At 34.5% G+C, this 72,089-nt stretch overlaps 3 protein-coding genes and 3 long non-coding RNA genes across 7 annotated transcripts; 2 read left to right on the top strand and 4 right to left on the bottom strand.

The window, feature by feature from the left end:
• Positions 1–7,156: 7,156 nt before the first annotated feature.
• LOC115990890 (fatty acyl-CoA reductase 2-like) lies at positions 7,157–20,398 on the bottom strand. The gene is made up of 9 exons (XM_031114657.1): positions 20,101–20,398; positions 12,498–12,601; positions 11,319–11,518; positions 11,078–11,178; positions 10,780–10,990; positions 9,251–9,412; positions 8,969–9,050; positions 8,461–8,858; positions 7,157–7,319 (listed from the first exon to the last, which is right to left on the bottom strand). The coding sequence occupies exons 1-9, from the start codon at positions 20,396–20,398 to the stop codon at positions 7,157–7,159; spliced, it is 1,719 nt and encodes a 572-aa protein (XP_030970517.1).
• A 12,216-nt stretch (positions 20,399–32,614) lies between these two features.
• On the bottom strand, positions 32,615–35,521 carry LOC115992718. Of its 2 annotated transcripts, none has more exons than XR_004092631.1 (3): positions 34,614–35,521; positions 33,147–33,208; positions 32,615–32,846 (listed from the first exon to the last, which is right to left on the bottom strand). It is a non-coding gene; the product is annotated as an uncharacterized LOC115992718 (long non-coding RNA). The 2 variants fall into 2 exon arrangements; XR_004092632.1 differs by having other exon boundaries at positions 35,381–35,521.
• A 6,140-nt stretch (positions 35,522–41,661) lies between these two features.
• On the bottom strand, positions 41,662–51,379 carry LOC115992717 (N-acetyl-D-glucosamine kinase). The gene is made up of 7 exons (XM_031116940.1): positions 50,940–51,379; positions 50,707–50,854; positions 48,618–48,809; positions 45,328–45,456; positions 43,857–44,026; positions 43,236–43,366; positions 41,662–41,917 (listed from the first exon to the last, which is right to left on the bottom strand). Exons 1-7 carry the CDS (start codon positions 51,148–51,150, stop codon positions 41,840–41,842), a joined length of 1,059 nt encoding a protein of 352 aa, XP_030972800.1. The 5' UTR covers positions 51,151–51,379; the 3' UTR covers positions 41,662–41,839.
• Positions 51,380–54,112: 2,733 nt separating this feature from the next.
• On the bottom strand, positions 54,113–54,607 carry LOC115990889. Its single transcript, XM_031114656.1, has one exon. It carries the CDS (start codon positions 54,605–54,607, stop codon positions 54,113–54,115), a length of 495 nt encoding a protein of 164 aa, XP_030970516.1.
• A 6,364-nt stretch (positions 54,608–60,971) lies between these two features.
• LOC115992992 lies at positions 60,972–62,188 on the top strand. The gene is made up of 3 exons (XR_004092743.1): positions 60,972–61,492; positions 61,920–62,007; positions 62,149–62,188. It is a non-coding gene; the product is annotated as an uncharacterized LOC115992992 (long non-coding RNA).
• An 817-nt stretch (positions 62,189–63,005) lies between these two features.
• On the top strand, positions 63,006–64,405 carry LOC115989232. The gene is made up of 3 exons (XR_004091846.1): positions 63,006–63,302; positions 63,981–64,070; positions 64,231–64,405. It is a non-coding gene; the product is annotated as an uncharacterized LOC115989232 (long non-coding RNA).
• The last annotated feature ends 7,684 nt before the right edge of the window (positions 64,406–72,089 follow it).

Genomic DNA, 72,089 nt, shown 5'->3' with positions numbered 1-72,089 from the left:
TTAGGTGCATTAATTTGATTGATATTATTCCATTTTTTTTGTGATAAAAGATAGAAATACTATTCTTTTTTCAAGTGATCTATATTATTCAAACTTTTGTATAGTTTGTTATGGTTTTTTTTTTTTTTTCTTCTACAACTAAAATTTTTAAGTTCCAAAATTAATTATTTGAATTTCTCATTCTCTTAAGAAAATTATCATGATAACCAAAACTCACCACAAATTTACAATTGATATTATTCAAATAATTTATAGATACATTCAAATACATAATTATGTAGATTGTATTTTGATATAAACTCAAATTCTCACTTCTAAAATATCTAAAAATTAATTCAAATTAAAACTATAAGAGGGATAGAGAGTACATGTGATAAATTAATAACTCAAAAAACATACCACTAAAGTGTATCAATCCAAAAGTAGAGGCACAAAAAAAAGTAAGAAAAAATCATCAATCTAAAGTAGAGTTGCAAGAAAGAATTAATAAGAGAGAGAGAGAGAGAGAGAGAGAGAGAAAATAATCACATTTTTTTTGGAAGAGAATGTGAGACAAATAACAAAATTATATAAAAGAAGATGAGTAGAAGAATATTCAAAAGAAAATGTATAGTTGTAAATACCAAATTATCCAAATCATGATATATATTAGAATAACATTGAATCATTCTATAATTTCATAGGATAACATGTAACAAAAAAAAAAAAAAAAAAGATAAAAAAAAAAAATTAAAATATCACCAAATCATATCAACTTAAAGTAGAGTTAAGTATAAAAATTCATCAATCTAAATTAGAGGTGTAATAAAGAATTAAAAATCCATCAAGAGAAAGAAGAGTCAAATTTTTGTGTGAGAGAGAGAGAGTATTCACCTTTTTGTGTGAGAAAAATATGGATTGAATAGAAGAGAAAAAAAAAATTTTATAGTAAAAAAATGGGGAGAAGAAGAGTCAAAATAAAAGGAAGATAAAGGGATGAAGAAATTGTACGGTTAAAGTATAGAGTAACGGGGAGATAAAAAGGTAAAAGTAAGTAAATGTTAGAGAATATGTAATTGTAAAGTGGGAAACTAATAAGGAGAAAAATAATTTAAAAGGAGAAAGAAAATGTTGAAAATAGGTTGATAATGTAACACTAATGTGGCTCAACAAGAGTACAACAACATTAAATGCTACGTTTCAATTTTTAGATATATATAAACTAGTAAATTGTTCGTGCGATGCACAGATAATTTTATGATATTTTATGTAAGATAGTTTTGGATAATGCTATATATATATATATATATTATAAAGAAAATGTAAACTAAATTAGATCAAAGAAACATATACATTTTGGCATATTAAAAATTAGTAGTTTCACTGCACATTTGTAGCCTTCTCAAGGTAAGATTAATTTTTTTAAGAAAATCATGAAACCAAAATTAAATGCTAAAGAGTAATAGGACCATAAAAATCAACTAATTTGTGTTGTGTTCATAGATTGTATACCATGAAATGAAAGTATACCCAACTCTCTCACCATCTTTCACTCATCAATAATGAAATATTAAGACATGGAGTGGGCAAGTGTGTATGCAGTGTCTTATAAATGATTTAAAACCATAGTAGAATATGATTTTATATTGCGCACTAAAGATTCTCTCCACTTTTATACCCCCCCCCCCAAAAAAAAAAAAAAAAAAAAAAACCTGTTCAACCAAATTACCCAAGCCTAAATCATATTTAAGCCCATAATTTAAAAAGAAAAAAAAATTACTTATAGGGGGTTTCAATGGCTTGGTAGTGGTAGAGGCCCCACAGATTCTTCTTTCACTCTCTTACAAATGCTTTGTCAATCTCAGGTCTTTTATTTTGGTAATACTGAAATATTTCATTTCATTTAATAATCCACAACATTTTCGTGTCCCTCTATCTCTTCCTAGAACCTTATTTGGTTAGTTATTACTATTAGTCTTTAATTATCATTATTTTTGCTTTTTTTTTTTAATACTTAAAATATTAAATGCAAAATTACATGGCAGGATCTCATGCACTCTTGTATGAGGTTTCTATTTTTATATATGCTAGTCACAAACTCATGCGATGAACGAGAATAGCTATTAAATGAGTTTCTGGGAAGAAAAATCCATTATTTTTTAGTTGAAGTGGTAAAAAGAAATGCATGAAATTATATATATATATATATATATATATTGAAAGAAAAGTACAAAGTTTTATTAATTAGATATTATTTTATTTATTAGTTTTTTGTGGGAAGGAAAAGAGACAAAATGTTGTGTCTCTAGAATAATTTGTGTTGTATATAAAGGTACATATAAGATGGGTTGTAATATATGTTATTTTATTTAATATATGTAACATCCCGTCAGTTTAAAAAAAAAAAAAATGTAAGTCAGCATTTTTGTGGACCACGTGTGCCCCCCACCTAACCCCACTACCCATCATTCTCATCCACTCATTTTCACTCACCTCTCTTCTCTCTTTTGGCCAGCTCTCTCTTTTCTTTCTTTCATTTTCTCTCTTTTCATTTTACTGAAACACACACACACACACACACTCACCCGCCGGCCTCCACTCCAAACCACACCATCTCACCATCATTTTTTCCGACAAGATCACCAGAAAAATACTCAGGAACTCTAAAGCATCTTCATCATTTTATTTGAGGTAAAGTTCAAATCTTTTTTTATGGGTATTATGTTCTTATTTGAGGTTATTTTACCCAATCTTTAATAATGTTATTCACATGATTTAAGAGCTTTGGAAATGATATTCTTGTGTTTATATGTATGGGTTTTGGTCTTGCTGGATGTATTTGATGAGTGAGTTCATGATTTTTACAATGATGGCTATCTAAGGCTTGTTATGGTGAAAATTTAGAGGTTTTGAGTTATAACATGTGATAGATGATGAATATAATTTTTTATTGATTATTTGGAGCTAGTTAAAGATTTAAATTGTTGTCTTGGAGAAAATTATGATTTTGGTGTCATGGGTCACTTGATGATGTTATAAAAATCTTGTGGGAAGCACTTGTAAAGTGTGGAGGTTTTGATGTTAGATATGACACCTTGAAAGATTTATGAGTATAAATGGGAGTCTATGCCTTGCAAATTAAAGTGTTTTGAGAAATTTTGGAAGTAGAATACATTACATGTGAGGTTGAATACTAGGCTTGCCTAATTAAGTTCTTACTTGGCAATTCCTAATTTGTAGTTAGATACAATTTCAAGCTTTGTGCTCATTGTGATAGATTTGCTTGACATTGTTTAGGTTCTAGCTAATCTCCCCTTGGAGCTTGGAGAATTAGGATTTTGCGGTTGCAAGGTAAGTAGCTTTTTAATGGGTATTTTTGGAAAATAACCATGTCTTATAAATGCTGTTTTTGAGTCAAACACATTTTGGAAAATGATATATATGGATATATGCTTTTTTAAAAGTATTGTGTTGTGACCCTTACTATATATAAAAAATGCATCATATTTGGTATTGCATTTGGGGAAATGCATGAATTGTTGATATGGAAAAATGAGCATCTTTTATTTAATCTTTGATAAGAAAATCATTGATTTTATGGTGTATTGAAAAATTTAAAGATGCTTATTTTTTCTTGTATTATTTGAGAAATTGTTAGAAAATATTTTGACAAGAATGAAGTTTGAAAACCTTACAAACTTTGTAGAAGTTAGATTATTTAAGGTTTTCTGAAACTACCTGGATGTGAACTATGTGTTTCAAAGTAATGTAACATGTGAGCTTATGTGGTTTTAATACCATGCCATGTGTGATTTTCTAGTGATCACCCGATTTGGTTTCCGTAGTCTTTGTAACAATGGAATCAAATTTAGGTCAGTATCCTTTCACTTTGGATGACGCGTTCTTCCCTGCTGTCCATGGGGGGAAGAGGTTCCTTGATTGTGTATGGGTGAGGTTGCTATCCATGGGGCCAAGAGACCACATGCAAGAGAGGTCCTATTTGACGCGTTCTCTCTGCTGCTCATGGGGGGAGAGAAAAACCTTGAGGGTATGGGTGAGGCTACTGTCCATGGGACCAAGAGTCTACATACCAGAGAGGATAATATCATGCCAATTGTGAATAGGTGGATCCTCTGACCAGTTTATGTGGTAGTATGGTATATTTATGATAAATTACCGTATGTTAGATTTTATGACTTTGGAAATTATATTGTTAGTACTCACAGATTATAATATATAGTTTCAAGGTATTTACTTTGAGAAACTTTGTATTTCATTATTTAATCATTCTTATCATATTATTATTATTGAAGATGAAACTTGCATTTCCCCCACCCCCATTAATGTGCTACTTACTGGGCTCTGTCTCGTTCCATTATTTTTTATAAACTTTTCAAAGTAGGCAACAATCTTTTGAGACAGCTTTTTGGTGGCTAATAGTAGTTAGACTAACTACTGATGGGGGCTGAATTTTTGTAATGGATATATTAGATGGTGTACATCTTAGACTAGGCTTGACTCATTTTTTTGTATGTTATAGTGGTTATAACTGTATTTCCACTGATGAGACAAGTTGTTGTTATGTAATTGTTTTATTCAGACCTCTATTCTTTTGTGGCCAATGGTCCTTGTAATTAATGCTTAGAGCTCTGACTTACTCTGAGAGTATATTCTATGAGATTATCATGATAATTCTTGATGTTGGCACTTGATAGGATTTATGTGGATTGAATTGTCAAAAAGGAAAAAAAAAAAAAAAATTACAGGTACTTGAGACGTCTTTCTCATGCTTTGGACCTTTTGGTGTTTGGGGCGTGATAATATATGTAAGAAATGTCATAACCTTTCAAATTTGATATACTAAAAGGTGTCTATTAAAATGTCATAATCCTTAATATTGGATATACCAAAATGTGTCTATTGACCGAAAATGTGCATATCGAATGAAAAAGTGTTTATTGACCAAAAATATGTTTATTGAAAAATGAAAAGACACAACAGTTCTGTTTATTTAAATGTATATGTGGCATTAATTTATGTAGCCAGGTGATGCAATAGGTATTGGTCAACAAAAAGTCAAACGTTTCGTTTATTTATATAAATATATATATATATATATATGTTGATTTGATCTATGTTTGTCTACAAGGTTGTTAAAATTGGTATCCAATTATGTAAATATTATAGGATCTTTAGATCGTTGGATCAAATTGTGAATCATAAAATTTTACTTTTGTTGAATAAAAAAAACATATTGATAATGACTTTATATATTGGATCATCTTTAAAATTCATGGTTTAAAAAGATGATTTCGTAATTAATTAAAACATAAATAATATATTAAATTTCTAAAAAATTAATAAAGTTGACTAAACAAAAAATATAGAGACATATACACAATTTTTGAAATGTAATTTTACAATTATTATACATCAAATAACAAATAAACCTAGGCAAACAAAGAGACATTCTTATAATTTTTGATAACTTCTATATTTGGCAAACCATTTTAGAAAGGACTTTGACTTGTTTTTACTAAACTACTATATTATTATTAGAGTCACAATTTTTACATAGTTTATTATATTTTGGCAAAGAAGATGTGGATAATGAAAATAAAGATTATTTGTAATATAAGTATGTATATTATATGTCTTGTCACTTTTTTGGTGAGATGCATCCCAATATGAAGTATAAATTATGCAAATCTTTGTTCTTTATTTCAGCTTTTGAAATCTCAATGGTAAAGAAAAGAAAAACCCACAACTGCTAGAACATTTGAATTCTTTATCAAATATTGGTTCCTTGCTTTCTTTTCATTGAAGCTGATCGACGAAGAATTTCGGCTCTAGTTTTGGAGATAGTGTAAATTTTTCAGGGACCCAGATGCTTAGGACGTCACTGGTTGCAAAAGTGAGGTACTAACATATGTTAATGGAGAAGAGGACGATGAATCAAAATTATTGTTGCCTAATATTCTTTTTATTACCTTCATTGTTACAATAAATCCAATGAAACACAACTTAGGGATTTTTCTTAGAGTTGAAAACCCATTTATGAATGAAGTTTATTAACATAACAGTAGTCTTCAACATTTGTTCTTCCTATTTGTTCTTCTCCATGAACATGACCACCTTTTTTTTTAATCCTTCTTATGATCATTTTATCAAACACTTCTTATGATCATTTTATCAAACACGCAAAAACATAGAACTACAAATATTAGGATTACCTTCAACTTACATGAGAAGTTGAAAATAATGTAGATAGGAAGTCAGGGATGTTATGGAAGCTGAGGTGAAAAGTGAAAACTATGGAATAATTAAAAGACTAATATAAAAAGAGTGAAAATAAAATAATTTTGTTTATTAATGGAAAGAAAGTAATAATATGGTCACTGATATGACTCAACAGAAATAACAATACAAATACTAGGTTTCAACTTTTAGATATACATAAATATAGATATAGATTTAGGTAAGTTAATGTTTATGATTTTTTTTTTTTTTTTTTTTTTTTTTGAAGTGAGTCAATGTTTATGATTAATAAAAGAGTTTCTTAATAGCTCAAGAGATTCACCGACAATAATAATATTCTTTGATGTTTATGATTAATAGAAGAGTTTCTCAGTATCTCAAGAGATTCACTGACAATAATAATATTAATTCTTTGAAGTTTGAATATATCTTCTAATATTTTGAAATGCAAAGTAGAACACTGGTAGGAGATCCCTCGTCACAGACCATCTTCAACCACCACACAGAAACAGATTCGACTGCATGCCAGTGACCTCGGTTGACTCACTCAAGACCGTTTACACGCTAGCTAACCTACCGTCCTTGTTCGAGTGTGTCACTTGCAACAAATGAAACCTCCATGCGACTAGAGACCCATTCTGCTATATTAGGTTTCGGGTGTATGTGTTTGTTTCTTAAAAAAAAATTGTAGTACTCTTCCATCCAAGACATGACACATCACACAAGATTAATCATCCCAATGTTACTTTATTATTATTATTTGTAAAGGAATCCCAATATTAATTTGAGAATGATAATGCACGTATCACAGACTAAATAGTCTTCTCTGGACAATATTCAAGTGGTACAATAAACGCAAATGCAAGAATCCCCAACACCCTATCAAGGTACGGGGATCCTGGTAACAAAAGAATAAATATTAGAATGCAAGTCTTCCTTTCAATACATGCCTTCTAAAACCTGGAATATGAACATTCAATATGTAATCCTCCCAGTTTATGCTGCCTACGTTGAATCCAAAGTCCCTCATCTCTCCCAGTGACATGCCTTCCATCAATTTCTGGGTATTTTGATTGTCAAACCTGGTAGCAAATCATTTGTAACCGTAGCTCAACAAATCATTCGTAAGTAATAACTAGAGGAAAGCAACAATGTTATGGGCTTAATTATAACATTAGTGAAATAAGCAGAAAGAATTTTGAGCAAACACACAAAGTGATGTATGGATTGCAATCACCTTGGACTTTCTAAAGACTAGTTATGTCTATAATTAGTTTTATTCTGATTTAAGATCAATAACAATCAATTGTGCCTTTGATTTGGATGGTGGTTTTAGAGTACAGTTTATAGAAACCTATTGTTTTTGTTAAGTCACGCCCATGATAGGTGAAGTTTAGAAAATTACTTACTGATTTTGAAATTTCACATTGATTATAAGAATATTAAAGATGTGCACTAATTTGATCAAAGATGGTAATCCCATTATTGAAAAGGAAAAGCAAGGAGGTGTGCCAATCCCGATAAATGAGGCGGTGGTGTAGCTAAATTTTGTGTGTGAGGCTTAGGAGCAAAGTTTTGCCTTGTGCCAATCTCATATTGCAAAGTTTTGTCTTGTAAAGACTAAGCTTTGTCTGGACTCTACTGTTTTAATGTGAACATATATATCAATATCTTTGGGTGCTTAATTAGGGTAGTTTATGTTTGAGATTTCTTTTGTGAGAGTTTATTTATAGTTGTAATACCTATTATTGATAATCAATTTTGGTTGGTATTGTCCGTAGATGTAAGCTTGGAGAGGAGGTTATTACTACTTCTGTAGATAATGAATAGTATTTTAATGTAATGTACGTGGACAAATGCTCTATATAGTATGCAATTGAGAAATAAATTGGAGACATACAAGCCAAGTTTCAAAAGAAGCTTTATACTATTTACCCTGGTTAATTCATTCATTTGTGAAAATTTACTACTAATAATGTGTCAATTCTTGTGACGATTTAAAAATTTTGAAAAGTCCTAAGCACTTATATGATTCTTGCTTAGGTGACTTGAGGAATTTATTTGTGGTTGGCCTTGAAACATCCCATTATTCACTTATTTATTGTTATGTTTTTTTTTTAGTCCTAGTTCTCAACATCTTATTGTCAAATGCTGAAATGAATGAATTAGAGTCACAATAATACGTGTGCGTGTGAGCATATATTCCAAAATTAAAGATATTACCTTCCCCTATCGACCATATATGGCTCATAAATTTTAGCCAAGTGAACAACATGCTCCACTATCTTCTTGCGTTTTATTTCCAGCTTGCCTCGCAACTTAGAGTCTGTAATGGTTGTATCCATTAGTCCACTTCTTTGAGCTATTTCATCCGAAATGTAAGAGGCGAAATTGTCCATTGAATTGAAAAACTTCATTTCATTGATGCGTATGTTTGTCCTTTCCGAGTTCATTAATGGAGAACAAGTGAAGTGATTGCAAGAAAACTTGAATAAATCATGAACCAAAAGCGGGTTTACAGCAGATGACCCAACGTGGTAGACATTTAATTCAGGTTTCGCAGCTATCCCATGCTTTGCTATGGCTGCTATGGACGCGTTGACAACCATGTCCAAAGGAACCTAAAGCATTCATGATTCAATTCTTAGTGAAAACTGAAAAAGAAAAAGAATTGTATGGTATATCAAACCAATTAATAATGCGAAAAAAAAAAAGAAGGGTAGCAAATTACCACGTCTATAACTGCTTTTGGGTCTCCAAGAAATCCTGGGAGCCAGCCTTTACCATAGGATAAGATCAATGGATCCAACATTCTGATTTGTTTATGTATATATAATTAAGAAAACAAGAAAGGTATAGTTAATTATATATGATATTGAAGGAATTTTATTAAATTACTAGTTATCCTAAAAATTATAATTGTTAAGAAATGGTGAATTTAACATATGTAAAGCGTTATTCTAGCAAGCTTCAAAGAGAATATATTTTTGTGAAGGTTAAAATATTAAAGTACCTGCTTCCCTGTATCCATCCTGGGAAAGGCTCTTTGATGGAGCTCTCAATTATACTTGGGCGGATGATGACTAGTGGAATATCTCCTCTCATGCTATTTAATAGCATCTCTCCCATGGCCTTGGTGAACAAATAAGTGTTTTGCCATCCAAAGATTTTTGCTCTATTATAGTGACAAAGAGTATATTGATTAGGTGAGCATGAGCACTGACAAACTTGCAATTAAGCTTATGGATGTTAAAACTAATAGAAATCTACCGGCTTAGCAATGGAATTATATGACCTGGACGAAATTGTCATGACTCATGAAGATTGAAACTCATTGCTTTTTATCATGACCTACTTTGCTTTTTGGGCAAATTCCGTTCATTTAAACATTCGATTATTAGATGAACTTTTTATTTATGGTAATTTTTCATATTGTAATTAGTTTTTAAAAAAGTAAAAATAAGGCATTGGAACATTTTCCATGGTCAATAGTATCTTATTATGTGATTTTCACAACTTTACCATTCTTAGAAAGATTTTCATATTTTTTAAGCTTAATTTCATGCTTAACATGAACTAAGGTTTTCTAGGGTTTAATGGGTCTCCTAACCAAGGGAGTTAATCCTATATCGAAAGCTATACTGGTTTAACCAATGGAACAATAAATTTTGGTACTTGTTAATATCGGTGTACCGTTTCGGGTTTACTACTATTTTTTATATTTACAAATATACTTATATATATATATATATATATATATATATATATTATAATAAAAATAAAAGTTTACCATAAAACATTACCTCAATTCAGAACAAATTATTCATGGTTTTAGACTTTAGACTTTAGCATACTAAGAAAACAAATAATTCTAATAAGTTAATGCAAATAAGTTACCATTCTATTCTTACAAAAATTCAAAAATTACAAAATTGAAAAAAAAAAAAAAAAAAAAAAAAAAAAAAAAAGAAAAAAAAAAAGAGAAGCAAGCTTATTACTGTACCAACCGAAACACCCAAAATCGGTCGGTATGACTAGTATTTAAATTAGTACGAAACATTGACGTTTCAATACCAGTGCATGTACTGGTGTAGTACATACCGGTGATATCAGCCGGTATGGTATGGTATCGACCACCTTACTCCTAACCGTTATGTAACTTCTTTTTTAATAAATTAGTGATCATAACCCACTAGGCATTTAGTCTTTTATTAACATGTTCTAAAATATTTTTCCCCCTCTTTTTTTTTTTTTTTGGGTGTGGATTCCAGAGTTCTCATAGATTTAAGTAAATTCCTGTGGATTTAATGCTTATTTGTTGAAATAGACGTGCACGTTTTGCAAATTGTAGCTTTTTGCCTGCATTAGGTAGGAAAATTTTTTTTTCTATCCAAAAAAAAAAAAAATGTAGAATTTTTTTTTTCCTTATATATAATTTCCGCCTCGAAAAAGTATGGAACCTTAAAGGATGATTTTCTTGGATCTTGGTTTTGACTGATTAATGTTGCATTTCTAATTGAACATTAAAGCATAGTTCGTTACCTTTGCAAACCCAATTCTATCATCTTTTGAGCAACAATATTTTCATGCACAAATAATTTCAAATCTGAAGCCATTTCTATTTCAGCAATGATATCCAACACTGGGATAGATTTTGGAAGGGTTTCTGACTTGGCACTTTCCTCTGCTATTGTCTGTCCTATGTGGAAAGGTTTCTCCATAATTAATCCTTGTCTCTCCCCATTGACATATGCTGTGTAACAAAGCAACACTAAAAAATCATTGCTATGATATTAATGTATATATTTATCTTTAGAGCAGCTTATGCTTAGTTGCATACCAGTTGATACATGCAAGAAAAGGCTAAGTTTTTTGCACTTCTTTGCAAAACCTAGGAGTCGGGAAGGTCCTTTTGTGTTGGTGTTGAGAGCAACATCATACCTATATATATATATATATATATATATATATATAACAACAATTTAAGATTCAATTTTATGAGAACACCAAGAAAACAAAAAAAAATATGTTAAAACAACCTTTTAAAAAGAAATGCACATTCAAGCTAGATGGAGTGAAACCTTTCGTCTAAAGTTGTATTGGCGGCTGAATTTATGATCACATCAACTTCCTTTGCGATTTCATTAGTTGTATAGGGATCCATCCCCAGATTGGATTCACAAACATTCCCAGCTACTGGAACCAGCTTCCTCATCATGAAAGCCTTAAAGGATTTCCCATGCATTTGTTCCAAGCACTTGAAAAGTTCCGAATCTAAAATCTAATCACCATAATTAAATCTCTGAGATCATCAACAAAGATTTAGAAGTTCTTTTATTTTATAGAAAAATATACTCAAACACATAGTTATTATATAAACCTCGACTGGACACTAACTCAGTTTAAGAGCCAAGTCATTAGGTCACTTGTTCAATTATTGGGTTATTTTGTCACTGATTCAACTAGTGGGCTACCAGTTGATCCATATGACTAAATAAAAAATTAAATAATTTAAATAAGTTTGCAAAATCATAAAACAAATATGTAAAATTAAAATAAATTTACGATAGGCATGCCTAAATTTTTAATCAAAATTAGGTGTAAATAAGTAGCCACTAAATAATCCAAACTCAAGGTTTCAAAAGTAAATTCCGAAAAATATTGAAATTAAAAAAAAATGTCATAGAATTTTAGTCAAGTCTTTGCTGAATAAAATTTTATTACACCATGTCTTAAAATTATAGTAATAACAACATATCTTAAACTCAAAAGTCATATTCTATGCTTATATCATATCTCACTAATTGCTCATCCTATGAATTGCGATCTAAGCTAAAATTTGAAACACTATCTTTATTGAAAAGTCCAACATTATCTTCACTTTAAAATCTTTCATTTTCGCCACACTCTAAACTTGGAAACAATATTGTAATGAACTTATTAAGGTAAATTTGTTTAAAATTACAAAATCAGCTAGTTGAAAACAAGTTGTTTGAGTTGCCCGGGTAACTAAAAATTGTTGGATTTTATTAGATTGTACTAGTTAAACAACTGTACCAAATTAGATACAAGTTCACTGAATTATTGATCCAACAGACCAGATTGAATAGGGTTTAATTAACTATGCTCAAACACCAAAAAAACAAAAACAAAAACAAAAACGTAACAAGCATCTTTACACAGCATACTTCATTTTTCAGTCTGTCCACTATGAACACACACATAAAGAAACAAAAAGTAAATCATTATATGTATCATACTTCAGTTTCAAGTCTGTGCATAGCAGCTTCTTTATTCTTTGCCTTGATCAAGAGAAAGATTTTCCCCACATCAGGTACTGTACGTAAAATCTTCTCAATAAAAGCTGCACAACTGAATATGTTAGATAAACTAACAAGGGGAAATTCTTAAGTAGTTTCGGAGTACTGTTCTGGGCTCTCACAAAAAGGTGAGCCCCATGGGTCCCATCATGGGGCCCACACCCTTTGTGAGAATTCAGAGTGACTACCTAAGTTTTTTCCACTAACAAGATGTTGTATCATATGATATTTAGAATAATCTAGATATGTAGTAGAGTAAAACAAACGTGGGCACAATAAGTTCAACAATCTAGGTATCCTAACTTATTGCAGGAGCCAATCAATAAATCTCCTTCAGGAGCTTAAGAATAAAATTATTGTAGCACAAATATCATTATTAAATCAAAGCCTTAAGTTATTAGAAAAATTGATAGTTAATTGTGGGGCCCAGCAATTCGTGGACCAGGCCCATTTGCCCTTAGAAAGTCCGAGGGCCCAATCCGAGGAGAACTGTGGCCCCAGCTCCATGACGCCGAGTACGGACCAATTTTTGGGAGGCAGCCGAGGACAGTCTAGTCCTCGGCAGGCCCATAATCCGCCCAGAATAAAGGGATAAATTCGTAAGGAAATCCAAAATACCTTGGGGCGATTACCCTAAATACCCTTCTGGATAAGGCCCAATGCCTGGCAGAACCGTACTCTACAGCTTTATCAAGTCATCCCCAACAATTCCGGGATTAGACTGATGGGACCAATGTCAGTATTTGTAAAGACTGACCCTACACGTGGACGAAGGACATCGAACGCACACTAATATAAAAGGAGAAGTAAGTGAATCTACCGGGGGGAGGCAAAAAGGGAGACTTCATGAGGAAGATCGCCGGAACGATCTATGCACAGAACAGAGAAAGTCCTCCGTTGGACAGCCGGAAAGGACCACAAGGGCCCTCGGATCAAGTCCGAGGATCCCATTCTCAGAGGTGGCAGTATGGCGGGGCTTTAAACGTTTAGGCCCAGTCCATTTTCCACAGGGATCTTTCTGAAATCCAGACCGGACCATCCCCCCGTGACCAAGCCCAAGCTTTTCAAGCCCACTCTCTACAAATCGTATTGTGAGGGATCTCTCCCGCGTGAACCCGAAAATGTCACTGGGCCGCGCAGGAATCGTGTCCTTACAATTGGCGCCGTCTGTGGGAAGCATGCGCGCTTGGCGCAGGTGGCGGTGGAGTCAACTCTCTACTAAGCAAAAATCCACGGAGCTTCCTCCGTCTCCTTTGACGTGCAGCTGTTGTTCCGACATAAACTTCTGCTAGGGGCTACTCCTTGCAGCGCCCATGGCGTGGGCAGCCCTAGGGGCTCTTGGCCTCAAGCCGGCTCTCCCCGCCCTGATCTAGGGGCTTACATCCGAAAAACAAATCAAAAGTTTTGGACAGAACCAAGGCCTTGCATGGTCCACGGACTCAAGCCTGTGGGGAAACCAAACACAAAAAAAATAAATCTCGTAAGTTTTGGACAGAACCAAGGTCTTGCATGGTCCTCGGACTCAAACCTATGGGGAAACCAAGTACAAGAGATGAAAAACAAAAGTTTTGGACAGAACCAAGACCTTGCATGGTCCACGGACTCAAGCCTGTGGGGAAACCAAACACAAAAAAAAATAAATCTCGTAAGTTTTGGACAGAACCAAGGTCTTGCATGGTCCTCGGACTCAAACCTATGGGGAAACCAAGTACAAGAGATGAAAATCAAAAGTTTTGGACAGAACCAAGGCCTTGCATGGTCCACGGACTCAAGCCTGTGGGGAAACCAAACACAAAAAAAATAAGTCTCGAAAGTTTTGGACAGAACCAAGGTCTTGCATGGTCCTCGGACTCAAACCTATGGGGAAACCAAGTACAAGAGATGAAAATCAAAAGTTTTGGACAGAACCAAGGCCTTGCATGGTCCACGGACTCAAGCCTGTGGGGAAACCAAACACAAAAAAAATAAGTCTCGAAAGTTTTGGACAGAACCAAGGTCTTGCATGGTCCTCGGACTCAAACCTATGGGGAAACCAAGTACAAGAGATGAAAATCAAAAGTTTTGGACAGAACCAAGGCCTTGCATGGTCCACGGACTCAAGCCTGTGGGGAAACCAAACACAAAAAAAAATAAGTCTCGAAAGTTTTGGACAAAACCAAGGTCTTGCATGGTCCTCGGACTCAAACCTATGGGGAAACCAAGTACAAGAGATGAAAATCAAAAGTTTTGGACAGAACCAAGGCCTTGCATGGTCCACGGACTCAAGCCTGTGGGGAAACCAAACACAAAAAAAATAAATCTCGTAAGTTTTGGACAGAACCAAGGTCTTGCATGGTCCTCAGACTCAAACCTATGGGGAAACCAAGTACAAGAGATGAAAACCAAAAGTTTTGGACAGAACAAAGGCCTTGCATGGTCCACGGACTCAAGCCTATGGGGAAACCAAGTACAAGAAAGAAACATCACAAGTTTTGGACAGAACCAAGGCCTTGCATGGTCCTCGGACTCAAGCCTATGGGGAAACCAAGTACAAGAGACGGAAATCAAAAGTTTTGGACAGAACCAAGGCCTTGCATGGTCCACGGACTCAAGCCTGTGGGGAAACCAAATACAAAAAAATAAATCTCGTAAGTTTTGGACAGAACCAAGGTCTTGCATGGTCCTCGGACTCAAACCTATGGGGAAACCAAGTACAAGAGATGAAAATCAAAAATTTTGGACAGAACCAAGGCCTTGCATGGTCCACGGACTCAAGCCTGTGGGGAAACCAAATACAAAAAAAAAATCTCGTAATTTTGACAAAACCAAGGCTTGCATGGTCCTCGGACTCAAACCTATGGGGAAACCAAGCACAAGAAAATCAAAAAGTTTTGGACAGAACCAAGGTCTTGCATGGTCCACGGACTCAAGCCTGTGGGGAAACCAAGCACAAGAGATGAAAACTCATAAGCTTTGGACAGAACCAAGGTCTTGCATGGTCTCGGACTCAAACCTATGGGGAAACCAAGCACAAGAGATGAAAATCAAAGTTTGGACAGAACTAAGGTCTTGCATGGTCCACGGACTCAAGCCTGTGGGGAAAACCAAACACAAAAAAAATAAATCTCGTAAGTTTTGGACAGAACCAAGGTCTTGCATGGTCCTCGGACTCAAACCTATGGGGAAACCAAGTACAAGAGATGAAAATCAAAAGTTTTGGACAGAACTAAGGTCTTGTATGGTCCTCGGACTCAAACCTATGATAAAACCAACTACTCGTAAGGAAAAACTACATTACGTAGAATTTGGATTCATCTGAGGAAAGCTCCCCACTCGCCATTGGGTCAGTTCCCAAACTGCGGGGATTCGCAAGTCTGCTCTTAGATCTGCAGCACCAGGGGAATCGATGCGACGTAGGGCAATACGTCAACTGAGAAACAATTTGAGTTCTTTACCCTCCGTCAACTCCTTGGACGGTACTCTCATACTTATCACAGAATATTCAATTGTTATTTTTGCTAGTTTCCTGAGCTAAACCTGCTATGAGTTATCGCCGTAAGGTTTGGTAGTGTTGGTACATTAGAACTGATTGGATTATGTTTCAAAACTTCCTGCTCTAAGTATCATTGAAGAAACAGACACAGGGAGCACACCCTTCCACAAAATAATGTTGCAAAAAGAGTAGTATTCAAAATAAGTAGGCAAAATTTCTTTTCTTATTAGAACAAAGAAACAGTACAGCATACAACAAAAAGCTGAAATCAACTTGTGATAAAACTTGCTACATGATAGAAAGGAAGGTTACAAGGAAGCAAGAGAAGGCCGAGGAGGTAGCACAGACGAGACGTGGGCTACTGCTTCGAGGCCTTGTCCCTTCCCCCATGCTTTCGCATGCCCATAGCTCCGGCAGCAAAGGAGCCCAACTTGAGCCTCACACCGCAGTGGGGAGGACGCAGGTAGCACAGAGGAGAGGTTGGCTACTGCCTCAAGACCTCGTTTCATCCTCAACGCTTTCACATGCCCGAAACTCAGGCAGCAAAAGAACCTGACCTCAGGCTAACACCATCTACAAAGAAGATGCAGGGAGCCGAAAGTTGGGAAGCCCCCGCAGAAATTTGCCGGCTGCAAGGTAGACAGTGCTGATGGTGGAAATTCCTTCTTCGGACATACCAAAAATCTGGCATGACCAGAACCTGCTTCGGATTTTGACTAAAAGCGTGGGAAACATCCTCTCCCCTCTGTCATAAGGGAATATTTCTTTGAATCTATGCCTTCGTTGCCCGTATATCACTCTTCTGAGCTTGAGGAGAACGTGGCGCCCTTGCGGCGGAGAGAGTTTTTCTTCCCCGACCCTTGTCTCAAACATGACTTGCTGCGGGAGGAAGCTGAAGGAGGAGATTAAGGAGCTGGTGCCTAGGCAAAGAAACTTGCTCTCTTATTTATTTGAGGAGATAGGGTGGTAGCATTTAATTAGCGCAGCTTCCCGAGGAACGCTACAGACAAAACGTCTCCAGCTCGACTTCCAACAAACCTCTGCAACGACAAGACTAAAGGAGCCTCGTCGAGGTGCACCTCGAACATCGGGACACCCAGAAGTACCGCGTGGCCATAGATTATGGAAATATCTCATGACCCGTGGGCCTAGTAAATCCGCGGCCCACGCCCTTGCTACATGATGGCCCACGGACTACGGGCCCCGCCGGGTAATAACTAATGCCGAGGACAACCTCCTGCCCGGCCGCGTACGGGATACCTGAGGAGAAGGAATAAAACAGAACCAAGGCCTTGCATGGTCCTCGGACTCAAGCCTATGGGGAAACCAAGTATAAAAATTATTATTATTACAAGTCATGGACTGAACCAAGGCCTTGCATGGTCCTCGGACTCAAGCCTATGGGGAAACCAAGTATAAAAAATTATTATTATTACGAGTTTTGTATAGAATCAAGGTCTTGTATGGTCCTCGGACCCAAACACGGCATCAAGCCTCCAGTTCTCTCCTCGGCCAGCATGGGTAATCATTACTTTTCACTGGTCGGCCTTAGTGGGCCAAACACTTATATTAGAGTTATGGCAACATCTTTTTATTATCAAGTATTTTGGTCTTAGTTGTCATCGGTTTAGAGACTTTCTCATTGAGCCGAGCAGCATTTACCAATATACAAAAACATAAACGGAATATGCAAAATGAAATAATAAACACTTTTATTAATATAAGAGATTATTACAATGTACGAAAAAGGGCTCAAACAAGCCTATACAAAAGGAGAACTGCTGAAGCAACGATAACACTCGCAGTACAGAGAAGTAAACAGTCAGGCTTCTTCTAAAACTCATCTTCAAGGTCTCTTCAGTCTCTGCCTCAACATTGCTCATATCATGACAAGAACCTTCTTCGGAAAAGGATGAAGGAGAAGGAAGAAGAATTGAAGGAGAAGGAAATAGTAAGGAAGAAATCAATGAAGAAGATGGAGGAGATGAAGGAGGAAGATGGAGGACATGAGTAAAGAAGGAGGAGAAGAAGAGAGAAGGGACGAAAAGAAAGAAAAGGAGCAAAAGAGGGAAAAGGGAAGGCACCAGGACGGAACTGGTGCTGGGAAGACTATAAGAGGAAAGCGGAGGAGGGCACCAAGGAGCAAAAGAGGGAGAAGCAGAAGCACTTAGCCCCTGCCTCAGCCCTGACTCCTAACACGTTGGTGCCATATTAGGTATGCACATGAGGAGCCGGGTGGTGCTGGTCTTGGTTGTTCTCGACTCAGTCGCGCCGAGAGTTCGACACGACGAGTCCCTGCTTCGGATTTTGGCTGAAAGAAAGGCGAGACAGATCTTAAGTCTGCGCCACCCTTGCCCTGATCGAGCCATTTCAAGTTTTATCAGAATATGGTGTCTAGAAGAGGGGCATGATTTCTTCATCATTTGGTGCGATCTTAGAAGAATAGAAGGGAGTTAGTACGAAAGTGATGGCCTCCTGCTTGCCTTCTTATAGGAAGAGCAGAACGGATGGCATTAAATGCATTCAACCTTCCCAAAGAATCTGAAGAAAAAAGAGGCGTCCGTTCCACTTCTCCACCTTATCAAATGAGCCGCTGGATATAAATAAGCCTCATTAAGGGGAATTCATTAAGGGCGCGTCTGGGACATCCAAGCGGAAGGAGCAGATCCCGAGCGGATTAAAAGGAATCCCTCAAAAACCGCCTGACTTCCTGAGAAACCGCTCACATAAATGCGGGATCAAGCTAAATGGGCCATATTAAGGGCCCGGGTTTGCCAAAACCCTCCTTTCCAATCCGGAATTCGGATAGAAGGGTTTTGAGGGGCTATTGTGGGGCCCAGCAATTCGTGGACCAGGCCCATTTGCCCTTAGAAAGTCCGAGGGCCCAATCCGAGGAGAACTGTGGCCCCAGCTCCATGACGCCGAGTACGGACCAATTTTTGGGAGGCAGCCGAGGACAGTCTAGTCCTCGGCAGGCCCATAATCCGCCCAGAATAAAGGGATAAATTCGTAAGGAAATCCAAAATACCTTGGGGCGATTACCCTAAATACCCTTCTGGATAAGGCCCAATGCCTGGCAGAACCGTACTCTACAGCTTTATCAAGTCATCCCCAACAATTCCGGGATTAGACTGATGGGACCAATGTCAGTATTTGTAAAGACTGACCCTACACGTGGACGAAGGACATCGAACGCACACTAATATAAAAGGAGAAGTAAGTGAATCTACCGGGGGGAGGCAAAAAGGGAGACTTCATGAGGAAGATCGCCGGAACGATCTATGCACAGAACAGAGAAAGTCCTCCGTTGGACAGCCGGAAAGGACCACAAGGGCCCTCGGATCAAGTCCGAGGATCCCATTCTCAGAGGTGGCAGTATGGCGGGGCTTTAAACGTTTAGGCCCAGTCCATTTTCCACAGGGATCTTTCTGAAATCCAGACCGGACCATCCCCCCGTGACCAAGCCCAAGCTTTTCAAGCCCACTCTCTACAAATCGTATTGTGAGGGATCTCTCCCGTGTGAACCCTAAGATGTCACTGGGCCGCGCAGGAATCGTGTCCCTACATTAATGATTATTCAACACACTTACAACATTTTTTTTTTTTTTTTTGTGAAACTGTTTACAGTTCAATATTTTGGAGGTCTATACAAAAATCGCTTATATTTTTTTGAGGAATGCTATGTTCACAATGTTTTCATAACAGTTTTCACAAAAATCTTTAGTGGTAAGTTGTTATTGATTCAAATTTGAGCTCATCACTCACTTCAATTTTTTTATCACTAATAATAACTTACTAAGTAAGAATTGTTGTGAAATTATTGTGAACGTAACATGGGGCTTTGAGCGTAAGTGTAAAGCTGGCCCGGTTAAATATTAATGGTATACTAATTTATTTTTTGTTTTTTTTTTTGTTTTCAGTTTAAGAAAAACATAACTACTTAGAAACATTAAGTTTCTAAATTTTTTTATGTTTTTAAAATTAAAAATTAAAGAAAAAAAAAAAAAAAAAAAACCAAATTAGCCTTATGTTTTTAAGGTATGTAAGACTTAATGCACAAGAAAGCAATACCTTTGGCTAGAAATCCAGTTGCGCCTGTGATAAGATAGTTCTTGCCTTGAAAATAACTAACAATGCCAATACTATCACCTCCGGCATTATCTTTGTTTTCGCAACAAACCACTCTAAAAGTTCTTCCAGTTGCAGAAGTTCTGGTACTATTGTAGTGATGGTAGCAATGATAACTTTTTGTGGTAGTGAGGACAGGGATTGAAGTACCATAAGGGATTGCATGAGTACTGGTGAGAGATCGTGAATAGGATTTATAAGGCACAGATGCCGTGGACATGAAACTTTGGCGAAAACTCATTATAATTTTTCAAAAGACTACCTCAGTAAGTTTCTTAATTTAGATGTACCTTATGTTCTATACAATGGAGAAGCTCGGGGCCCCTTTATATATAACTAGAGACTATCTTGTAGCTGATGAGATAAAATGAAGGGAATGGAGAGTTTATGTAGATGTCATGAAGCTACGTGAGGAATGAAATTCACGTGATTTTCTTTGAATAATCCATCATTGTCTCAATAGCCACAATCGGTGGGCCTTAGCCTATGTTTTGTATCATATGTGGTTTTCCAAATAATTCAATGGGCCCATATGAACAATAGGAGTAGAAGTCGGAGGTCCAGAGTATGTAGACACAGTATTTAGCCTCAACTTTCCTAGCGAATATCTCGAAGATTGAAAGCTTCGAGATATATCAAGATATATTTATTCCAACACGTTGAAGATTGAAAGCTTACCACGTCAAGCTTACCATTACGTAATCGATCTCTAGTGATTTGGATTGCTTTAACGTATTACAAAATGGAAAATTTCTGTTATATATGCACTAATACACATACTCTTGTACACACACAATTTTGGGTGTATATTAGTGAGTATGTAATAGTTACTACATGAACAAAGTTTCTCTCCAAACTAGTTTGGAGAGAAATACTACAAACTCATCATATATATTTATATTGAGTGTGAATTTTGAAAATCTAACCGTTAGATTGCATGTTCTTATTATGTCCTTAATGCTTACAAATTTTCAAGAAAATCAAAGATCAATTGCTATGTCATCAAATAAATGTTATAATTTCAAGTTTTTGTAATCTAAAATTGTATATAAAAAATAAATTAATTGTTCAAATAGTAAATAATATCCGATTTGAACGAAATTTGATATGCATGTTTTTTGATATGCATGTTAAGAATATAAAGAACATGAAATTCAACGGTTAGATTTTCAAAATTCACAACCAAAAAAGAAATATATGAGAAATTTGAAGAATTTCTCTCCAAACTAGTTTGGAGAGAAACTTTATTCATACTACATTTACAAGAATTTCATTTCCTATTGTTGATGCCTAGATGAACAATAGGAGTAGAAGTCGAAGGTCTAGAATCTAGCTATCTAGATATATGTAGCCATAGTGTTTAACCCCTTTTGGATATGTACCATTGTAAGTTTTTTTTTTTTTTTTTTTTTTTAAAAAAATCTTCTCCCCTCTTCCTGTGTGTGTGTATGTTAAAAGTACTTAGTATTCTCATAAAAAAAATAAAAAATAAAAAAACTTTCCTAGCGAATATCTCGAATATCTTGAAGATTGAAAGCTTCGAGATATATAAATATATATATGTATTCCAACACGTTGAAGATTGAACGCTTACCACGTCAAGCTTTACCATTACGGAATTGATCTCTAGTGATTTGGATTGCTTTAACGTATTACAAAATGGAAAATTTCTGTTATATATGCACTAATACACATACTCTTGTACACACACAATTTTGGGTGTATATTAGTATGTAATAGATACTACATGAACAAAGTTTCTCTCCAAACTAGTTTGGAGAGAAACCTTATAAACTCATCATATATATTTATATTGAATGTGAATTTTGAAAATCTAACCGTTAGATTGCGTATTATTATTATGTCCTTAATGCTTACAAAATTTCAAGAAAATCAAAGATCAATTGCTATGTCATCAAATAAATGTTATAATTTCAAGTTTTTGTAATCTCAAATTGTATATAAAAAATAAATTAATTGATCAAATAGTAAATAATATCCGATTTGAATGAAATTTGATATGCATGTTAAGAACATAAGGAACATGAAATTCAACGGTTAGAATTTCAAAATTCACAACCAAAAAAGAAATATATGAGAAATTTGAAGAATTTCTCTCCAAACTAGTTTGGAGTGAAACTTTGTTCATACTACATTTACAAGAATTTCATTTCCTATTGTTGATGCCCAGAAGAACAATAAGAGTAGAAGTCAAAGGTCCAGAATCTAGCTATCTAGATATATGTAGCCATAGTGTTTAAGCCCTTTTGGATATGTACCACTGTAAGTTTCTTTAAAAAAACCTTCTCCACTCTCCCTCTGTGTGTGTGTGTTAAAAATACTTAATATTCTCACAAAAAAAATAAAAAAATAAAAACTTTCCTGGCGAATATCTCGAAGATTGAAAGTTTCAAGATATATCAAGATATATGTATTCCAACACGTTGAAGATTGAAAGCTTACCACGTCAAGCTTACCATTACGAAATCGATTTCTAGTGATTTGGATTGCTTTAACGTATTACAAAATGGAAAATTTCTGTTATATATGCACTAATACACATACTCTTGTACACACACAATTTTGTGTGTATATTAGTGAGTATGTAATAGATACTACATTTACAAGAATTTCATTTCCTATTGTTGATGCTCATTTCCATGAAAGGCCCAATAATAGAAGAAGCTCAACAATAAGGGAAATAAATTGAAAGAAAAAGAAATAAGAATGGTAAAAGCAAGTTAGTAAGCCCAATGGGTTAGCATGACAACAACTAGCAGGCCCATGGGAAGCATAAGAGGTAAAGATGAAGTTATTGTGCCGAAGAAGCCCAAGAAAAGAGGTAGCAAGCCCAATGGGCCAACAGGTAGGAATAACAGCTAGCGGGCTCATGGGAAGAATAAAAGGTAAAGATGAAGTTATTGGGCCGAGTAGCCCAAGAAAAGAGGTAGTAAGCCCAATGGGCCAACATGGCAGGAATAATAGCCAGTGGACCAATGGGAAGAATTTGAGGTAAAGATGAAATTAGTGGGCCAAGAAAGCCCAAAAAAAGAGGTAGCAAGCCTAATGAGCCAGCATGGCAGGAATAACAGCCAGTAGGCCCATGGGAAGAACAATGAGAAAAGATGAGGAAAGTGGGTCGGAGAAGCCCAAGGAAAGAGGTAATAGGCCCAATGGGTCAACATGGCCAGCAGGCCCATGGAATGGAAAAGGAATGGCAGGAATATGCACCTAATGAGCTATATGGACAGAGGCCCTTGTCTGGGCAAAACCTATTCCACAGAAAACTTTCCTACCGAATATCTCGAATATCTCGAAGATTGAAAGCTTCGAGATATATCAGGATATATGTATTCCAACACATTGAAGATTGAAAGCTTACCACGTCAAGCTTACCATTACGTAATCGATCTCAAGTGATTTGGATTGCTTTAACGTATTACAAAATGGAAAATTTCTGTTATATATGCACTAATACACATACTCTTGTACACACACAATTTTGTGTGTATATTAGTGAGTATGTAATAGATACTACATTTACAAGAATTCATTTCCTATTGTTGATGCCCATTTTCTATGAATGGCCCAATAATAGAAGAAGCTCAACAATAAGGGAAATAAATTGAAAGAAAAAAAAAATAAGAATGGTAAAAGCAAGTTAGTAAGCCCAATGGGTTAGCATGACAACAACCAGCGGGCCCATAGGAAGAATAAGAGGTAAAGATGAAGTTACTGGGCCGAAGAAGCCTAAGAAAAGAGGTAGCAAGCCGCAAGCCTAATGGGCCAACATGGCAGGAATAACAGCTAGTGGGCTCATGGGAAGAATAAGAGGTAAAGATGAAGTTACTGGGTCGGGTAGACTAAGAAAAGAGGTAGTAAGCCTAATGGGCCAACATGGTAGGAATAATAGCCAGTGGGCCAATAGGAAGAATAAAAGGTAAAGATGAAATTAGTGGGCCAAGGAAGCCCAAGAAAAGAGGTAGCAATCCCAATGAGCCAGCATGGCAGGAATAACAACTAGTAGGCCCATAGGAAGAACAATGAAAAAAGATGAGGAAAGTGGGCCGGAGAAGCCCAAGGAAAGAGGTAATAGGCCCAATGGGTCAACATGGCCAGTAGGCCCATGGAATGGAAAAGGAATGGCGGGAATATGCACCCAATGAGCTATACGGACAGAGGCCCTTGTCTGGGCAAAACCTGTTCCACAGAAGGTAATGCAAGCCTAAAAGCCCATGCATGCCTCACGCCGCAAAAGACAAACTTTACCTATTACATGTGGCAAAAGAATACGGCGTAGGATCAGCAAGAATGGCATGGGAATAAAAGAAGAAAAACCTAGAAGGTAGTGGCACTCGCACAAGGCCCAGGGCACAACCTACGTGTACCTAGCCAATACATGGGAGATGGGTCCTCGGTCAAGGGATTCAAAGGGTGTGGTTTTGCGGTAGGGAGAAAAGAGATCTATTCTGGGGTTCCTATTGAGACTCCTTTCAGGAAAATGCTTTGCTGGGATGGCATTTCTCCTAAAAGAGGTAAATACAAGCTAGGACCACTTGATGCATGCCATAGTGGTAGGTATAGAGAGCACTCAACCCTTATCCGTTGAGGGGAGGCAAGGTAATGAGCGGGAGAGAACAAAACAAGAATTTTTGCTTAGAAATGGGGAGTGGTGTGGCATGCACCCTCTAAGCAGAGGTAATGGCCGGGAAACCAACAGACTAGTGGGTAGTCTTGGAAAGATGCCAAAAGTAGTTGCTACATTCTTAGGGACAAAAGGGAGAAATCCCATAAATTTAAGCAAGTATAAAAGGGATAGAGGTAACCATAAACAGGGGATGAATGAAAGGAGGAAGGAGTGACAAGAGGTAGATAGAAAACGCCCAAAGAGAAAAGAGAAAAGAAACTCAAAAGAATATAAGAAAATCAAGTGGTAAGGTAGAGAGAGAGTTATGACAGAAATAGAGGCATGCATCACTCTATCCTCTTTGATCCTATTCCAAGGCGAGGGAATAGGACTTGTATCTTTCTATACAAAGCAAGACTTGACTTTGAAGCTTACTAAAAAGAGCTTAAAAAGGAGTTCCAACTACGGGTCGTTGCCTTGACCTTAAAGCTTCCTGTAACTACAGTTTTCTTTTTCTCTAATCCTGGACTTGCCTACTTGACTTATGAAATCCGCTTTGCCTAAACTAGATAAGGAAAAGGAAAGAAGAGATTCTCTAAGCTTTAGCCTTACAACAAGCTAACACAACTGAACTACCGAAAATAACTTTCTTTATATGAGCCAACTACCGAAGCAGAAGGAGGTTACTACGGTGACCAAGCTATGACTGCTACACGTGCACGAAACAAGAAAAGATTATATAGATTTGTGAGCCTAGCTGCCCTTCCCATAACTACCAAAAGTACCTGTCTAGCGTATGGAAAAGAAGGAATTCTCTGATCTACATTAACCGCCGACTACGCTACCACTAAACTATTGAGGTGGAGCGGTCGGTGGTTAATTGATTGGTCGTAGGGAAATCCTACTTGGGGGTCTTGTAACTCTCGTTTTAGGACCTTATAGACGCCATACGTATGTGGTTTAGTGGGCCTCCGCAAGGATGTGCCCTCCTAACCCACAGAGAGAAGGGTCAAACGAGAAAATGGAAGCGTCGTTAAAGCCTTAACTTAAATAGGCAGCAGTAGAGGGGAGAGGTTCACTAGTGGAGGCATGGGATGCGCTGCGCTTGAATCTCCAGCTTGGTTTGAAAACTCCTCTGAATTGAAAACTTTTGGCTTTGAGAAGAGATGTGTCTGATTTATGTTTAAGCAACTTAAAGATGGTAGATGAAGAAATCAATAGCCTAACTAGAATTGTGAAGGATGTTATGAATTTTTCCTTTAAGGTTGTTGATAGTCAACCCAACTAGGTACTCTATTGTAATGTTTTTTTGTCTTCAAGGGCCCCAAATTCAAGTATAAATTGATTGTCATAACTTATAAGGAATTTGAATCATGCACGTCTCCCTCAAAACTTAAAACATGAGGTATGCATTTAACTGTATATTTCTTATTTTGAATAAAAATAAAAAGGAAAAACAAATGAAAGAACGAGTGAAAGAAAAATAAAATAATAAAGAATAAATTGAATAATGCACATGATCAAATCTAGTTGTGACATGTGAAGCAATAAATCAAATAGTACTAAGTTATGATCTCGCGGAGCAGTGAGTTATTCATTATTTCTTCGATGAGATCAACAGCAAGACACAAACTCTGGCTTCGGCGAGACCATAATGTCTGGTCTGGTTCAATTGACTCTCTCTCTCTCTCTCTCTCTCTCAAAACCTAACCCTAGGTTTCTCTCTCCTCTACCATCGGGTTCATGGATTAACTTTGGTATTTTGAAGTCCACGTGAGTTTCATATAATTGTTTTGTTAGTATTCTAACAGAAAACTAATTGAGGTATTGATTTGGTTATTGTGTAAAGTTTATAGAGTAAATTGGCTAAAACAAAAGTTTAAGGGGTATCAATATCATGGCTACTACCTGAAAGTTTAAGGAGTGTCAGGACATTTTTTCCGAATCAAGATTCATGACTAGTACAAAATCTAGTTGTGAAGCAATGAATCCGAATGGCCTATGAGTACATTTTCAAAGAACATCCATAATTTCTTCTGTAGTGTGTTTGAGTACTGCAATGCATGATGGATTGCCACTCCCATTTAAAATTCAATTCAAATATATATTTTATTACAAATAATAAAAAAGGATCAAGCATAGTTTCGCATAACCCTTTAAATATAGTTAAATGGTATTTTAATATTAATATTTAGGTTAAAACGATCCAATGCATAGTTAGATAAACACAGTTTTAAGGGCTGGAATTTTCAATTATATGCATAATGAGTTTGAGATGGAATTCTAAAATTTTTTGTGTAGTTTTGGTATGTAATGTAAAATATTTAAATGGTTTAGGTTTGAAAATGCTTTTTCCATCCGTTGCAATTTTTTTTTTTTTTCATAACTAAAGACATTTAATTCATCTACTTTTACCACCGCACACCCTTGGTACAATGGTCACTCCACAAGTATAAATGCTTGTGAGGTGTGGGAGTCAAGAGTCGGGGTTTAAGTCTCTAGGAGGTAACTTTACACACATATACACTTAGATTAGGTTAGAATAGAATTTCTATCTTGTATCAAAAAAAAAAAAAAAAAGACATTTTATTCATCATAAATTTTTTAAAAAGAATTTTAACATAATACCATTCCATATTTTTCAAAAGAATGTATTATGTTAAGATTCAATCTCTATATATAGTAATAGGTTCTAGCCAGTTTAGCTGGTAAAATCTCTTATTTTCGAATAAGAAATTTGGAGTTCGAATATCTATCCAAAAAATAAACTAGTATGGACGGCCTACACGGACAAAATGGCCTTATGCCCTTTTCACCCAAATTATGTAGCCTTATGCCCTTCTTCCCAAACTAATTAAGGAAATACTCCTTTTTTGTAACTCGATTTTTTTTAAAATCGAGTTTAAAAAAAAAAAAATCTTGGATCCCTATAGTGACGTTTTAAGGACCTATAGTGACGTTTTATAACTCGATTTCATGAATATCGAGTTACAAAACGCCACTATAGGTCCTTAAAAACGGCACTATAGAGCTTAACTCGATTTTGAGAAAATAGAGTTTCAAAAGAAGAGTATTTTCTTAATTAGTTTGAAAAGAGGGATATAAGATTATATAATTTGGGTGAAAATGGCATAAGGCAATTTTGTCCCGACCTACACTAACAGTAAATGATAATTTTGGTATCTTGGTTAGATAATAAGTTGAAATTCTCTTTCAAAAATAATAATAATAATAATATATATATATATATATATATAAAATATTTCAAAAGATATTCAATTCTATCCAACACCAACCACACGAAAACAACAAGTGTGGACTGGACGAGTATACTGGCAGTCTGGCAGTGACAACTCCAAAGAGAATGGCCAAGAATCCAAAAGCTTGAGCGACAGGTCGACATGCTTGGACAGTCATCGCACTTGATGAGGAAAAAGAAATGTGTACGTATGTAACTGCTTGATTCAATATTAATTAATACTGTCGCCTAAATTAGGGCACTTCTAGAAGTTAAGTGTGGCCACACATATCCATAAGAAAAAACTGGGAGAACTAGTCTCTAGCTGTTATCACTAAGATTGAGAAGTTTCCCTGCTTGAAATAAAATTATTGGTTTGTGTAATATTTTTGTTGAAATAAAAAGGAGAAATTATATTACTTTTTTGATGAAGGAGAAACATATATATATATATATATATATATTACTTGAAAATCTTATTACTTGCACCAATAATTTTACCAATAAGAGATGGTTGAGTCGAAGTGTGGATTAGACTGCTCTCTTGATACGGTAAATGGAATTTTCCAATGTAGTAGATGAATAGATACACCTAACTGTATAACTTATTGTTGTAGCATTTTAATATTATATAATTAAAATGGATTAATATGACAACATAAATATTTCGGTTGAAAACAACGGCCATCAATCTTGATTTTTTTAGATACTCATCGATTTTGAAAACAACGGCTATTTGGCAGCAACTATTTCGGTTATGCTTTCACCTTCACAATACCCATAATTATAGAATTTAGTGGGTGTGAACTCTACATGCATGCGCTTTTATTCAAAGTATATACATGTATGATCTTTTTCTATAAATAAAAAATAAAAAATAAAAAATAAAAAGTATATACATGTATAAAAGATGGGTAATTCTGCGGTACCTCCAAAAAAGGAGGTACGGTACCCACTAGTAGGTAATCTGCTATACCAAGTTACTTTTTTCTCACATTTGACGATTCTATCCTCACATTGTGCAGTTTCAATATCACATGTAACAGTTCTTTTCTCACATTTGGTGATTCCCTTACTTTTTTCTTACATTTGATGGTTCTATCCTCACATTGTATTGTTCCAACATCACATGTGACAGTTCTTTTCTCACATTGTGCAGTTCCCTTACTTTTTTCTCACATTTGATGGTTTCATCCTCACATTGTGCTGTTCTAACATCACATGTGACAATTCTTTTGTCACATTGGGTGGTTCCCTTACTTTTTTTCCCACATTTGACGATTTCATCCTCATATTGTGTAGTTCCAACATCACATGTGACAATTCTTTTCTCACATTTGGTGGTTCCCTTACTTTTTTCTCACATTTGATGGTTCCATCCTCACATGTGCAGTTCTAACATCACATGTGATAGTTCTTTTCTTACATTGTGCAGTTTCCTTACCTTTTTTTTTTTTTTCTCACGTTTGACGGTTCAATCCACACATTGTGCGGTTTCAACATCACATGTGATAATTCTTTTGTCACATTGGATGGTTCCCTTACTTTTTTCTCACACTTGACGGTTTCATCCTCATATTGTGCAGTTCCAACGTCATATGTGACAGTTCTTTTCTCACATTTGGTGGTTCCCTTACTTTTTTCTCACATTTGACAGTTCAATCCTCACATTGTGCAGTTCCAACATCACATGTAATAGTTCTTTTCTCGCATTTGGTGATCCCCTTACTTTTTTTCTCATATTTGACGATTTCATCTTTACATTGTGCAGTTCCAACATCACATGTGACAGTTCTTTTCTATCATTTGGTGATTCCCTTACTTTTTTCTCACATTTGACAGTTTCATCCTCACATTGTGCAGCTCCAACATCAAATGTGACAGTTTTTTTCTCACATTTGGTGGTTCTCTTTTTTTTTTTTTTTTTTTTTCCTCACATTTAACGATTTCATCCTCCCATGTGACAGTTCTTTTGTCACATTGAGTGTTCCCTTTTTTCTCACACTTGACGAATCGATCCTCACATTGTGTAGTTTCAACATCACATGTGACAGTTCTTTTATCACATTTGGTGGTTCCCTTATTTTTTTTCTCAAATTTGACTGTTTCATTCTCACATTGTGTAGTTTTAACATAACATTTGACAGTACTTTTGTCGCATTTGGTGGTTCAGTTTTTTTTTTTCCTCAGTTTTGACAATTCCATCCTTATATTGTGTAGTATCAACATCACATGTGACTGTACTTTTGTCACATTCAGTGGTTCCTTTATTTTTTTTCTCACATTTGTCGGTTTCATCCTCACATTATGTAGTTCCAATATTACATGTGACTGTTCTTTTGTCACATTTGGTGGTTCCTTTTTTTTTTCTTTTTTCTTTTTTCTCACAGTTGATGGTTCCATTATCACATTAAGCAGTACCAACATTACATTTAACTGTACTTTTGTCACATTCGGTGGTACCCTATTTTTTTCTCACACTTTACAATTCCATTGTTATATTAGGCAGTACCAACATCTCATGTGACCATACTTTTATCACATTCAATGATTCCCTTATTTTTTTTCTTATATTTGACGGTTTCACTGTCACATTGGATAGTACTAACATCACATGAGACAAAAATACCCCCCTAAATCTCTCAAAAATTATTGTGATACCCTTAATACCTAAAAATTGACTGATATACCCTTAGAACCTAGAAAATGACTGAAATGACCATAAAACCTAAAAAATGACTGAAATACCCTCTAATATCTTTAGAACCTAAAAAATGACCTAAATGACCCTAAAATCTAAAAAAAGTCTGAAATGACCTTGTAACCTAAAAAGTAACTAAAATATCCTTAGAACCTAAAAAACAACCATAATGCACTTGAAACCTAGAAAATGACCGAAATACCCATAGAACCTTAAAAATGATTGAAATGACCCTAAAACCTAAAAAATAACCAAAATACCCTTAGAACCTAAAAAATGACCTTGAAACCTAAAAAATAACTAAAATGACCTTGTAACCTAAAAAATAATTGAAATACCTTTAGGACCTAAAAAAATAACCGTAATACACTTGAAACCTAAAAAATGACCGAAATACCTTTGAAACTTATAAAATGACCAAAATACCCCCCTAAAACCCTCTAAAATTACTGAAATACCCTTAGAACCTACAAAATGACAGAAATGACCGTGAAACCTAAAAATGACCAAAATGACCCTGAAGGCTGAAACCTAGAAAATGATTAAAAATCTCTTAGAACCTAAAAAATGACTATAATACCCCTAAAACCTAAAAAATTACTAAAATACCCCTAAAACCTAAAAAATTACCAAATTACCTTTAGAAACCTATAAAATGACCAAAATACCTCCTAAAACCTTTATTTGCAAGACCAAAATGACAAAAAAAAAAAAAATATATTATATAATCACTCTACTTGCTTCCCCCCCCCCCCTAAAATTCTCAGTGGAACTTATAAATTTTCTTTTGTCATTAAGTTGTTGTATACTTATTGAAATTTAAAAAATGATAAGTTATCTAAAAAAACCTATTTTGCACGCACGCACACACGCATTTATGGGAGGTTGTTTTAACTAATATATTTAGTAGTTAGTACCACAACTTAGTGCCCTAGTTTTGACCTAAACCTTATGATTTTAAGTTTTTTTAAGTTTTATTTTGAAATTCCTACAAAAAACCTTAGGGTTGTGTTTAGATGGCAACATTTGGATTTGGATTTTAAATCAATGGATTTAAATGCCTTGATTTGAAATCCATTGATTTTAAAATTCCTTGTTTGAGTATTTTTATACAATGAAGGATTTGAAATTCTATTGTTGGAATACCTAAATTTGGATTTGGATTTGGAATTAAGATCATAAAATATTTTTTCCAATTATTTTTTTTCTTAAACCTTCTACATTTTAATTTTAGTAACTTTTTTAATAAATACATGAGGTAATGAAAAAGCCATTGACAACCCAATTCACAAAATGATAACTAAAAATCTGTCATCATAACCAACTAATAATTTGCTATTAGTAAAAACTTGAGCTTGCAAAATATGAATTTATCATATAACTAATTGAATTGAGAAATCCCTATTTGAAATTCTATTAGAAATTTCCTCAAGCACTTGCCATGCCCTCTTTTTAAATCCCAGATAGAGTTATCCTTGCAAGGAGCATGCCAACTCATTAAAACAACCAAAGCAATCATTAAACCCTAGAAGCTTATTTCTTAAAGTTCAAACTGCTAATCACTATTGTTGGAATTTGGATGATTTGGCTGCCTCTTTAGAAGGAGAAGGAAAGGCTTGCTACAAACAGAAAATTGGAAGAACTCAACAAATTTTGATGTTTTTGTCTAGAAGTTGATTTGACTGATACTGAACTTGAAAAAAGGTGCATGAAGTAAATGCAACTGTCACGACCCAAACCCAATACCTAAATTTGTGACCATGACCAGCATGTTAATATCAAGCTTGAACCTGATATTAACAAGAATCAACTAAAATTTTAAACAAAAAGCTTTCCTCTTTCTTTTCATTGTTGTTTCTTTACTTTAATATATAATTTTTCACTTGATATTCAGAGCATTTACATTGTACTCCAAGGGATAACTTAATCCACTAGTTATTCAATTTCGGAATTTCACATAATACATCTCTTAATATATTAAAGTACACAACTTTCATTGGATTCTAAAATACACAATACTACAAAGCTAAGCATCAAACTTCCAAAACAGGGGCTATACTTTTAAAGCTAAAACGAGTTCCTCCCAAAACTCAACTAAGGATCCCTCTGCTCCAAAATAAAACCTGTTGAGTGAAAAAGTGGAAGGAGTGAGCTAAATAGCTCAATAAGGGTAAGTTACATGAGAATTTAATAAGAATGCATGTAAACCAAAGCATTTCATTTTTATAGATGTTCAGATAGGAGAACATCTTTTAATTTCGTGCATATTATTTTATATACTTTAGATTTTGTAAGCATCACAAACATATTTTTGTCTAAAACATGATTGTATGCAATATCTCTATTCAAAACCTTTTAGTGCATAATAATCTTTTTGAAATAACCTCATGACTTACTAAATACTCATATCACTTATCCCTTACCTGAAAGCAGATGAATCAAGAGCCTAAGGTCGAAGGAGCTCAGACTTGGGCGCTGGTAATACCTATACCAAATATCAAAGCTTATTACTATTAATTCTACCTTAGCATAAACTTATACATACATATAGAAAACCTAGCTCTCAAAATCAAGGAAATCCTAATCCTACCTCAAAGAGGTTCCCCAAACACAAGATACATATATCAAAAAACATGATTCACATAACCAAAGAAAAATCATTATATTCACATTCATATTCAATCATATAACAAAGGAAACACATTCAATTCAATTGCAAGGGTTTAATAATTCATTAGGTTTTTACAGCTTGTCTACCAAATTCAAAGTAAATGATTTTTTCTAAAATGACATTTTCTAAATAACCAAATGGCAGAGTATTAACAAGCCATCCTTTGGTTTTCTTACTTGCATTAACATTCTTAATTAAGTAACCAAAATACCCCTGGGCAGCCATAAGGCAGCATAGAACTCAGTCATTGCAATTACAATTTCGTGTAGTCATTTAGGGTTAAACTTAAAACTTAAAACAAGGAATTAGCTTCAATCAGCACATGAAAATTAATATTCACACTCTTCAAAGCTGAATCTTATAAGTTCAAGGAATTATGTATAAAAATAAGTAAATCAGATTTCCAAAGATTGAATAAGTACATAATCCTCATTAATTAACAATATAGTTTGTCAGGATATTACAGCAGCCCACACACAAACAATAAACAACATAGCAGAATAAAAAATCAAACTTACCTCTCCTGCCATAGAGGACAAATATAACTAGCCCCCTTTTCTTTTTTCTTCATTAAAAAAAAAAAAAAAAAAAAAAAAAAAAAAAAAAAAAAAAAAAAAAACAATAGTATAACTAGTTTATTTGCAAGAACAAAAACACAAAGTAAAACTTAACTTTGGTCTTCCAATAAGCAGCTTTCATAGTGACATAGGATATACCAAATTTATTTTAGAACCTACTATCATCAAAATGAACCCAAAAATTGGTTGAACAATATGACACTTTAGTGCATGTTAACTCTCTACCTCTATAAATACTAGTGTTGTCTAATGAAAATTGTATACAACAAAAAGAGGGGAAAAAAAAAGAAAAAAGAATGAGAGGATGATGAAAAACACATCAACTAAACTAGGAAAATTAATCAAGAAACACATGTAATTAATCGTTAAGAGATCAAAAAAGTTGGACTTATCAGCCAAATATGTGTGTAACCCAATCGACCTTGTTTCCATAAGAAATTCAATACTTTCAAAACATAATCAGTCTCAACCCCTTATTTTACATTGTAACTTGAATCTTCTAACACGGCATCAAAACTTCTTTAATTTTTAACAAAAAGAAACCTTAAAGAATGAAATTTTGCTCCATATGACATAAGAAGATGCATAGCAAAGACATGAAGTAAAGAATATTTTACTCTGATGGCTATAACTATGGTTACCTCTCTGCTTTGAGAAAAAATCTTTTAACTTACAGCTGAGACCTATTGATTTCTATGCAAGTATTCTTCATGCATAATCATCAATTGTTCTGCCACCTGCCTAATTATCAAGAATTCAATAGCATATATGGACAACAAGTCCAAGCCAAAAAAAAACCTATTTGTATCAAATAAGATCCAAAAGATTAAACTAGGTTCTTAATAAACAATCATTACCCAAAGAAATTCATTTCATTGACCAACATAAAAGCACGTCGCACCAAATATAGCCTGAAGCATAATATTACATTGAAGCATGACTTCTCCAACTGAACCATATATATTCCCTTGAAGGGAGCAGCCCTGGCCTTGCAATATATATATATTCCCATTTAGAAGTCAAACCCAATTTAAGATGAAATTTACTCTTCTAAAAAATAAGGACTAAAATTATAGTTGTACTTGGCAAAAACAAACTGAAGCTCTAACATACTGTATACAACCAAATTGAGCTTGCAAAGTTTAATTGCTACATGATCAACATATTTGACTCCAGTCCTAAAAATTCCAAATATAATAAACATGACTAGCCATCTGGAAAAACAAACAAGAAGAGAGCAAATCGGTTCAAACCTATAAAGTGTAGATAATACATGAACTCTCAATGTCTACCATCTTCAATTTCTGTGTTGCTTCCGAAAAAGCAAAGAAAGAATTTGGGAAAACAAAACAACCATGGCAATTAAGAGATTTCGCATATTTTATGGAATTAGGGATTTGATCCTAACCTTCTAGTTCCACTATATCAAAGTGATTTTGATCTTTTTGAGAAACCTTCATTGGTGAGTAAAGCCACGAGACAGAGATAGAGATCACCCAAGTGAGAAGAGAAGCAGTTTGAGAGAGGAGAACGTGAGAGAGTCGAGGGCACAGATGAAAAAGTATGAGACTGTGTTTTTTTTTTTTTTGGCTTTTATACTAAACCCGCTTGAACGGTAGCAGGTTTTTCATTAAAATAAAATAACGGCTAGGATTAGAGCAAGTAAAATCTATGGTTCTGATTTTAGCAGAAACCGTACCCACCAAAAAAATATATGGGTACAGTAGAATGACCCATAAAAGATATTATCCAAATTAGGTTTGCAACAAGAATAAAGGCTGCAGCATTAATTAAGTAATGAATAAGATTTGATTGTAACCGCTTTAAACGAATTTATATTTTAAAAATATAAAAATTTTGTTTACACAAAAATAAATGACTAATCAATGCTTTTAAATCAAATAGAGAAATGAATATTTGAATTTGATTTATGAAATATTTTTAGAAATTTTTTATAGAAAAAAAAAAGATATTTTTAATAATTTTTTGTATTTTTCATAAAAATTGTATTAAATTTTTCTAAAATTGTCAATTAACAAATATTTTAAGAGCACTCGATAATATAACCCTATATATATATATATATATATATTGATTTTACTAACGTAAGGGCACACATTAGTAAAATCCAACATAAAAATAACTTTATCAACTATCAAAAACGACTAATACCCATTTGTTCTGACAACCCTCCTTGGAAATATATACATTATTTCCACGTAATATATTGAACCTGACATATCGATTTCCATGGATAACATAAAAAGGTGCTGTGGGTGGACCTAGGTTTGTGGGGCTGTGGGAAGCAGCTCGCCATGGGTCTTGGGATTGAGATCTGTGGAGTGGTTGATTTGAGTTTAATTTTTCTGGGTTTGAGAAGTCCTGAAATATATGTCTAGATTTGAAATTGGGGTTTCAAATATATGCCTAGGTTTGAATTCATTTGTTCTTAAGTTCCATGAAAGTTCTCTAAGTTTTTTTTCATTCTTTCTTTTTCTTCCAACAGAGAAGTTGAAACTGTGATTTTTCTCTCTCTGCATGTTAATTTTCAATGTGTTGCTAGCAATTTGTGACTCTTTTTTGTGGGCTTAATTTTGAAGCCAATCTGGTATAAAATGTGGGATCAAATGTTGTGCTATATTTTTGGGGTTGTATTTTGATAGATCTATGGTTTGTACTTTGATGGTATTGCTTAGTTTGATTTGTATTAGTTTTTTGGGTGTATGTTCTTCATGTTTGTGAATGGTGAGAAACTAATACCATATTTTAATCTTGTTTTTCTTTTGTCTTTTGTTGTTGTTGTTGTTGTTGTTGTTGTTTTTTTTTTTTTTTTTTTTTTGGGGAAGAGAGATATAAAATGGGTGTAAAAAGACTTATTTACCCTTCTTTTTTAACAGAGATGGGTAACAGAGACTAAACGGAAGTAACCTCAGGTAGGTAAAGTATCAAAAATGAAACCACAGGTGGGTAAGTTAAATTTGGGCTAAACTACAAGTGGGTAATATGTAATTATCCTAATTAGTTATGAGTTATGATGTACAATGATGCATTTTGTGTATTCATTTCAAGAATACATGAGGTAGGGTTGTAAATGAGTGGAGCTTTGTTAAGCAGTGAATGATTAAGCTCAACTCAACAACAAAAGTAGAATGTTCAAGCTTGGCTTGAGCTTGATACGAGCCTACAAATAATGTTCAAGCTTAAGCTTGTTATAAAGTATAAAAGCTTGAACTAATAGAATATTAACCATATTCTCTCCTCTTTCACATTTTTGAAAATGAGATAGGTTTGACACTTTTTTTTATATTCTTTGAAATGACCCAAATTTGCACACAATCTTCCCATTTAAGTTCAGTACAAAAAAATGAATCCAAGTACCCTTTACAAGAGTTCACTCAATCTTTCAACTAAGTTGTGGATATTGAGCAAAATACAAGGTAATAAGGGAGGGAGCAAACCAGAACTCAAATTCCTCATCAACTATCTACCATTATCAAAAAATTTCTTATTTGGCAATAGTTACAGATTCTATCCATTTTCCCAACTACAATTGGTCTTTTACATCTCTGCACCAAACAACAGACAAGCAGTGTGTACTACTACCAACAAAACTAAAAAAATCCCACAACATCAAATCAGTAAAAAGAACAGAAATTTATATTTAATCTATCATTGTTTAACCTTCACACCTTCTTAACCTTTACGCGAGAGCTTTGGACACTACAAAAGCAGGGAAATTGAGCCTTAAACCTTTCACTCCATCTTGAAAGAAGATTCTGATTGATTCCACACTTCAACTATCATAGACTACACAAAATTCAAAATGTTAGTCATCTTATAGTCCTTGCACTGTAGATTGGATGAAAACATTGCTTTCAGTTTATTAATATCCTCCCCTATACGGATCAGCATCTCTTCAGATTGCTTGAGACCACATTTGAATGTGGACTGCTCCACATTCATCGAGTCCTGTGATTCCGGAAGAAGTGGATGACACATAATAGATTCCAAATGCAGTGCTAGCACAGTGAATTGATCACAGAGTAGATCTAGAGCTTGCTCGAGGAATTTATCAAATAGGTCATCAATGGGGCTTCTTCTGTACGAGATTTTTTTCTGATTGCTTTGATCTAGTTCTGAGAGCTCTATACCAGCCCACTCTCCTTTCATTGGTTCATCATTTTTATCCGTTTCTTGTAAATTGATAATCTTGTTAATCACCACATCTTCAATACTAAGACCTTTGAGTGCAGATTTGAAACTTCCAATCTTTTCTGTTCCCAGACATCATAAACACGAAATCAAACATCAAACGAGACAGCTCAATCCCAACTTCAACTGCTTGAACCTTTATCGCATTCAGAACCCCAAATTCTTTATCAGATTCATTACACTCTTTTATGGACTCCTTCAAACTCTTCCTCCCACCCTCTTGTTCTTTCTTGAATCCTTCTTCACAATTACGCCTCAGTATTTGCAACTTTTGTTCTGAACCCTCACCACCTTCTTTTTTCTTGAATGTCACACCACTTCTTGTTGCAGCTATTGTTATGTGTAAATCTTGTTCCAATCTTTTAACCAATGAGTCCGACCCCATCATATCTTCAAAGGCCTTCATCACTATTGATCCAAAGAACAGCCTCTTGGCCCTCATTGCTGCATCACCGCTTTGTCCTGCAGGGTTGAAAATTTGAAATCTTCGTCATCTCCAAGACGAATATCACTAACACGCTTCAATACAGGTTGAATCTCATTTGAGGTCTCCTTGAATCTGACAACTTCTTCTTCTTGAAAGTAAGGCTTTGTTAGAGAATCAATGAACCTCTTTCTCGAGTCTTGTATATTCTTCTGCAGTGACTGAAGACACATGATCATTTCACTAGTCTGTGTATGCAATGTTTCCATGTAATGAAACAACTCATTAACACTGGAAAAATCGAGATCAATCATGACTTGATCTTGGTTAGCCATTGATATCTCTACAAAAGCTTTTGAGAGGGACAAAGTGTTTGTTTGTTGGGAAATGAAGGACAGAATGATCAGTGCAGAAATATGGAAAGTTTTTGAGAGAGAGAGAGAGAGAGCCAAGATAATGATTTCATAGGGAATGGTTATTTCAGTTATTTCAGTTACGAGTGAAAGATTGCATCACCTGTGATTGATATTTTATTTGGTGCACTTCGGTTTTGCTGAGATAAGAGCCTAATGAGTGGAGAGTCTTGTATAGTTGTATGCATTTCAAATCAGAGGCTGGTCACTTGTGAAACAGAACAGCATGAAAGTGTTCCTGTTAGTAACAGTACTGTATAGCGTAAAGTCACATGTGATTAATAGAATTAACCGTGTGCAAAATAGATATAGTGCACTTGGGTCAGTTACATATCAGATTAGGAATTAAGAAATTCCTTTCCATTTCAATTTGACCTCCCTGGTGTGATAACTGATAAGGCTGAATGAAGCTGAAGTTGGCAACCACCTGTCTTCCATAAACTTTCACACTAACTGCGCTTCCAATCCTCCATCTACTCCTGCCTCTAATATACTTCTCCATGCATATGAGGCTCCAAAGTGAATCCTAATTTCTAACAATACGGAAAATATCTCGATATGAGAGTTCAGTATAATACTTTTGGACTTTCTAGATTGGGAAAAATCTGTAGTGCACAATGTGTGTGCAATAAACCCTGCCCTTCTAGATTTATGTACTTACGTATAATTTTTTTTTCCCCCCTTTATACACTGCCTGTGTACCAGGGGAATATATTTGTATTACTTATTTTATGTTTTTGATAAAATGTTTTATTTACCTAAAAAATAAAATAAAAAAGAGGGTTCGTTATAGTAGTGTGTGGGTACTGGGTATTTTGTATGGGAGCAGCCAACATTGCCTAGAAACATCTCCCAGTTGAAAGACAACTCATAATTTGACGCTTTTTTTTTCCTGATTGGGACAAGGTTATATCTTATGTACATTACGTAATAAATCGATTGGGATGGGTAGGAGGAATGTAACGAAAATAATATTCGCATGGATGCACTCTCAGTTAGCAATTAATATATATTGTAATCTCCTTTGACATCCTTAAATGCCTATAATTAAGATTTCCAAGTTCCAACCCCTTCACTTGACTCTAAAGGGTAATAACTAGTGTACACACACTATTGCATACAAAGTACACACAATAAATTAAACTCGTGACTTAAAGTTACGATTTCCACTTGAAAATTGTGATTTCAATTCACAAGTTCAATGCCAAAAAAGATAAATGCTTTTGACACCAAAACCCTAACATGGCAAGGGTACACTAGACATTGCAAGGATTGTCCAAATAATGTACGTCATATCAATTCAAAATTTCTGAGAATACTGGTAATCAGACTACTTATTAGGATAAGTTGTACATGAAAGTAAACTGTTTTTATTCTCCTGTACAATGAAGGTCAATTAAGCTTTCAACCCAACTACATGAAGTTGGCTGTATAGAACCATAAATCCTCTTACACCAGTTTAAAGCCTTGTTGAGATTCACATTCCTAAGATCATAAGATGTTCATAATCGATTCAATTAGTAAGTAGTATTAGGGTAATCCAATGATTGAAGCCAGACTGAACCCTAGAACAAGCAGTCTTCATGGTCCATATTACATTATTAACATTCATCACGGGAAACTTATTAAGTAGATCTTATTATAATGAATTGTAAGAAGTGAGAACATTGAATTTTATGACAAGGTATTCCAAGCTAGCACAAATGCAAGTCTCTGCCCCCAAAAACCGTACCGGCCACCACATGTTGTCACCTAATGCACAAGGTTCTGAAACAACCAGTAATCTTCAAGTAACAATCTCGTTTCCTTTCCAGAATTTTTCCATTTCTTCTTACTGCTACCCTACCCCTCCTAAGAAAATCCAGATTGGAGATTAGCAGCCATCATTAATTTCAAAGTGCCAGCCCAAAATGCTCTCCTCATTATTTATAGTTATTTTCACATCTTGTAAATTAGCCCATGCAGCTTGAGAGTCTACTTTTGGCAATCATTTATACTACTCAGTGTTTTGTAGCTTATCCACATAAGTACTTTAAGTCTTTAACCAGCACTAAGACAGTCATTTCCTCTGTAAAATATTTTTAAAAGTTAACTTTGGCCAATAGGGCATGGAATCAAGACCATTAACTGCATAACCACATCATTTTTACACCCATTCTTTGTAAACAACTGTCGTTGCGGGCAAGCTATGTGAATTATAATTAAAACTCCCTGTCCTGCACAAATAAAAATATGGCAGAACATACACGGAGGTACAAATTAGATAGCTTAATTCATACTGGAACACAGATTTTTACCATGTTATTCACAACAGAGTTCGTAATATCCTATTAATAATACACTGGTGATTATCTGCCATGGGCTATCTAACAGGAACATTACATGACAATTAGAAATTTTTTGAATCAACAGCTAACTTCAGCTCAAAATGAATAACACAAGCCACATGAACATCATATTGCTCCATCACTTTTTAAGATGGTCATCAGTGTAGAGATGCACCATCACGGGGAAATGGATTAAGCAACCCAATATTTTTCACATGATAGAAAAAATAAACCACTGAATCCATGTCTTGCATTATTTTATACTAGAAATTCCATTTTTCATCTTTTGTATCATAGCAAATTGGATAAGAAATTCCTGAATAATGAATTATGATTAATTTTGATAAGTTAATGATTACAATTAATAAGAGAGCTTCTCAATATCTTTCTACAATGACTACATACAAGAAATTCACTGACAATAACAATGTTCTTTAAAAATCTTCTTATATTTTGAAATGCAGAGTAGAACACTTGTAAGAGATCCCTGGTCAGCTGTTGTGGTGCCTTTCTGATTCTTTCATCAAGAAATTCCAGGCCAGCAAAGCTGCCCCAACAGCAGGCTCTACCTGAAGGTTCAAATTGTTTTTGGTTCAGAAAATAGAAGAAAAGGAAACCGTATGTAGTAATTGTTTAGGCTGTAAACTTCCACAACAACTACAAGATAATGACACTATCTATTAAAGCTGTAAGCATGTATGTTATATAGATTTTACTTTCTTGTTTGTGAAAACTTATCCAGATAGGTGTAGAAAGATCTTAGCCCCAACTTTATTGATGGGGATTTGGAGTGTCAATAAAAATAAAATGGTAGCTTATACTGTTTTACAGCTCTTGAAAAACATTCTAATGCATTCTCACAGGGAGAACAAAAGCATGTTGACTCATTAAAGATATCCATCACATATGTACCACGCATGTACTACATTCTCACAGAAGAATGCATTGCAACACTTAAAAAAAAAAAAAAATCAAAGAATCACATGCACCCTCTGCAGAAGGGTGGCCACCTTTGTGTCTTTCACAAGTCCACGAAGAGAGAAAGTGAGCTCTAAAGAGAAACTCAATGGAGTCTTAATGAGGGCTTATAAGCAAGTGTTTTTCTCTTATATTGAGGAGGAAGAGGTGGTTTCAGATGAAGAAATGTAATGAGCACCTAACTGATCAAATGGAAGGGAAAAAAATCCAAAGCTTGGGAGGCAGAAACTCAACATAGACGATTCATCTAGAGATCATCCTGGGGTTCCCATGACTGCCGGGGGGGGGGGGGGGTTTGTGGTGGGGTGAGGAAGGGAGGAAGAGAGAAGGGAAGTGAGCACCCTGGTTAGAGATGTATTTGACCAATGGCTCTGTGGGTCTTTTAGGCAATTGGAGTTACTACGGTTATTGCAGCCGAGCTTTGGGCTTCAAGAGATGGCCTCCAGCTAGCCATTTCTAAGGGTACTAGCAACTGAAGGTAAAGCTTAGTGTACAAGTGGTCATCAAATGGATATCTGAAAAACTTTGACAAACAAATTGAGTCCCATAATCAATGACTGCAGATCCTTACTAAAGAAGATGAGGCAAACCACCCTTGCATACATATTTCACAAAGGAAATTCCTTTGCTGATGCCTCGGCCAGCATCAGCGCCTCTCAAGAACATGCTTTTGCGTTGTACAGCTTCCCCTTTAAACTGCTCTGCTGTTTCCTTTAATGTTTCTTACTCTTTTTGTAATTCTGTAATTTCCTAGTTTTAATGTACTCCCCTTTTTACCAAAAACAAAAGAGAGGGGGGGGGGGGGGGGGGGGGGGGGGGGGAGGAGGGGTTGTTAAGAAACCTGGACAAATGTTTTCCAATTTGTTATTGAGCAATAATTTCATATAAGTGGACAGGAGGAATCCTAACCTCTGGTCTAACTGGATAAGCCCCAGGGTAGTGTCTTTGGATGCAATTAATAACTTCTTTTCCTATATCCCAACTCTTATTAGCTTCAAGGACACCACCAACCATCACAACAGGAAAAGAACCATTTCCATCTGCAATCAAATTTCATTTTCATCTTAAAATGGTCAGACACCAAGGAAAAATTTAGCAAAATTATACATATAGGTATCATTAGATACATAACAGATCACTACTTATTTATGATGCATACATAGCTTTTTTGGGCCCTTTTGTGTCCTTGAATGTTTGTATATAAATACAGAGTTTCATAGGTATATAGGAATCTGTATATGCATGTCAAAAATAAGAATACATCCTTTTATTTGGAGGTATAAAAATCCATAAACTGAACATATGTAATTGTATATCACATTATCACAATAATTAAAAGAGTCAGAAAAAGCTGATACTGTTTCAAGCATTCTGTGTTCATTAAATGCAATCTTCATTTCTAAAATTCAAATTGCCAAATGCCAAGACCCAATGTAGAAACATTTTAATAGAAAATATAAAAAATTGTTTATTTACTTAAAATATTTTACTAAATTTCTAAAACAAATCATAGTTGGACAAGTTGAGCACCTGCACCACACAAGGAAAGTCTTTGAACAACAGCTTTCACACTTAGAGCCAATTCCTGGACTGCATCAGCAAGTATTTTATGTGCAATTTGATCACCAGATTCTGCACAAGACACTACATCTGGGACAAGTGCTGCAATGCGTGCCCAAGATGGATCCGCATAAGTCCACCTATGTTGGATTAGAAAATATAAATCAATTTAAAACATAATATCCCAATTGATCACAACATGTGATATTCAATGAGCTAAAAAGGAACCAGTTACTTCAAATTGCCATTGTTTCCCAAAGACAAAGCTAAACTCAACGTGACAGACTTTTCCATCCCAGGGCAACATTACTGTTCTTAGAAAAAGAAGATACTTTCACTCTACTATCCCATTCAATTACCAAAAACCGCCTTTACCAGGTCAGCTACCAAAAAAAATCCTGATTCCAAGAGTTCAACTGTAAGAAGGATAATGCTTTTGAAATTTAGGAAACACACCCTGTCTATGCCTTTTCTCTGGTTTCCCTTTCCAAACACATCATGATCATATCGGCCAACAGTACACAGTCTCCATAGTACTTCCCAACAGTTCTGTGGAGGTCACTGTATCAGACAATTATTACCCATACTCGTGGAATAGTACACTAAGGATGATTATACATAATTATTTTGAGCATAATTAACAGGTGAAGGACAAGAAAATTGGTCCAGACAGGTTGACCTGACTGATGGATTCAGCCTCAGGTCATTCCAGTTGAAAAGAGAGAAGCAACTTGAAACCACCAAGGTTTTGAATTCACATGCGAACCTGTCTAAATAAGAGACTTGATTCAAAGAACCATCTCTCTCTCTCTCTCTCTCTCTCTCTCTCTCTAACATCAGTTCGCCCCTAAACATGTGATGACACAGTAACCAAGGCAACCAACACCCATAGTGAAATTCATATTGGAAGTTTCACTCTACATTCATTTCAGGATTGCCTGATTGGTTTAAAAACTATTACAATTTCACTTAGGATATGTTTGGATAAGCTTATTGTAATTGGTTTATTTTGTTTGAAAAAATAAGTGGTGTAAAAATACAACTGTGCCTAGAAAAAATTTAGAGTTTACATGTTGTACCTATACAAATATACAAAATAAGCTAAAACAAACAGACCCTTATTTTACTTTGACACATACATGATCCACAATTATGGGTGGCTGCATTTTGAAGATTTCATAAAAATTTTATAAGTCAGCAAACAAGGTGTTACCACCAGCACTTTCAATCCAAGAACACCAACTTAAAGCTGGATCAGCTTAGTTCTATATTGCATTCCATCCCATTTCAGACAAAAAAAATTTGGCCAAGGAATTGTACTACCATATTGGATTGAATGAAGCCAAAACCCAGACCTAGAGCGGATTGCTAGATCTCAGAAATTTAACTAGCAATTGTGAGTGCATATGACAACCATCATGACAAGTTTCAAGAGAGATACCCTATCAGTTCATCCGGAGAAGAAAGGCTGAGAGCTTTCAAAATACAATCTGTAAGTGCTGTCTGTGGACCACGACCATCATGGGCCCTCACTACTGCTGTTAATGCCTGTGCAGCAATCCCATAGCCACTACAAGTTATCACATTTCATCATTCATCAAATTCATAAAAAAATAATTCATAAGTATACCAAAATGCATTCCATCAATTATAAGAACATCATATATGTGTGTGTGTGTGTGCACGCGCGCGCGCGCGCGCATGCTAGTCTTTCCCTTCAGTGGAATAAGATTCACAAACATAATCAATGGAAAATCTAAAACTTGTTTCCAGATGATTAAATAAAAACAGGATGATATTTCAAACTGTTTGCAAACATGAATACTTAAGTAATATGCTGACTCTTTAGATCAAATTAAACTTAAATGTCAGAAATGTCCGATAGAGATGCACATAACACCTTTTTTTATAGGTAAGAAGAATTTTGTTGAGAAAAGACTACTTCATTAAAAGGTTGAAGTACCCAAAAAAATCTGTACAAACAGCAAAGGAAAAAGAAATTATGTACAAGCAGAAAGAGAATATAAAAACATCTTGTACTAAAATATAAAAGCTAGGAGCTTATTTCAATGATGTTCAAAATATTGCAGCTCTCCATCAACAAGTAGAAAGAAATTTTCCCAAATCCGATTTTAATTTCACTTTGCATTGCAAAACCACAATACATTTGTGTATGAGAAGCAAAATAAGAAGAAAAGATTTGTTTTTAAAAGTATTGAATTCCACAGTTACACATTTGTGTTTTCCAGCGTTGTTGACATTCCAGTGCACATTAGGCATGAGATGCAAGGCCGTATACAATCCAAGTTGAGCAAAGTATTAAAATTTTAGGATTGTTCGTTTAATTTTATTTCACACAAGTCCAGCTCGAACTCATCACCAAACTAGATTGCATATTTAAGATTGGTTCATTTTCTTGTCAACAACTTGAGTCTGAACACAAATTACTCGATTAACATATTCTTTTCTCATATATAATCTATGCTAATAAATAATAACTAAATTGTAGTTGAAAGTATATTATTTGAGTTTTTTTTTTTTTTAATAAACATATTATTTGAGTTAATTAGATTGAATGGTTGTCAATTATGAACTTATAAATATTAGATTCACTAACCTTGTATTATTAAATATTTTATATAATTTATACTACAAAATGGACTATTTATATTATCAATAAATTACATATAATAATTTGATATCTTATGAACTTATTTTACAAACTAACCCTATCAAATTTCATGTCTATATAAGTATATTTTTATACATGTATACATATAAACATATATTACTATGGCAAATACTTGTTGCACAAACACTGCCTAATATTATACATACTAAAATGGTTCATACTCACAAGCTTGTTCCCGAACACATTATTATGTTTGATCTCAACATCTTTAATAAGCAAGCCTAAACTTAGATTTAAGCTTGGCTCATTTATTTTTTTGATAGGTAATAAGACTTTTATTGAGAAAAAAATTGAACATCATGTTCACGATGGTGAACACTTTGAACAACAAAACAAATACAAAAAGATCAAGAGCTAAATGAAATAGAAACTAAGAAATCAGATACAGCAGTACAGTTCGTACACCCCCAAACACAAGCCCAAAGAAAAAGGAGACATTTTAGATGTTCTAATGTTCTCGCATTGTCTTCAAAAATGTGGGCATTACATTCCTGCTAGACTAACCACATTAAACATGTCAAGACCATATGCCAAATGGTTGAAAGATGCTTTCCAAACCAATTTCTCCAAATAAAGAAAAAAGAGCTGACTGACCTCAGCACTACCCACTAGATCCCAAACACTGCAAAAGCTTCACACCATAATGCATGAGAGAACTTACAATGAAGAAAATGGTGGTCCACTAATTCCCCATCGCAGCAACATAAGCAACACCTATTAGCCAGAGACTGACCTCTCTTAACAAGATTATCAATGGTGAGTATCCCATCATTAGCTGCTATCCATAAGAAGATAGACACCCGTTTAGGCATCTTAGTACACCAAATACACTCCCAAGGAATAGCATCAGTGTGAGGACCAAATAATAGCTTATAAAAAGAGTGCACATCAAAAACACCAGACGTAGTAAATCTCCAGAGCAACTGATCATCCCCCTCACCCCTCGGCATAGAGGAATAAATAAACTCAAAAAAGGAATAGACAGTGGCTGCCTCCCAATCCTGAGGACCATGACGGAACAGTAAATTCCAACTCCTACTTCCTTCTGAAGTAGATACAACCAAGTTGGAGACCCATGCTTCTTTAGATAAAGAGCAAGCATACATAATAGGAAAGAGTTCCTTCAGAGTAGGCCCACACCATGGGTCATGCCAAAAACTATCACTGCTACCCTCCCCCACATTATACAAAATCTGGCTAAAGAACTTCTCTATTTTTCTTTAATACTCCACATCCCACATCCGTGAGAACCTCTTACCCCTTTAGTGCACCAGCCTCCTTTCGCCTCCACATATTTGGCTGCTATAACCTAACACCATAATCTATTATTTTCTTTACCAAAACGCCGCAACCACTTCCCAAGCAAAGCCTTGTTAAACAACCCAACCCTCTGGATCCCCAAATCACCACATTCAAATAGCAAGCATACCTTATCCCAAGCAACTAAAGGAATACTCAAGCAACTAAATGAATGTATACACGAGCTTTTTCTCGAGTGCAATCTAAGCAGTATTTACAGACCCAATGATATGAAATTTTCTTTTCCATGGAATGACAATGAAAACACTAATTCAGAAAGTACCTTCTTAATTTTTCAAATAAACCTCCACAAAAGAATTGAAAACCATGGAAAATTCAAGGTTTATGCTTTTATACATTAAATTAACAGACAGCATCCATTTTTTCTTCTAACATTCTATCAACAAATGACCGATAGATCTTATTTACAAAGGTGAAAACATTCCTGCCAAACAAAGAATGCCAAAACAAAGACAAATTAGTTTATCCCTTTCAAGTTCATGTTCATTTCAAATCTATAAAAAAATTCTTATAATAAACTTTCTATCAACTAAATAAAACTCAGAAATTGACAGAAGTAGTAGTGAATATAACAATTTATTCTTTACTTATAAATAAATAAAAACAATTTACAAACACATTTTCCTTTGACCCCCAGTGTTTAAACTGTCTAGTAAAAGCATCACATCCTCATCATGTGGAACAATCAACTAGAAGCACACCAAGAATTTTGCACATACCTCCCCCAATCACCTAAAACAGGTCCTGCACCTGCAGCACGAGCTTCTCTACCATCTTTAGAAAAGCCATATGAAATGGATCCTGTACCAGCAATTAAAACGCATCCATGAAGCTTTCCCATGGTCCCACTTGCCAGAGCTGCTAGTGCATCATTGTGGACATATAGCTTAACATGGCTAGGGAAAATGTCCCTGAATAAATCAGTTCAGAGAATATTCAAAACCAGTTGCCAAGTTATCAGGTACCAATATAAGTAAGGATAATAAAATTTACAGATTTACCCATAAAATTTGAAGTTATCTACATTATTGAACTAAATTTTTTGTGTATTGAATGGTGCAGACAAGAATGCATCAGAGTCTAAAAGCAACACGATAGTAAAAAAAGAGGGGGGGGGGGGGAGGAGATGGGGTTATGGAATGTTAAGCATTAAAGAATAGCTATATCTGGTACCTCCCTGGAAGCTAGATATCAAGGAACTTACTTTTTTTTATCAAGCATCAATCTAGCATAAATAAAAACTTGTCTTTGTTATCTTTTTTGAAAAAAATGTCCTATCTTATCCTAGACCAATGCTCAATATGTCCAATTTCAAAGAAAAGGGAGAGAAACAGAATGCAAATAGCTATTTAACATTTTCACCATCAAAATAAAGCTATACATGTTTATCTCATCAAACATTCAAGTACAGGAATCAGTCTCTCCAAATTTGGAGTTAAAGCTATCTACCAACCATGTGTCCTAGAGTCTACAAAAGAGGGAGCTTTGCGCACTGGATACAAACTTTTTTGTATTTATCCCTATTGCAAGAAATAATAATATCTAATGACTAAACTTTATAAATTTCCAAAAATTAGTCAAACTTTCCTAGAAAAATTTTGAGTCCTTTTTCATTTATTATATCTCTCATTGTATGCTGTGCTGGTATTTGTGTTTGTGACCCAACTTTTCATGGTTCCCTAACCCCTTTCCCTCCTCAGATTACAATGCTCTAGAATGGTCCTCCCCCTAGCCCTTCACTCTCTTTTCTCTCAAAAGAAGATAGAAATGAAGGTGAAAGGGAAAGGGAAAATATAATCCATGTAAAAACCTAAGTAGTGAAGGCTTTCTCAAAATGAGTTTAAGAGAGAGTGTGATTAAAAAGGAAAATCATTTCTAAGAACCCAAGAGAAGTAACACTTGCACAACCTTAGGGTCAAGTCAAAATAATAAACATTAGCAAAACTATAAATTTTTATTTCTGAAGTTTGAACCCACTTAAGGGGAAGGTCCGAACGCATCTACAGAAAACAAGTTGAGTTGACTAACAATTCAATTAATATTTGAGATTTTTCTGTGAAAGATAATAGTGCTCCACCTTTCAAAATGTCACAACATCTCAAGGAAACCATATGAAAGCAGCAAAGGAATGCCAAATCAACCTTTTTACTTCAAATTTATACTTGCCCCCCACCCCTACAGCCAGTTTATCATCTATGTAAAAGGGATTTCTTGTTTTTGGTTTAGTATGGACAAAAAAGGAATGAAGAAGCTGAGGAAGTGAAGACTGAAAAGTATAGGGCATTATACTATTAAAGCACTTGCCAACTCTCTATATATATATTGGATTGTACTATTATAACCACATCAGCTCAAGCAAAACTTCCTATAAGCATTTAAGAACCTACTCTTTTTTCTTTCTTTTTTTCTTTTCTATTTTACATATTCAATTTTCAAAATACACCACATCAAATTATCTATTTAACACTACATTTCATTATATAATTTTTTTTCTTAATTTTTTTAATTATTTCTCTTTCTTTAAGTACAACAATCATCATCCATTCTCTTCTTTCATCCTCGGGATACATAAAGAAATATAAATAAATAAAAAACTAAATGCAAAATAAATAGTACCATTATACAGTTACCATAACAACCATGTATTTTTTTTTTTTTTTTTTCACAACTTTGCAAGCAATAGCTTAAACCATTGTCATTAAAAAGTGAAGTTTTGAAGAAATTCTAAACATATGCAACAATAAATAATAGTATAGTAACTAGTAAGTCTGAAATTTACCATAAATTGTGAACAGGACAGCTCCATACCTTAACCAATGTATTATCCTATCCTGATCCGTTGGATGGTTAACACCAGAAACACCTAAACAAACAGCACGAACAGCCGACCAATTCGAACCCGATTTCGAAAGGGCCTCAGACATAACCTTTTCCAATGTATCCTTCGAAGCACTCTCTGTTGTAATCACAATCACAATCACAATCAGAGAATATAAATTTACAGACAATAATTAACCAAAAAAAATGTTAATTTCGACAACCTCCGACGCTGTTGTGGTTGGAAGAACCGGCGACGGCACGTGCGAGAATCGGGAGAGGGTTTGGGAGGTTTTGGCTAGAAATTAAGGGAAGCAACGGCATGCAGACGCAAACGGTGGAGGTGGTTCCGCCATCGACGCCCAGAACGACGTCGTCGTCGTCGCAGCCACCATTTTCATGTACTTCGTCTCCGTTTAGGAGGCTATTCTTCATGGGATTTGAATCTAACAAACAAATCGTTATTCTGTAAGAGAGAGAGAGAGAGAGAGAAATGTTGTTGACTGATTCGTTGGTCGGTAACTCAACAACAATGATCTAGAAATGAGAATTGATTTTTTTTTTTTTTTTTTTTTGGGTAGTTATTACCAAAGAGAATTAATTATCATCTATGATCTATGATCTATGATCATTTGTGTATTTGTTTTTTCTTTTTTCCTAACCCAATTTTGACCGGCATCTCTGCAGAGTTGACACAATCGGTTTTTATTCTATTCATTAAAGATAAATAAATTTTCCATAAAAAATAATAATAAATTTAAAAAAAAGGTTTTATTCTCATTTTTATTATATTCTAGTAACTGATGCCTAAAAAAAAAAATACACATGATAAGTATCAATTTACTTACATATATAAATTTATTGCGGTTTTGTTTGTGTGCCTTCTCAGCATTTCTGTATTATATTAGTGTGAGTACAATTTGAATAAAAATTAATAAAAGCGTCATTTAATAAAGCGTTAAATAAATTGTAACCAATGCCTTTTAAGTAAAAGCATTCGTTTAATCGGAATCGAGTTTGGAATAAAACTGTTACTCGAATCTGATTGCTTCTGGGAATAAAATCTTCCACTTGTTGCCGAACAAAAAAAAGGGATGGAATCATCCATACACCACATTTTTTAGGTGAATGGTTAAACCTCATTCTGGTCATAGATTGATCAGCATAATAATTTAAACTTGAGGACAAATTAACCAAAATTTTTATTTTATAATAAAATCTGTAATTTTTGTTCATTTTATCATTGTGTTCTGCTTCATGCATACAAAGAGGCTAATTGATCAACGGACTTGTGAATAAATGTGAAAAGGAATCAATCACCATGCGTACTAGATTATTGGCAACACCAACCTTTTACAATAAATATATTTATTTATTTATTTATTTATTTATTTATATCTTATCTATACTACTATTTATTATTTAAGGGACTTTTCTTGTTTTGGCTGGATTTTTTTGGTCCAAAATACTCCTATTTTCCTAAATTTAAGTAGAAACAAATCTAAAGGACAACAAAGTAAAAATACATCTTTAACTCCCACTAAAACATTGCCTACAAAATAGGATTACTCTCCCACTAACCCACTTATTCAAAAACAAACTTCACGTTTAAACTTTTCTCTTTCTTTATTTTTTAAATTGGCTGAAAATATTTCCTTTTTTTTTTTTCTGGAAAAGGGATCATTCATTCTTTTAATCATAATAATAGAACATCCTGAATCAAGGCCTCCATAGCCAGTAAAGGAGAATCCTCCATCCAATACACATCATTATCTAGAGTATTCCTAGCATGTTGAGCAAGAACATGTGCAACCTTATTTCCACCCCTCCTAATTATGCTAACTGTAGTCCACTCTAAACAATGAACCAAGTGACGAATATCATCCACCACATAGCCTAACAATGAGGAGTTGATCTATGATGAAGCAATGGCTTGCATCACGTTTACATTATCTCCCTCTATGATTAGCTTAGTGAAACTGGCATCCACAGCAAATTCAATTGATCGTCTACATGCCAACAATTCTGCTTCCTCACTAGAGTTCACCTTTGGTCCATTTGCTGTCATTGCCACCATAACCTAACCTTGCTCATTACGAACAATTGCTCTAACTCCAGTCCTATCCAACTCTGAAAAAATAGTTGCATCAAAATTTAACTTGTAAGCAGATGGTGGTGGAGGTTGCCAAGTTTCAATGCAAGGTTGCTCTGTCCGTGTCACAGTTAGTTGAGTATAGGTTGTCCTATATTCTTCAAAATACTCTTCAGCTCTCTTATTCAGGCTCCTCGAGTCCATCAAATTTCCTCCATTCACCACACGGTTGCATTGGTTCCAGGTAAGCCAAGCTTGAATCCAGAATAGCTCCAACTCCTCTCTCGTCAACTTGTCAATCAAATACTCCATAAGCTGCATCACGTCCGTATGAGTTAAACTTCGCTTCTGCAACTTCCGAATGCTTCCTGCCCATATATCTTGCACTGCAGCACACTCCCAAATTGCATGAATGGTAGACTCTGATTCCCTTATGCATATCGGACATTTCTCATCAGTTATTATTCTTCTCCTTGACAGATTAACTCTTGTAGGCAAAATATCATTACAGGCTCTCCACTCGAAGACTTTAATTTTATTGGGGATTTTGAGATTCCACAATGCAGTCCGAACCTTCTTTCTTGCGCTACCACCTAATGATTCTGCCCTATCTTCCCCTTGAATCTTCTTTGCCACCTTGTAAGCCGACTTAACAGAAAAGCTTCCATTTTTATTGTAGCTCCAGATATATAATAGAATCAACAACATGTCTTCGACCAAGCTGAATCCTAAATATTACTTCAGCATCATCCCGATGAAAGATTGAAGTAATCAACTCACTCCTCCATGCATGTATCTCTAGGTTAATCAACTCTAACACAGCTATCTCATCCAATAATTCATAATTAGGATGCAATACCTTATTTGTAGGATGATTAGGGATCCACCTATCTCCTATCACACTAATTGAGCTCCCATTGCCGACCCTCCAACAATACCCAGCTTGAAGAATAGGTAAGGCAGCCACCAAGCTTCTCCAAACATAAGAGCATCCATGTGATTCTTTAGCATCAAGAAAAGATGATTGGGAAAATACCGTGCTTTGAAACACTTATATAATAAAGAACCATTACCTTGAATCATCCTCCAACCTTGTTTAGCCAACATAGCTAAATTAAATGCTATTAAATCCCAGAATCCCATACCACCTTCCATTTTTAAAGTTAATAATTTATCCCAACTTTTCCAATGAATTTTTCTTTCATTGCCTTCTTCTCCCCACCAAAACTTAGCACACAAATTATTCAATTCATCACACAGTTTCAAAGGAAGTTGGAATACACTCATCATGTATATGGGTATAGATTAAGCTACAGCCTTTATAAGAATCTCTTTGCTAGCTCTGGATAAAAGCATGCCTTTCCATCCTTGTAGTATCTTCCATACTCTATCTTTCAAATAAGCAAATGTGTGATATTTAGTCCTTCCAATCAAAGTTGGCAACCCTAAATAAGATTCAAACTTCACCACCTCCTTGACCCCCAGAATCTGTAACATCTGTTGTTTCTGAATATCTGTAGTATTGCTACTAAAGAAAACTAAAGACTTCTCCAAATTTATACTTTGACCTAAAGCCCTTTCATAGGTTTGAAGAATTTCTTCTACCACTTCCCCTTCCTTTGGTGTTGCTTGACAAAACAACAAAGAATCATCTACAAACAATAAATTAGTAACTCTGGGTGCTCCTCTACAAATTGACACACCTCTAATCCTCCTTTCCAATTCAGCTTTGGTCAACAGAGTAGTGAAACCTTTGCACATAAAAGAAACAGGTACGATGACAATGGATCTCCTTGACATATTCGTCTAGACAGATGTATCATGCCATGAGATTTTCCGTTCACCAAAATAGAAAAAGATAGAGTAGTGACACAGCTCATCACTCTTTCTATCCACCCCTCTAGGAAGCCCATCTTCTCCATAATCTTCTACAAGAACTGCCATTCTACCCGGTCATACGCCTTGCTAATGTCTAACTTCAAAACCATTGTCCCTTTCTCGCCCTTTTTCCTCGAATGCATGGTATGTATAGTCTCATAAGCCACCAAAACATTATCTGTGATCAATCTCCCCGGTACAAAAGCACTTTGGGTAGGAGAAATAATGTATGGGAGTACCTTTTTCAATCTGTTTGCTAGCACTTTGGAAATAATTTTATAAATCACATTACATAAACTAATTGGTCTAAACTCAAACATTTTCTATGGGTTTTTTACTTTAGGAATAAGGACTATGTTTGTGTGATTTATCTCAGGTAACATATTACCATTATTTAAAAAAATCCAAAACAGCATAAACTTCATCATCACCCACTATGTTCTAGAATTTTTTATAGAATAGGGCATTCATACCATCAGGCCCTAGAGTCTTTGTACGTCCCATTTGGAACAGAGCCACCTTGACTTCCTTGGCAGTAAACTCACAAGATAGGACTTCCTACATGTCATCAGTCACCTTGTTAGAAGCTGCATTCAGACATTCCTCCATCTGATCAGCTACACCTGCACTAAAAATATTGTCAAAATAAGTTGAAGCTACTTCAACCACTTCCTCTAAATCCTCCACCCTCTGCCCTTGTGAATTTTGTATTCCACTTATATGATTTTTCTTCCTCCTTTGTGTTGCTTTAGAATTAAAAAACTTTGTGTTCCTGTCCCCATGCTTTAGCCATGAAATTCTAGACCTTTGCGCCCAATAAATTTCTTGTTTTTGTAAGCGATCATCCACTCTTTTACTCATCCAAGTATTCAGCTCTATTCTCTTCACTAGCCTCGGTTTCATTCAATTTGTCCAGTTGTTTTTGAAGCTCTTTAATGGCTACCTCATCAGGTCTTGCCGATCCCCACCTTGATAATTCCAACCACACGCATGAATTCTGTTTTTAATTGAGAGCAACCCGTATGATCCATCCTCATACTTACCCCACGCCTCCTTTACAGTCTCTTCACACTCATTAGATAGCAACCATTCTTCCTCGAATTTGAAAGCCTTCCCACGCCGTTGCCTTTGCTGCTGAAATGATAGAACTTTCAACATAATTGGTAGGTGATCTGAAGCGTGTGTTGATAGATGAGTAATTGTGCTCATTTGAAATTTCACTCTCCAATCTCTATTTGCAACTCCTCTGTCTAGTCTGATTTTTGTATTTTCTTCACCCAGTCTCTTATAGTTCCAAGTAAACAGATATTCCCTGTACCCAAGATCTTGAAGTTGACAAGAATCCAATGCTTCCCTAAAAGCTTCAACCTATGCATATTGAGGTGGTCTTGTACTTTTCTTTTTCGATGCATGTAGGAATGCATTAAAATCTCCAATGACCAGCCACAAATGTCTTTAGATATTCTAGCAATCGCCATGATTTTTCCTTTTGTTGTGCCTCTGGCCACCCATAGAAACCAGTCAGATACCATTTAAAACCATCCTCCTTCATTACTAGAGCCAATACATGGTTTGCAGTGTAATTAATGATTTCCAAATTAATAGTATTTTTCCACAAGAAAGCTAACCCATTAGGATGTTTAACAATAACCTTGTTCTGAAAAGGTAAATTACTATATAAATTTTCAAAACCCTCCTTGTCCAGCCTAGTCTCCATAAGAAAACAGACCGTGGGATCTTTTTCCCTCACAATCTTGCAAAGGCTTCGACTTGTCCAAGGGTTCCTAAACCCTTGACAGTTTCAACTAATTAGCCTCATTACTCTCGGCAAGGGTGGTTGTCCACCCCCGCTGATATATCAACAAAATTTCCTTCCTCCTCAACAATTTTACTTCTTTCAATATTCTGTTCTTCATGTTGCTTGACTTCACCATCCCTCAATTCACGTTTACCCAATCCTAGTAGTGCAATGCCCCTAGCTAGACCACCAAGACCAAAATCCATTCTATTGATCCTAGTCCACGTGTTCTTGGGCTTAATAGAAGATGGCCTAGATTCCACCATAGTCTTGGTATTATTAAGATGCACGTGTCTTTGAACTTCATCTGTCATGCTATTTGTTCTCCCCTCATCTGTAGAAGAATAAGATATGTCATCACCAAAATTCTTGTGCAAGTCATCAACCTCATTATCTATTAGCACGATTTCCGGCCTTGCCCTTGCTTCACTAGAATTGTCTTCCTCCACGTTAGTTTCTCAAATAAAATTTATATTATCCATGCGCGAAATTTCCTCACTTGGAATCACAGAATCATCCACATCCACACTCTTAGGGTTTTCTGGACCTACCTCCGTCACTGCCGCCGTCTTCAACAGGTCAACCACCGTCGAATCTGGAGTATTTATTGAATCATTGCCTATACCCTCCTCCAAATTGGATTTGGGACTGGTATGTTGACTTGCAACGACCCTTGCACAACCCCCTACTGCCTTAAGAAAATCTCCATATTGATACTCCATACTTCCACCATTTTTCTCCATTGCATAATGCGCTGCATAGTGCTTAAGATCATGTCCTAATATCCCACAAAAATGGCAAAACATAGGAAGCCTTTCATATTTAAATGACACCCAATGATGCTCTCCTTTTGAACCAGCAAATAACCCACCTCTTCTCAGGGGCTTCGCTATTGGTAAGGCCACTCTTACTCTTATAAAAAAAATTGATATCATCTTTCCTTTTTCTCCATTCCACCTCCTCAATCTCTCCCAATCTGCTTCCAACTTCCTTTGCACCTGGGGAGAAATCATATCAAACGAAGCCCCCCAAATTTGAACCTAGAGCGAGACTTTGTCCATACAAATATTTCCTACATTCATTCCTTTCTTCCATTGTTGTAGCATGAGAAGTTGGTTATCAAACAACCAAGGACCTCCTCTCAAAACCCTATTCATCTCAAATTCAGGTTGAAACTTGAATTGGAACAGATTTAGCCTCACTTCTAAAAGCCGTAGAGACTCATCTAAACCCCACGCCCTCCTTATTGTATTCTTTGCAGCCAATTTGTTAAAAGATTTGCACGTTAAAAAATTCCCTATTAGACTCAGGTGACAACTCTCTATGGCTTCCAATCTTCCTTCGTCAAATATTGCTATGATTTCTTCTTCCTCTGATGTTAGCTTCATTTTATCCATACTATCAGCCACATCGTCTGCCATGTTTATTGTAAAAAAACAACACAATACCCTTCGCTCAAGGCCAAGGGAGGGAGGAACTCATGCGTAAGCACAACTCCACTTAGGGAGAACTTTTTTAAACCCATGTTAAAAAGTTTTTATTTATTTATTTTAGAAACCCACGTTAAAAAGTTACTATTTTTTAGGTAAAATTTAATAATTTGCATCAATTATAATTTGGGATTACTACATTTTCCAATCACAAAAAAACCTAGAGGTGCGATGAGTACTATGCGTTTGTACCAAATAATAAAATTATAATTGATGCAAATTATTAAACTTTACCCAAAAAAATAGAAGAGCCTTTGAGCTCGCGCATGAGCGCATGCTTAGAGGCTAGTGTATACATACATATATAAATATATATATATATATATACATATATATATATATATATATATATGTAAATAATAGAAGGGGACATGGTATTATAGTACTAGAATGTGCTCCTCAAATAAAACTATTAGTGGGTTTTAATTACTAAATAAATTGCCATTTTATCTTCATATTAAAAAAATTACAACTAATGAAGAATGCAGAGAACAACAAACATAAAAAATTCACAAAATGTCCCTCACAACTTCACCTTCTACATCTACATAAGAAATTACACATAGAACTATTAGTGGATTTTAATTACTAAATAAATTTTCACTTAATCTTTCTTTAAAAAAATGCCATTCAATGAAGAATGTAGAAACAACAAACATAAAAAATTCAAAAAATGTCCCCCACATAACCTCACCAACTATGGCCTATTTTGGCATTTAGCACTGTTTTTTAAAACATTTTAGTTAGTTTTCAAGTTTGAAAATCTATTTGGCAAACTAGTATCTCGAGGCTTTGAAACTTGAGTTTAATGTGGAACTTGAGTCTCTAACACTTAAGTTGCAATTGTTCCTGCGTTCTTCAGATCTTCTTCAAGTCTCTGTTCCAAATCTTCTTCTTCTTCAGTCTTCTTCTCCTCCTGATCTACTTCTTCTCCTTTAGATCTACTTGAGTCTCAAAAGCTTGATTTTGTCACGAAACTCAAGTCTCACAAACACGAGATGTTAGTTTACAAAATAGTTTCAAAGACATGCTTACTAACGAAAATGATTCAAAAATCATGTTAAATGCCAAATTTCCTCCCAAGAAATTACACAAAATGTCCCTTATGAAATTTCTCTTCATTTGTTTCGATAAAAAATGTTGTGTGAAAATAGTTTTTCGTATTTTCCAGTGTTTGGTAACATAAGAAAAAATGATTAAAAGAAAAACTATATTTGGTTAACATAAAGAGTACGAATTATTTTTGGAGATTATTTTTCACTAAGATTTGTTTGTTTCAACGATAATATTTTCTAGAAAATTAGTTGTAGGGTCTCGATTCGGGGCTTGGGCCCAGCAGTTATGAGGTTCTGGTCCAAAGAGCCCTAGACAATGAATTTGTAAAGAGTGGGTTACAGAACTAGGTCCTAACGAAGTGTGTGCTAGTTAACTTTGGGCAATACAACAATCAAAAATAAGAAAATCTCCATGTCCATTAGGAATACGGTCCGAGGAGACGTGTGGGGTGTATCCTTGTCTCTGTTCAAAGGATATGATCTTTCTCTTCTTCTTCTGTTCTAAATTCCTCCTCTTTTTGGTCCCCCTCTTCATGGGAACTCCCCTTTCTTATATAGCCCCCTTGAAGTTATCAGAACTTTACATTTGTTGATCATCTGGACTTTCACTTGAGTGCCCGTCCCATCGGACATCTCCCCCATCTTTCTGTGAGTTGTAGGAGCCAAGGTAACACTGTTTGCCAGTCTTCTTCACATTAATGCAGCCAGAAAAATAGTTGTCATGCATGTAATGTGGTAGATGTAGTCTCTCCCTTGACATCCTATACTCTTTTCCTTCTCACAGGCTTGTGGGACTCATCCCTGCTACCAATACTCGTTGGAGTGATTCTTTATTGCTGGTAGGGTGCATGTTTGAGCCATATTTGGTACGTCTGAGGAGACATTCCTCCTCGGACCGCCTTTTAAACAAGTTTGGGCCCATAAGAATTGGGCGGGGAGCCCTTTTGGCACCCACACCTTCTCCTCGGACGTGGTCGAATTCTATATGGGGCCCAAGGCCCATTGTTTGATCTGGGGACTTTACCCCTACATTACACTACAACAAAATGTATTTTTAGTGACGAAAATTAGTGAGGAAATATTTTTCGTCACTAAAAATACAGCTTTAGTGACGAAATATGAATTTCGTCACTAATAATGAAAAAAATTATAACATTTAGTGACGAAAAATAAATTTCATCACTATTGTGATCTAAAAAATGAGCACCAATAGAGGGAACTTTTGGCGCGAATTTAATTAATCTATAGTGACGAAATATTTCGTCACTAAAAGTTGAAATTTTTAGTGACGAAATATTTCGTCACTATAGGTATTATTATGGATAGTATTAGTGACGAAAATCCTTTCGTCACTATAAGGAAGAATTAGTGACGAAAAATATTCGTTACTAAAAATAATAATAGTTGTGCACTTATATGTTTTTAGTGACGAAATCATAATTCGTCACTAAAAGTATAATTTAGTGACGAAATATGAATTTCGTCTCTAAAAATCTTAACAAAGCCCAGTCTTTAGTGACGAAACTGGAATTCGTCACTAAAGACTTCAAAGCCCAATTTCAATACCCAGCACATGGGCCAAAAGTTTTTAGAGTTTTTTTTTCAACAGAGCCACAAACTCTCTTCAAAGCATATTTCGGTAAAAAAAAAACTCTAAAGTTTTTAGAGTTAAACAAATAAAATAAACAAATAAAATAACTAAATCACACAGCATTACTTAAAAAAAAAAAAAAAAAATCTCTTATAAAGTTCACAAGCACTGTGACACTTTTTAGAAAACCACCGTCGCAATTAAGAATACATGATGGTCTTTTATTTATTTTTTATTTTTTATTTCTTTTCGAGGAACCTTCCTGAGAGAGAGGCACTTTCTCCATCACTCCCAATACTGTAAATACAAGTCCAGTTCTTTCACTCTGGTTCTTTCACAGTCGAATGGTCGCCGTTGCGATTAAGACTCACCGTCACGATTGAGCTCCCACCGTCGTCGTTGAGCTCCCACCGTCGCCGTTGAGCTAGCCGTCGCCGATGAAGCTCAAACCATCGCCGAGGAAGCTCCGTTAAGAGCCAACCGTCGCCGATTAGGCTCAACGGCGACCCTTCGCATTCCTTCGAACCGGCGACCATTCGACTTCCCGGCGACGCTTCGCATTCCTTTGAATCGGCGACCCTTCGCCTTCCTTTGAATCGGCGACCATTCGACTTCCCGGCGACGCTTCGCATTCCTTTGAACCGGCGACCATTTGACTTCCCGGCGAACCTTTGCATTCCTTTGAACCGGCGACCCTTCGCCTTCCTTCGAATCGGCGACCGTTCGCCTTCACAGAACTCTCGTTTCCGATTTCATTTTCCATTTCTGTCCCTCTGTGTTTTCCAAACACAATCTCCGGCAGCTACAGCATCAACGACAATCAATCTACGGACTCATTTCGACGGCCAGATTGTAACCCTAACGTTGACTAAGGTACCACTTTTACTCTCTAGCTTCTGCTTCGTTTGGTAGCCAGCCACGATTTTCATTTTATTACTTTCTTATCGAAACTGCTTAAGAAATTTAGATAAACTGAAACTGTATCATATCTCTTGCTTTGCAATCCAAACAGCTTCTCTGCTATTTTTTGTTTTAAACTTTTTTTTTTTTGGTATGGGAGTTTTGTCGAACACTTCGTAGACACTCACATTGTCATTGGTAGAGAGCTGTATACTGCTTCTTAACGCTCAAGTTTAGCAAAAAAATATAATTTTTAGTTCCCTAATTAACACCAAATGATAACATTTTGTAATTCCAATCAATTTGCCTTAAAACACAGTATTTGAAAATGTGAATATAACTTGGGCACACACTCTATAGCTTTTGAGTTTGTGGATCTTTATGAATTCATGTTTTTAAGGTTTTGAAACTTTGCCTACGTCATTGCCTAGTGTTCATTGCGGGTCCAAGAACCAAATAACATTGCGATTATTGGCGCTTCTCTTCTGGTATGACTTCTCGAATCATTAGCTATTTATTTGTTTTTGTTGTGAAAATAAAAAAATGAAAATGAAATCTTTGTCTATATATACAGTTGATTTGTTTGTAATTAGCTTGGATTTGCTTAATTGTAATGCTAGTTTGTACAGAGGACACGTTCTGCCGTTTTGGCATTGAGAAGCTACTCATTGTGAAAATCATAGTTACGCATTGTGAAAATCCACCTACATATCCTTTAACCAATAGTGATAAGCAATTTCAATGGCTCTTGGTACTGTTCTTTTGTTTAATAAGCATAAAGCATAGATACCAATATGCTCCTTTGTGCCATGGTAATCTTTGTGGGGGCACAACGTATCATTTACAATAATATTGTTGCCCAGAACTTTGTGAAGCTCAATCACACATTGGATGATTGAGATCATTACAGGGAGAGAAAAATTAGTATGTTTTTTTCTATTGTAAGCTACTTTGTTAAGCACACTTTGCATTAATGTTTCTTTCTCCTTCTAAAAAGACAGCCACAATTGAAACTATATTCCTAATTCCCATGGCCTATGATTCAAAGAGGGCAAGTCCAATAATGTTACACACGTACTGAAACTCTTATTGGCTCAGTTAGATTGACCAACTTATTTAAATCTTCATGCTTGTTTATATGCATCAGCACTAGCATATGCAATCATCTATTCTGATTCTCATTATGGGGAGTGATGAACTGCCAAAATGGTGAATTTTCTTGTATTAAATTGACAAATTTTAGGAAACCAAATGGATGGACTGCTTGTCTTTATATAGGGTTACATATCTAATAAATTAAATCCATTTGTTTTCCAATGTCTCATAAATGGTTTGTTTTTCTCAATAATAATAATAATAATAATAAGGGTATGTTTGGACCAATAATTTAAAGTTAGCCAACCATTTTACTCTTAAAAAGTTAATGGATTATTATTATAACTATAATAATAATCTACTAACATGCGCTTTACATAATAAGGTTATGTTATTCTCATGTTAAGAGGAAAGGTAATAATGTTCCGTCACAAAGCTTTTTTGTCATCCTTGCTGATTTAGCTGGATTTTCATAATATAAATTCATGGCCTTCCTTGATGAGGGAGCAAGGTAGATAAAGGCAATCGTATTTTATGCATTGTGATTGTTTGATTAATTAAAAGTTAAACTTTCTTTTATCTCCAGCTCTCTTTCTCTTTGGTGGCTAAAGAAATTGTGAGGAACGAGGTGAAGAACACAAGTTAATTTTGGATTTTTTCTGAAAGTTGTAAACTTAGCTTGAGCAAAGTAAGTATATTTTAGTTAAAAACTTATAAGCATTATAGTTGTGATGTTGAAAATTTGTTTTGTAGTGGGTTGTTGTGTTGGAGCAAGCGGGTGGCTTGCATGGTGTTATAAGGTGGTTTAAATTCATATTGGGAGTGTTTTTAATTTCTTGCAAATGTGAATGAAACTTGTTGATTAGTAGCAATTGTGTTCTTTTATTCAATTTCAATACTTGTAAGTATTATAGTTGTGATGTTGAAAATTTGTTTTGTAGTGGGTTGTTGTGTTGGAGCAAGCGGGTGGCTTGTATGGTGTTATAAGGTGGTTTAAATTCATATTGTGAGTGTTTTTAATTTTTTGCAAATGTGAATGAAACTTGTTGATTAGTAGCAATTGTGTTCTTTTATTCAATTTCAATACTTGTAAGCATTATAGTTGTGATGTTTGTGATTGGTTTTGTGGTGGATTGTTGTGTTGGAGCAAGCGGGTGGCTTGCGTGATGTTATAAGGTCGTTTAAATGCATATTGGGAGTGTATATTTGTGTGTGCAATGTATATTTGTTTAAGTATTAATATAGACTTGTGCATTCATGAATAGTATAGAACTTTATCTAAGTAGCTTATGGATTTAGATGTTAGAATACATTATGCATGAGTTGTCCTTATTCTACTAAAATAGCATTCATTTTGTAATTGTAGTCAAATATGAATAAAAGTTGGATGACAATGGGCTTATGATGATGCTCTTACTTATGGGGGTGGTTCAACTTCAAGTTAAAACACTTTTTGGTTAGTAATTTATTTGCTTTCTACAACTTATACATTAGAAGTTGTGATTTTAATTTATTGGTGTGGTTACTCTTAATGCATTATTAGAAATATTTCTTATAACATAGTTAATGTTTTTACTTTATGGTTTTAACGAATTATTGTTTTTATATTTGTGCAGATTTCTTATTGGTGGCTTTTAGAGGATTTACTTTTGGCATTACTTGAAGACATATGAGAACATCTTCCGTTAGTTCTAAAATAGGGTTTAGGTAGAGTTATTATATGTATTGCAAACAATTATTGTATGGAAGGAGTTTGAATTAGATACTTGTTTTATTTTTTACTTGTGGAATGTATGGATCTTTTTTTATAAATGTGTTGTTGAAATAAATATGTTATTCAAATGTGAGGTTTTAATAATGTAATGACAAGTTACAGGTTAATATCAAAACCATGAAAAAAATAAAAACAGAAAATAAGTTTTAGTGACGAATTTTTTCGTCACAAATATAGCAACAAAAAATTGTTTTAGTGACGAAAATTTCGTCACTAAATATAGCAAAATTTTGTAAGAAATGGTTTTAGTGATGAAAATTTTCGTCACTATATGTGCCTGGATTTTCTTAAAAATAGTTTTAGTGACGAATTTTTTCGTCACTATATGTACCCGAACATAGTTTTAGTGACGAAATCATTCGTCACTAAATATGATTTAGTAAAGTGTTTTTAGTGACGAAATATTTTCGTCACTGAATAGTATTTTTAGTGAGGAAAACATTTAGTGACAAAACGTTTTCGTCACTAAAAGTTTTTTTTTTTTAAATCAAATCAAACTTTTAGTGACGAAATTTTTCGTCACCAGGACTTTTAGTGACGGGGCTACAGTGACGAAATGAGTTTCGTCACTAAAAGTCTAATTTCGTCACTAAAAGTCCTTAGTGACGAAAAACTGGACTTTTAGTGACGAATTTTTTCGTCACTGAAAATACATTTTGTTGTAGTGTTAGTCAGTTTCCAAAAAGCACTTTCTATAAAACTATCTCATTTTCCTATGTTTGGTAATAAGCTTAAATGAGTTAAAATAAAAAATAAATAAAAAAAAACACAACAACAATTTTCTAACTTTTCTTATTTAGCTTGCTGTGAAATAAAATTGTTTCCCAGAATATTTAGTGGAAAACAATCTATAAAAATAAGTCATACTTTCTACTTTGACCAAAGATAGTTTTCACTTAACTCTTTATATATATATGTTACCAAACATTGAAAAATATGGGAACTATCTTTACACAAGGTTTACCAAAGATACCTTTTATTGCCTTTTTTTTTTTTTTTTTTTTTCTTGAAAAATTACTCTATCTCACAACAAGCTAAATAAGGAAAGTTAGGAAATTGTTTTTCTACTTATTTAATTTTATAAAAAACATAGAAAAATGAGATAATTTTATTAAAAAAAAATACTTTTTGAAAAATAACTCATTTTCTAAAATAAAAATAAAAAACATTATTGCTAAAACAAACAGATGTGCTCCTCAAATAGAACTATTTGTGGGTTTTAATTACTAAATAAATTTCCATTTTAGCTTTCTATAAAAATGAAAATACAACTCAGGAAGAATGCAGGAACAACAAACATAAAAAGTTCACAAAATGTCTCCCATAACCTCACCAACTACATCTACATAAGAAATTACACCAAATGTCCTTTACGAAGTTTCTCTTAATTTACTAGAATGTGCTCCTTAAATAGAACTATTAGTGGGTTTTAATTATTAAATAAATTGTCAATTTATCTATCTTTAAAAAAATAAATACAATGAAAAATGCAGAGAACAACAAACAACAAAAAAAATTTAAAAAATCACAAAATGTCCCTCACATCCTCACCAACTACATCCTACATAATAAATTACACAAAATTTCTCTTAAATTCAACAAAAATTTTTGGAACGTGGCTCTTCAATCTCACATGAAATTCCACAAAATACGTTACATTTTGACTCAGGAAAACGAAATCATGTTAGGTTAATTTCTTGATCAAATGTTGAAGAGTCCACAAAATATTTTTATTCAACCATTTGAAAGATTACATAAGATATGCTCAAGTACGTGAGGCATGTTAGAAAAATGGATGTTGTGGTCTTTGAAATTTTTTTGAGCAGAAGTATTAGAAACATGAATAATTGGATAGGGACAGCATTTGAAATATTTTAGGGCATAAGTGTTTTGTGAATGTATTATCAGAGACTTATGGTAATGATCTTCCAGTCTTTTCACACGTGTCATCCAACTATTGGATTCTAAGTTTGGAATATATACTTTCTCCCTCACACCATGACAAGAATTCATATGAAATTGAATCACCATCCCCATTTTGTACCCGGAATCCAAACCTCCTCAATTTAAATTATGTTTTCGCTAAATTTCTAATTTTCAAGAAATTATTTCATACATTTTGTGTCTATAACTCTCTAAGCATTCGCATTAGTTCATGTAAAAAATTCTATCTATTTTAGCATAAGAACCTACTTTTTCTGTTTTACATATTTTTCAAAACACCTTACATCAAATTATTTATTTTGCACTATATTTCATTAAAATATCAACTTTTTTTTAATATTATTTCTTTTTCTTCACACATAACAATCACAATCCACTCTCTTCTTTTATCCTCGAGATACATAAAGAAAAAATAAACAACAAAATACAAAACAAATAATGTCAGTGTAAATTTACATAGTTACTGTAGCAAATTTGTAAATTTACACAATTATACACGAACTGATGTAGATCATTTTTAAACAAAATTGTGTAAATTCTACACATTTTTCTATTATACATAGACTAATGTGAATCTCATGTGTATTACTGATATATAAGACATGCTTTTATGTAAGAAATTACATGGTATATTGAGTGTATATGAATAATTTTTTGCGAATTATTTCGCTTAATCTGTTTCTATCATTCGTTGTGAATGCCAAAGTACTAGTTTCTAGACTTTTAGTTGGAAATAATTGAGGATTTGATTAAACAAATACAAAGGAGAAAGCGTGTATGGCTGGATCACGAGTCAGGAATTCGGATTAGATTGTTCTAACCAACTTTGTTCTTTAGCTACAAAATGGAAGGCTAAGTAATAATCAACAGCTAGATAAGATGTTAAAGAATTTTTTATGAGCAATGTTAGAGAGGTATAAAATTTTATTTTTCCATTTTACATAATTTGTTGATGCAATAAATTATGATTGATCTCACATCATTTTTAAGCAAAATTGTGTAAATTCTATATATTTTTCTATTATACATACACTGATGTGAATCTCATGTGTATTACTAATATATAAGACATGCTTTCATGTAAGAAATTACATAGTATATTGAGTGTAAGAGAATAATTTTGCGAATTATTTAACGTAGAGTCCATTTAGAAACAGTTTATTTAGCTGAAACTGAAAACATTTTGCTAAAAATACTATAGATAAAATTAAAAGATAGTTGAAATAGTATAGTAAAACTCATGAATAGTACCAAAAAGTGCAATATGACCCACAAATAGTAACAAAAATAAGCTAAATAGTAAAAAAAAAAAAAAAAAAAAAAAAACACAGGCTTTTTCATTTTACATAATTTGTTGATGCAATAAATTATGATTAATCTAACAACAATTTTCCATAGGCTCATCATTAACAAAATTTTTATTATACACTAATCAAATCATAGAAATTCAATAATCTAATCTAATCTCATCCTTGTAATGATTCTTTCATTAATGTAACAAAACCTTTTGGGATATGATTATGTTAATATATTACTTTAACTTTATAAGGAGAATTAGGGTTCATCCCCCTTCCAAACGTGAAGCAAATAGGCATGCTCATAGGCTAACTCATTTCGCTATATTTGTAGATGATAAAATAGTGTGGTTAGAGCATTAGCATCAGGTGTGCCAACTACTAAATGCCAAATATTTGACATTTGGCATATCAAATACCAAAAAACCTCTCACATAAAATGTTCTAAATGCTAAAAAGTTTGGCATGAGTGAACAATACCATTTCAAATTTGGAACGGTATGGACACAAATGCTAAAAAAAAAAAAAATTATTCCTTTTCTCTTTCCTCTCACACACTTTTCATCTCAAATTTGTCTCTTGCGTCTCTCTCACTCAACCTCTCATTCTCTTCCTCTCTCACTCACACTCTTAGATCTGTCTTGTGCACCACGCCTCCACCCATCAAGCCGGAAATCTCATAGGGTCAGCCACCTTGTTGCGCCTCCACCTTGCCCCGCCACCCATCTGCCAAGCCTCCATCTTGCCAAGCAAAACCCATGACGCTAGATCTCTCTCTGTCTTCGCCAGCTCAAGGTAAGTCTTCTCTATCTCTTTTGTGTTCAAGTTAAATAAAAAACAATTTAAATAGGATATTACAATTAATGGTGGTGCTATTTGTAGATGGTACTCATCTTTGGTGGCTTCTCAGAGAACTAGAATTTGCCTATACAAGCACAGGTTGTTGAATTGTCCTTGTTGGGCTACTGGGGTGCTCGGAATTGGAGCTAAAAATCTGTTTGATGATAGTTCTTTGAAGGGCAGTGAAAATGTGTGGTGGTTGTGGTAGAGGCTATTGGTTGGTGGCCACTGGTTGTGGCAGTGGGTGATGACTGTTGCTTGTGTTTTGTATTATATATGTTTTATATATTATTTTAATATGTAGTATATATTATTTTGATGTATTGAATTGAAGAATTGAACATGTGATGCAGGGTGTATTGTAAAATGGTGTGATAAATTAATAAAGTAGGTTTTTGATGTAGTTAAAATGGCATAGTTTTGCAACAACTGATGTTGATACTCTTAGAGGAAGCTTCGGACAAAAATTATAACAATGTCCACAATCCCAAATCCTCCAAAACCCCAACTCCCAAAACACCTTATCTTACTAGGTGGTTGTGCCAACAAGATTCAAACTTTGTAACTATATAGATACACCAGCTCATTACAATGAAAATCTTGAAGACAGACGCTTTCAAGAAAAAGTTTTGAGGTGGATAGTGTTTGATTCATTTTATGTTATGTTTTCAAATTAAATTTTTTTTTTTTTTTTCTAATGGTGAAGCTAGAGGTGGGTTATAGTTGTTTAAGAGCATTCATATCAAATATGTCAAAAAATATAGCTTTTATCATCTCAAAACACTACTTTTATCAATTTTAACACTCCATTTTATAATACACCCAACATCAAAGATTTTTTTTTTTCTTTTTACCACTTCATTAAAATATAATTTATTTATTATAATTCATTTTTATTCTCCATGCGGCATATCTTTCTCTCTCTTTCTCTGTGTGTGTCTCTCTTATGCAAGCAAAAACAACCAACCCACCCCTTATGGCCACCACTAGACACCACCCACTCAATGTCACCACCCTCACAACCCACAACAAACCCACAACCAACCATCAAATCAATCAACCCACATCCACCAAAGAAAGATTTCACTAGAGAGAGATCAAGAAGCGGAGGCGAGCGTAGACGCAATCCATGGCCTCAACACCCAGTAATCCACGGCCTCAACACACGATGCAATCCATGGCCCACGACATAACCCACAAAAAACCATTGCAACCAACCACCAAATCAATCAACCCACACACACAACCCAAAAGCACCCCAATCAACTCACACCTAGACTAAGCAAAACTACCTAAGGCTGCCAGAACCCACCCACAACCTAGACCCGATTCTACAACCCAGACCCAATCAAGTGGTAAAATGCCAACTTTTGAACCTCGGGTAGGCAACTTAAGATTGGGCCTAACCATAGGTGGGTAATCTATAATTAACCCAAATTCAAAAGTGCATGTGTTCATGCATATTCGAAGTAGATCTTGGTTTTATTTTCCACTCCCACTACAAAAAACTGCTTCTACAACTATGTTTTTTTCCTAGCAGTTTTGAAAACTGCCACTATAGGAGACCTTAAATAGTGCTTTTAGAAACTGCCACAATAGGTTGACCTATTACGGCAGTTTAAGGCCAGCACTTTTTAAACCGCTACTATAGATACTCTATATGGCACTTTAAGAAACTACCACAATAGGTTGAGCTATTATAATGTTTTAAAACTGTTGCTATAGGTTTGAAATTAGTATTTTAATTTTTTTTTTTTTTTGGTATTTTAAATGACCTATTACGATGGTTTTAAAACCGCCGCTACAGATTTGCTCATATTGAAGATCTATTACAATGGTTTAGAGCTTTGATATTGGCAATGTATGCCTTTCTTATACTCTCATCCCCTTCATTTTCCATTGCATTTCTATGAATTTGTTTATTTACAAGTTGGATTTAAAAATATAAAAATAAAGCCTATTTATACTTTTATCCCCTTTTATTATGTTTTCCTCTTACAACCTTTTTTTTACATGTTAAATTTTAAAAAATATTTTTGTTGCTGAAATTTTGGTTACAGCATAAAAAGTCTCCTTTTTTTTTTAATTTATTTGTGTAACATATTACAACGAAAAAATGACATATGTGATGAAATTAAAAAATATGTTTAAAATACAAGTTTATGTTAAAAGTTGTTTGTTAAATTACTCTTATTAATATGTGGCCTCGCACACTCATATTTTAATCATATTTTTTAACATGATCTAATGCTACACATTTGGTTAATCACCGACAAAGGCAGTGATGTGTAGCATTAGATCATGTTTATCATTGTGTAATTCACTAAAAAATTATGAACTCAATCCCAAAAAGAAGAGTAATGAGAAAGCTGTTGGTATCAGTCATTAAGGTAAGCATTACAAAGGGCTTTTGTTGAAAAAAAAAAAGTTATACTATTCTTGAAATTTACTGAAATTGATTAAAAATGAACCCAAAAAATTAACAAAATGAGAAAATTTAAATAAATTATTACGTGCAATTTGTTTATATTAGGTGGGAACTTGATTAATGTTAAAGATGATTGAATTTCTTCTTGTAGGTTCCAGTTAGCTCAACTGAGCTCAACTGGTAAAGTCTCTAATGGATGTATAAGAGATCTGGGGTTTAATTCCCCGTCTATACCAAAAACTAATTGGTGTTTTGGTCTGATGATAAAGAGCTATCATTAGGAGTGAATGTCATAGGTTAAAACTCTCTCCAAAAAAAAATTTCCTTCTTCTTTTTTAATTGAACATATCTATTATTAGTAGTATTTATTATTTTATTTTAAAGGTTGTCTTTAATTGCTAGGTTGGCTCCACTAATACAATTTAGGTAATTAAGTGTCTTAAAGACTTAGGTTGACCACACACCAAACACCATTATTAGAAGAGTCATTCTTATATCAAATAATCAAACTCAAGGCTAACAGACAATATTTAGACTCACTCCTACCTTACACTTTTGTATGGGCCACAGCTGACTAGGGTGAAGATCTTGAAGGAGGAATATGTCTTACTCTTATCCCCTTATTTTTCCTTCACATTTCTTTGAACTTGTTTATTTGCGAGTTGGACTTTAAAAAAAAATTATACTTATATCACCTTTAATTATGTTTTCCTCTTATTATAACCTTGTTGTTAGATTTCTTTTTAAAAAAATGTTGCTAAAATTATGTTTATAACCTAAACGATCTCAATTATCTCTTTTATATGTATATAATAGTACAAAAAAATGCACACATCGGATGAATTAAAAAATATATATATATATATATATATATATGTTTAAAATAAATGTGTATGTTTATAAATATATTTATGTTAAACAAATTAATTTTGACAAATAATTGAATGCAAATTGATACAAAAGATTGTGTCTTAATTTATATAGAGCCACAACGTTTTTGTTTATGTTCACAAATACTAAAGTTATCTTCTCAAATCAATCTCATAGTGTCAGTTTTTTTGGCTTAGTACCATTACAATTATGCTATAATATATTTACAACATTCTACGAAACTATATTTCATAAAAGACAACATTATTTATACATCGTACAAGCTACTTACTATTTATTTTCAAGAAAGAACTTTCCATCTCC

This window comes from Quercus lobata, chromosome 5 (assembly GCF_001633185.2).
Source record: "Quercus lobata isolate SW786 chromosome 5, ValleyOak3.0 Primary Assembly, whole genome shotgun sequence".
NCBI classification, from domain to species: domain Eukaryota; kingdom Viridiplantae; phylum Streptophyta; class Magnoliopsida; order Fagales; family Fagaceae; genus Quercus; species Quercus lobata.
The sequence above is the reverse complement of the archived record's forward strand: the minus strand, read 5'-3'. Positions and strand labels throughout refer to the sequence as shown.

Bases quoted from the DNA above. Each gene is read 5' to 3' on its own strand.
- LOC115990890 (XM_031114657.1), bottom strand. From the start codon at position 20,398: ATGAGTTTTCGCCAAAGTTTCATGTCCACGGCATCTGTGCCTTATAAA. The intron at 12,602-20,100 runs GTATTGCTTTCT...TCAGTTGTGCAG, and splicing joins AACTGGATTTCTAGCCAAAG to CTTTTATTGAGAAGATTTTA. The intron at 8,859-8,968 runs GTAATTTGCTAC...TGAATGCTTTAG, and splicing joins CAAAAGCAGTTATAGACGTG to GTTCCTTTGGACATGGTTGT.
- LOC115992717 (XM_031116940.1), bottom strand. From the start codon at position 51,150: ATGAAGAATAGCCTCCTAAACGGAGACGAAGTACATGAAAATGGTGGC. The intron at 48,810-50,706 runs GTATGGAGCTGT...TGATTTATTCAG, and splicing joins AGGATAATACATTGGTTAAG to GGACATTTTCCCTAGCCATG. The intron at 44,027-45,327 runs GTATCTCTCTTG...AATCCAACATAG, and splicing joins TCTCCGGATGAACTGATAGG to GTGGACTTATGCGGATCCAT.
- LOC115990889 (XM_031114656.1), bottom strand. From the start codon at position 54,607: ATGTCAAGGAGATCCATTGTCATCGTACCTGTTTCTTTTATGTGCAAA.